Consider the following 72,089-nt stretch of genomic DNA (forward strand, 5'->3'; position numbering starts at 1 on the left):
TCTCAGCCCAAAATCTCCTTAAGCTGATAAGCAACTTCACCAAAGTCTCAGGATACAAAATCAATGTGCAAAAATCACAAGCATTCTTATACAACAATAACAGACAAACAGAGAGCAAAATCATGAGTGAAGTCCCATTCACAATTGCTTCAAAGAGAATAAAATACCTAGGAATCCAACTTACAACAGATGTGCAGGACCTCTTCAAGGAGAACTACAAACCACTGCTCAATGAAATAAAAGAGGATACAAACAAATGGAAGAACATTCCATGCTCATGGATAGGAGGAATCAATATCATGAAAATGGCTATACTGCCCAAGGTAATTTATAGATTCAATGCCATCCCCATCAAGCTACCAATGACTTTCTTCATAGAATTGGAAAAAACTACTTTAAAGTTCATATGGAACCAAAAAAGAGCCCACATTGCCAAGACAATCCTAAGCCAAAAGAACAAAGCTGGAGGCATCATGCTACCTGACTTCAAACTATACTACAAGGCTACAGTAAACAAAACAGCATGGTACTGGTACCAAAACAGAGATATAGATCAATGGAACAGAACAGAGCCCTCAGAAATAATACCACACATCTACAACCATCTGATCTTTGACAAACCTGACAAAAATAAGAAATGGGGAAAGGATTCCCTATTTAATAAATGGTGCTGGGAAAACTGGCTAGCCATATGTAGAAACCTGAAACTGGATCCTTTCCTTACACCTTATACAAAAATTAATTCAAGATGGATTAAAGACTTAAATGTTAGACCTAAAACCACAAAAACCCTAGAAGAAAACCTAGGCAATACCATTCAGGACATAGGCATGGGCAAGGACTTCATGTCTAAAACACCAAAAGCAATGACAACAGAAGCCAAAGTTGACAAATGGGATCTAATTAAACTAAAGAGCTTCTGCACAGCAAAAGAAACTACCATCAGAGTGAACAGCCAACCTACAGAATGGGAGAAAATTTTTGCAATCTCCCCATCTGACAAACAGCTAATATCCAGAATCTGCAAAGAACTCAAACAAATTTACAAGAAAAAAACAAACAACCCCATCAAAAAGTGGGCAAAGGATAGGAACAGACACTTATCAAAAGAAGACATTTATGCAGCCAACAGACACATGAAAAAATGCTCATCATCACTGGCCATCAGAGAAATGCAAATCAAAACCACAATGAGATACCATCTCACACCAGTTAGAATGGCCATCATTAAAAAGTCAGGAAACAACAGGTGCTGGAGAGGATGTGGAAAAATAGGAACACTTTTACACTGTTGGTGGGACTGTAAACTAGTTCAACCATTGTGGAAGACAGTATGGTGATTCCTCAGGGATCTAGAACTAGAAATACCATTTGACCCAGCCATCCCATCACTGGGTATATACTCAAAGGATTATAAATCATGCTGCTATAAAGACACATGCACATGTATATTTATTGCGGCACTATTCATAATAGTTTTAAGTATTTTTAATAGAGCAGAGGAAAGGTTTAAAATCAATTTCTACCTCAGCAAGCTAGAAAAAGCAGAACAAATTACATTTAAAATAATAGAAGACAAAATAGAAAAGAAGGCATAAATCAGAAGAATAATAAAGGTGATTAGGAACAACTTTACATCAAGATACTTGAAAAATTAAATGACATGAACAAATTATTTGAAAAACACAACTTCAAAAACTGACATAATGAGCCCAGCCCATTTGAATGTATCTGTAGTACCAGCTACTTGGGAAGCCAAGAAAGAGGATCACTTGAGCCAAGGAATTTGATTTCTGCCTGGGCAACTCAGTAAGACGTCATCTTTAAATGAACAAAGAAAAAAAGCTGATATGACAAAAACAGAAAATATTAATGTATTTTTTAAAGAAATAAAATTTATAGTGAAGCATATAGACATATAAGGAAAACTACAGACCTAAATGATTACGCTGATAAATTTTATCAATCACTTATGGAAGAAATAATAACTTTACACAAACTCTTTAAGAAAATGCAGGAGATACACTTTGCTACACATTTAATGAGGCCAATGTAACCATGATGCCAAACCCAGACAAGGACATCACAAGAAAAGCATAGTATAGTTCTGTATGTTTTATGAGGCTGGATGGCAAAAAAAAAAATGAGTGCCAAAATATTAGCAAATTAAGTAAATCAGATATATTTAAAGGATAACATAACATGATCAAGTAGATAATATTCCAGGAATGCAAATTTGTTCAATATTTAAAAAGCAACCAATGCAATTAATAATATTAAAATAAAGAAGAAAGTCATATTTTTGTAACAGTAGATACACAAAGAACAATTTACAAAATCAATATCCATTCAAGATAACAACTCTCAAAAATCAACTATGAATAGCGGGGAAATCAGACAAAAAGCCACAACAACAACAAAAAAACCCACTTGTATCTGACATTATGCTAAATGGTGATGTATTACACATTTTATCCCTAAGATTGGAAAGAAGGCAAGAATGTTTGTTCTCACCACTTCTGTTTAATATTGTACTCAAGCTCTGAAAAAGTGCAAGAAGGCATAAAAATATTTAGGACACAGACAGATTGTAAAGGTGAAAATAAATTTGTCACATGAAAGTCATTCAGAGATGATTTGCTTATGTACATTAAAGAAAACTAAAGAATCTTAAGAAAAAACACTAATAGGAAAAATGAATTAAGCAAAGTTATATGTTATGTTGATAAAACACAAAAATAGTTGTATTTCTCTTTACTAGTAGCAAATAATTATCAAGAAAAATTTAAAATTGTTATCTAAAGGTATAAAATGCATTAAATATTTTAAAATATATTTTACAAAAGGCATATATCACCTAGTCACTTAAATCCACAGCATATTGCTTAGAGAAGTGAAACAAGACCCACACAAATGGAGAAGTGTACTTTATTCATGTGTTGGAATACACAATATTGCTAGAATTTGAATTCTCCCCAAAATATTTCTATAGATTCCATGCAATTTCAATCAAAACTCCAGTACATGTAACGTATCAATTGACAATATTATTCTGAAACATATGTTGAAATTGGAATGTAAATTATCTAGAATAGCCAAATTAACTGCGAAATGGAAGCAGTAAGTTAGATGACACATGCTACCTTATTCAAGGCTTACTATAAAGCTATAGTAATCAAGACAGTGTGGTGTTGGCATAAGAACAGACACATAGTTCAGTGGAACAAAATTGAGAGTCTAGCAGTAAACGCACCTATGTATGTGCAAAGTATTTTGACAAAACTACCAAGGTAAAAAGGAAAACTTAAACAATGATGCTAGGACAACTATATATCTCTATGGAGAAAAGAAAGATAAACTATTATTGATCACAATACATACACGTAACAAATTCAAAATGGGTTATAGACCTAAAAATGAAATTAAATTTAGACAATTTCTATAAGAAATACTGCATTGGCCATCTTTTCATGAATGAAATCATGGATAAATTTGACTTGATTGGCAGTAGAGACCTGTGCTTTTTAGAAGTTACCAGTTTAACAGAATGAAAAGTCAAGCCATTAACTAAAAACGTGTGTGCATTACATATATCTGACAAAAATCTTGCCTGGAAAATATAGAAACAACTTTTAACACAATAACAAATAAGAAATAAATTACAATTATGCAGAATACTTAAACATTCACAAAAGAAGATGTAGAAATGACAATACATGAAACAATAATCAGCAATTTTAGTCTTCAAGAAAATTCAAATAAAAACAACAATATTACTTCCCATCCACTAAAATGGCTTAAAAGACAAGATTGGACAAGGACGAATGTTGGTGTGATTGTAGAGCTATTGAAAGTCTCATGTTTTTCTGGTAGGAGTATAAAATTATACTTCACACTTGACAAAGAGTTTGGCAATTTCTTATAAAATTAAATATGCACCTGTTCTGTGACCTAGTAATTCCAGTCTTGATTATTTATTCAAAAAGAAATAAAAATATATACCCACAACAAGGCTTATACACATATGTCTATACCAGCTTCATTTATAATTGCCCCAAAATGAAAATATCCCCACAATCTATCCATTGGTAAGTAGATAAATAAATTATGGTATATTTATGCCATGAAAAAAGACTCAGCAATAAAAATGAGCTGCTGCAATGCACGGTAACATGAATTAATCTCACAGATATTATTTTGAGGGAAAGCAGCCAATCCAAAACACTACACACAGTATATTTACATTTATATAAAAATAATCTAAGTTATGGTCACAAATATTAGATCAGAGATTGCCTCAGGTGGAGATAGGGTTGTGAAAAGAATTTATAGTAAACTATTAGAACTTTTTTAACTTCCCAAGCTGCAACATTAAATGCAGAATCCCTGCTTAGTGGGCCCATATCAATAAATTCACCCTGATCCAACTTTACATTTCTTCCACCTCACAAACACACCCAGGAATAATACTTTGCATCCTTCAATCCAATCAAGTTGACACTCAATATTAACCATCACACATGGGAAAGAAAAAAATACATTATAGTACATGGCTCAGCCACTTATAACATTTATAAAGCCATGACAATGTAAACATTAACTATTGAACCAACCAAAATGTCAATATAACTATATTAGGAGAATGGGAAGTGTGTGTGTGTGTGGGGGGGGGGGGCGTATGTGTGTGAAAAGTATGCATTAGTTTTCTATTGCTGACCTAAAAAATTATCACAAATTTAGAAACTTACAGTACATTATTATCTCACAGTTTTGTATGTCAAAAGTATGACATGGATCTCATTGTGCTAAAAACTAGATGCTCGGCTGGGCACGGTGGCTCATGCCTGTAATCCCAGCATTTTGGGAGGCCAAGGCAGGCAGATCATGCGGTCAGCAGATTGAGACCAGCCTGGCCAGCATGGTGAAACCCTGTCTCTACTAAGAATACAAAAATTAGCTGGGCGTGGTGACACGTGCCTGTAGTCCCAGCTACACGGGAGGCTGAAGCAGGAAAATCGCTTGAACCCCAGAGTCGAAGGTTGCAATAAGCCAAGATCGGGCCACTGCACTCCAGCCTGGCGACAGAGCAAGACTCTGTCTCAAAAACAAAACAAAACCCAAAACAAACAAAAAAAAACTAGATGCTCACAGAGCTACATTTATTTCTAGAGGTTCTAAGGGAGAACGTATTTCCATGATTATTCAAGTTCTTTGTGATTGGTTGTTATGAATGAAATCCCCTTTTCCTTGCTGGCTTTAACTTGAGGATCATTTCTATTCCTTGGCTCATGATCTCCTTCCTTCATCTTCAAAGACAGCAATAGCATGTTTACTATCTCTCAAGCCATATATCTCTTTAACACGCTCTTCTCCCTTCATCTTCCACTTTTAAGGACTCATATAATTATATGACTATATTGGGACCACCAGGATAATCCAGGAAAGTCTTCCCATCTCAAGATCCTTAGCTTTAATCACATATATAAAATCACTTTTGACATGTAAGGTAACATTCAGGACCCAGGAGTTGTGGTGTGGATATCTTTGGAGGGTCATTATTCTGCTTACCACAAGCTAAATCCTCATTTTCTCTTTTCAGATGTCAATAGATTATACTTAAAACTATACAATTCCTATTATTGTAAATAAGTCTGCCAAGAAAGGGGAGATAAAGGCATTGAAATATTCAGCAAAGATCAGTCTTTCACATTTCTGCAGTAATTGTAGGTCTGGACAATTCTCTACCATTCCGCTACTTATTTCAATGTATCACGGCAAACTAAAAACAGTATGGTAATTTGCAGTCAGACCTACCTTGGCTGGAATCCCAGGCCCACCAATTACTAATTAATACTAGAGCATGGGCCTTGCCTCTCTGGCCTCAGTTTTCTCATTTGTAAAATGGGGGTATATACGAAGATTAGATTTAATATATGTTAAGTGTTTAACAGAGAATAAGTCCTGAATAAATGAAAAATAAACATTCTCTCCTATATGACACGCCTTTTATCTCAGGGATTATAAATGGAGAACAAGTAACTGTCGTTGCCAGCAAAGATTAGTGTTTCCAGTAAGTTTTCAAAAACTGTTACAACGTAGTATTTTATAAAGTGGAACCCCCCAGTGACTAATTCTTATTGGGCCTCAACCATGAAATGTTCTCTTCTGACCCCTGCAGGCTAGATTCATTTGTGTTGATACCTAGATTTGTCTGTGACTCAGTGGTACTTAACTTTGAGTCATATCATTTTTTCACATTAATCAGCTCAAGTATTATATTCAAGATAACTCTCTAGGATTTCTGTCCTTCTCAGGTGGTATGAAATAATCTTAGGCTATGTGAGGTTTAGAAGAAAATAGCAAGAGATATGACAATAACAGAATTTCCCTTTGTAGGCATCTTCATATTGTGATGTACTATAGCAAAATAAATTACATTTGGTAAATATCTGTATCCATGGGGACTTTGGAGCTTGGCCTGAAAAAGACCATGATGACTAAGCTCTAATTTTTTTTTTTTTTTTATCTTGTCCAAATTCCTGTCTAAGAAGTCTGGGGAGTCATGGCCTACAAACAATAAATTCTCATCAGATGGGTTTAACAATATATTGTGACTTATTTTCCAACCTGATTCTGGCATAACATTACAAGACAAGGAAGAAAATAAAAATATTTCACCCCAAAACATGTTTATTTGCCATATCTCGAAATGGCCCTGCAAAGCTTTCCTTTATGGGGGAAAATTTGGATCTGTAAAGAATCTCTATTAACATAGCTAGATCTTTTTCTTCCAGGCCCTCCCAATCCTAAAGACATTACTTAAAGATCTAGAACCTTTTAAAGATCTGGATAGGAAACATTTGTCATATATTGCCTCTAAGGGTAGCCACTATAAGACTTTGAAGGAACCTTGGTCTCCACAATCTTTCATCTTAACCTGAACATTCCCTTTCTATCAGTCCCAGGTCTTTAGATAATCTCAACCAATTGTCAACCAGAAAATGTTTAAATTTACCTACAGCCTGGAAGACACCCCACCCCGCCACCCCCACCCATGCTTTGAGTTGTCCCACCTTTCTGGACCGATGTATTTCTTAGGTGTATTTGATTGATGTCTCATGCCTCTCTAAAATGTAAAAAACCAAGCTGCACCCTGACCACATTGGATACGTGTTCTCAAGACCTTATGAGGGCTGTGTCATGGGCCATGATCACTCATATTTGGCTCAGAATAAATCTCTTAAAATATTTTGCAAAGTTTTACTCTTTTCATCAACAACCATTAAACGGTTTTAAATCCTATAGTAAGACATTTGTCAACATTGCTTGATCATTTTTACTTCCACTCAAGCATTAGGTCCCTTTAGGAACAGTCCCTTGAGGTCAGAGACCACATTTTAATTTTCTTTGTGTTGTTGGCAATTAACACAGAGCCGGCAACATGAAAATTACTTAATACATGTTTGTTGAAAGTTGAAAAGATTACAAGAACATTGTTGTCATTATTGTGAGAGAGGAAGGCTGATCCCCCGTAGTTTTACTATTCAGGTTGACCATACCAATTAATACCAATATCTAGAAATACTGGGTGTGGGAACAGGGTCACAACTTTTCTACAACATCTTTGGTGAATTCATTACAGCTGGCACATCTCTATGAATGGCTAAGCCTACATTTGGGCAGAAAAAAAAATATTGCAAATAAATGCCACTATGAGAGAAATGGAGTCAATCTCACGATTTGGTTCATCTTGCCTTTTATGTGGTGGTAGCATAGCATTATTGCCTATCTATTTCTGTTCTTACTGTACAGGATGCTTCAGTAGCAAATGAATTTTGAAAACATCATGGCATTTTTTGGAGAATTTTTTTCTCATGAAATAAGTCACTTTACACTCTATATTGATATTTTTTAAAAGACCAGTTTTATGGGTGGAAGCCAGTAGAAAAGTTTATTTTCTAAAGACAAACAACTTGATATATTTAAATTATGTACACAGTATAGATTTCTTGGCAAGTGATTCCTGATTTTAGCTTATAGGCATAACCTACTTTTATTGTCACTGCAATTGCTAGCAAAATTTAATAGGAAATTAAGACAAAAAGAAAACTTGCTCCTTTGCAGTACCGCATGATTCATTACACTAGTCCTTTTATAGCAGAATACACAATAGAGAGATGAAACTTCAACTATTTGATTGCTTTAAATATACAGCCAAGAATAAGCTTGTATGCATCAGTCTCTGGCTTTAGCATAATTTAGTTTTCTAAAGACCAAGATGTCTTTGAACTGAAGGGGACACCCTTTTTAAAACCAGCAAATGTGATATCTGTCAACAAGGATAAACATAGTATTAATGAGAGTGTATGTTAATACATCAAACTAGCAGGATATCAGCAGGATATCAGTTTTATTGCCAACTGATTTTTAGAGATGACCCACCATTTGAATTAGTGTTAGTGATAAATTATTTCCAAGTAGTATTAATCATACTCACTGAGAAATTAAAATGTCATAAAATGATAAAGTGTTAAAGAAACAGTATCTCACATCTAAACCTGAATATTCATCATAATATCACTACAGTGTCTTCTCAAAAAACATTCACAAAAAATACTATTTTAACATGATTTGGAGTTATATAACTAATTTAACATTCTACTCATTCTTTTAGTAATGCTTAATAAAACTAAACAATTTCTATACGTGGAAAAATGGTATATACTATATTATGATCCCTGTTTATAAAAAAAAAAGGACAACTGAAATGACAGAAGATCCTTCTTATTTTCCCACTGATATAGTTTGGTAGATATTCTTTTTGTGGAATTGTGATCTTTTAAAATTCTATGACTGCAAAGGTTCTGATTGAATAGGGTCTGGAATTCATTCTACAAATGAATTTATCTTTCTATACCTCGCTTTCAAGAGAATTGTGGATTATTGTAAAGTTATTTAATAGGTTATAGGTATGCTCTTTCATAGCAAAAATGTGTCCTCTTTGGAAATAGGCAAAATCAGTAAAATGAAGTCCTTTAATTTCAAGGGTATTCTTTATATTTTCAATTTTATTGCATTTTGGAATATTAGTACATTTTAAATTCAATGTTGTGCATATCTAGTATATTAAGACTCCAGTTTCAAATGTACAGCTATCTGACTCAAAATTGGAAATAAATTCAAACTTCAAAAAAATAGGCAAACACCCTAAAATTCCACATAGCTCTCCTTCTAATTCAGAAACTTAACAACGACCAGCATTCTAAAATGTTTTAAATGTGTTACACATAACGAATGGAAAACATTCCAGTGAACCAAATTCCTATGATGAATTATGGAAGCAGAAGTAGAGAAGAAAGGTAAATTATGCAGATTGTAAGTTTTGCCAGAAAATAAAAAAATATATATCAGTATTAAATGAAGCTTCTAATAAACTAGAAAGAATAGTAATTTTTATTACCATCCCTCTTTTCCTAAAATAACCTTGTTCACAAGAAATGATGACTTTTAAACAAATGGATCCCAACTAATAGGTCAAATGTTCCGATGATATTCAAATTATACTTGCTTTTTGTTCTTCTGACAGTTCTAGTCAGGACATAAATCCTTCCTAAAGTCTCATTTCTAGAACTAAGGAGTTTTCATTTTATTATCACATGGCTAAATAGCATTTGCCATGATGTACCATTTAGATCAAAGAATTAATGACCACTGAGAAGAACTTTTTCTGAGGAATGTGAAATTTAATATTAAGAGTTTGGGGCTGTTGTTTCTATTACATATTCCTTCATGAAAACATAGAATGTGCTAAACATTGATTTTTTTTCAAACAAAACTTTTATTATGCTTTCTGTTTAAAAACTGATCATTACTTTTAAACATGTCTGGGTCCATCCACACTAGGAGAAAAATGCCAAAATTTAACTTTGTTTAACCTAATCATCCATTCTAGAAATGTCTCTTCTTTTCTCTATCAACCTTCTCTCATGTTTAATCTTTATCATCTGTCCTCCATTTTCTCACCACCCAGACTCTGCTGTATTCTTTGAATCTGATTTAGCATCCCACAAGTCTACTGCAAACCATTGTCCCTAACATCATCAGATTCAACAGACCTTTTTCTGCTCTCAATATCTAATCAGCAGTTGATAGTTTGAGGTAATTCATATTCTGATCTTTGGCTTTCTTGAGGCTACTTTATCTTTGTGAGATTACCCCACTTTATATTTTGTGCAAAAATTGTTTCCTGTTTAAAATGTGTTGGAAACAAACATTTTATAGGTTTATCAGGCCTTTCAGAAAAGAGTTTAGTAATTAAATTTGACTTTAGTCACAATAAAGTTTAATCCACTGTACTCTGAATGCTTGTACATCTTTTATTCTCTCTGATAAGAGTTGTACTCAAGATTTTGTCCTTCCTGGTATCCATATCAAGAAGTATCTGTCATCCATTGGACTACATGTTTCCTTTTTTAAAACTTTTTAGGTACAGGGGTACATATACAGGTTGGTTCTGTAGATAAATTGCATGTTGCAGGGGTTCAGTGTACATATTATTTCATCATTCAAGCGATAAGCATGTATGTGATAGGCAGTTTTTTGATCCTTACCTTCCTCCAACTTTCCACCCTCAAGTAGGCCCTGGTACCTATTGTTCCCTTCTTTGTGTCCATGTGTCCTCAATGATAAGCTCCTACATATAAGTGAGAACACATAGTATTTGATTTTGTCTTCTTGCATTAGTTCCCTTAGGATACTGGCCTCCACCCCTATCCACATTCCTGCAACGGACATGATTTGTTCTTTTTTATGTCTGTGAAGTATTCCATGGTGTATATTTACCACATTTTTGATATCACATCTATGGTTAATGGGCCTTTAGTTTGATTCCATGTCTTTGCTATTTTGAGTAGTGCTTTGACGAACATACGTGTGCATGAGTCTTTATGGTAAAACTATTTATATTCCTTTGTGTATATACCCAGTAACAGAATTGCTGGGTCGAATAGCAGTTCTGTTTGAAGTTCTTTGAGGAGTTGTCAAATTGCTTTCCACAGTGGCTGAACTAATTTAAATTCCCACTAGCAGTGTACAAGCCTTCCATTTTCTCTACAGCATCACCAGTTTCTGTTATTTTCTGACTTTTTAATAATGGCCATTCTGACTGGTGTGAGGAGGTATCACATTGTGCTTTTGATTTGCATTTCTCTAATAATTAGTTATGTTGAGCATTTTTTCATATGCTTGTTGGCCATATGTATGTCCTCTTCTGAAAAGTGTTTGTTAATATCTTTGTCCACTTTTCATTTAGATTGTTTTTTGCTTACTAATTTAAGTTCTTTATAGATTCTGGATATTAGGACTTTGTCATATGCATAGTTTGCAAATATTTTCTCCCATTCTTTGGGTTGTCTGTTTACATTTACTCTGTTGATAGTTTCCTATGCTGTGTGGAAGCTCTTAAATTAGCTCCCATTTGTCAATTTTTGTTTTTGTTGCAATTGCTTTTGGCATCTTTGTCAAAAATCTTTGCCAGGGCCTATGTCTAGTATGGTATTTTCTAGGTGATTTGGTTTGGCTGTGTTCCCACTCAAATCTCACCTTGAATTGTAATAATCTCCACCTGTCAAGGGTGGCACCAGGTGGAGGTAATTGAATAATGGGGGCAGTTTCCTACATACTGCTCTGTTGGTAGTGAATAAGTCTCACAAGATCTGATAATTTTATAAATGGGAGCTCTTGTGCACAAGTTCTTGCCTGCTGCCATGTAAGATATGAATTTGCTCCTCATTCACCTACCGCCATGATTGTGAGGCCTCCAGAGCCATATGGAACTATGAGTAAACTAGTACTCTTTTTTTTTAAATAAATTACCCAGTCTCAGTTAAGTCTTTATTAGCAGTGTAAGAACAGACTAATACATTAAATTGGTACTGGGAGTGGGGTGCTTCTGTAAAGATAACTGAAAATGTGTAAGGAACTTTGAAACTGGGTAACAGGCAGAGGGTGGAACAGTCTGGAGGGCTCAGAGACAGGAAAATGTGGGAAAGTTTGGAACTTCCTAGAGACTTGTTAAATGGCTTTGACCAAAATGCTGATAGTAACATGGACAATAAAACTCAGGCTGAGATGGTCTCAGATAGAGATAAGGAACTTATTGGGAACTGGAGTAAAGGTCACTCTTGCTATGCAATGGGACTGGTGGCATTTTTTCTCCTGCCCTAGAGATCTGTGGAACTTTGAATTTGAGAGAGATGATACGGGGTATGTGGTGGAAGAAAATTCTAAGCACAAAGACTTCGAGAGGTTACGGAGCATAAAAATTTGGAAAATGTGCAGCCTGACAATGTAGTAGAAAAGAAAAACCCATTTTCTGGAGAGAGAGATTCAAGCCTGCTGCAGAAATTTGCATAAGTAATGAGGAGCTGAATGCTAATTACCAAGACAATGGGAAATGTGTCTCCAGGGCATGTCAGAGACCTTCATGGCAGCCCCTCCCATCACAGGCCCAGAGGCCTAGGAGGAAAAAATGGTTTCCTAGGCTGGGTCCAGAGCACCCCTGCTGTGTGCAGCCTAGGGACTTGCCGCCCTGTGTTGCAGCTGCTCCGGCCATGGCTAAAGGTGGCCAAGGTACAGCTCAGCCCCAAACCTTGGCAGCTTCCACATGGTGTTGAGCCTGCAGGTGCACAAAAGTCAAGAATTGAGTTTTGGGAACCTCCCTCTAGATTTCAGAGAATGTATGGAAATGCCTTGATGTCCAGGCAGAAGTGTGCTGCAGGGGTGGGGCCACATGGAGAACAACTTCTATGGCAGTGCAAAAGGAAAATGTGGGGTTGGAGACCCCACACAGAGGCCACACTGGGGCACTGCCTAGTGAAGCAGTGAGAAGAGGGTCACCATCCTCCAGTTCCCAGAATGGTAGATCCATCGACAGCTTGTACCATGCACCTGAAAAAGCCAAAGACACTCAACACCAGCCCATGAAAGCAGCTGGGAGCTGGGGCTATACCTTGCAAAGCCACAGGGGCAGAGCTTCCCAAGGCAGTGGGAGCCCACCTCTTGCATCAATGTGACCTGAATATGGGACATGGAATCAAGGAAAATCATTTTGGAGCTTAAAGATTTAATAACTACCCTGCTGAATTTTGGACTCAAATGGGGCCTTTTGCTGCTTTGTTTTGGCCAATTTCTCCCATTTGTAATGGGTGTATTTACCCAATGGTTCTGCACCCCCCCGCCCATTGCATGTAGGAAGTAACTAGCTTGCTTTTGATTTTACAGGCTCATAGGTGGAAGGCACTTGCCTTGTCTCAAATAAGACTTTGGACTATGGACTTTTGAATTAATGCTGAAATGACTTAAGACCTTGCAGGACTGTTGGGAAAGAATAATTGATTTTGAAATGTGACTGCATGAGATTTGGGAGGGGCCAAAGGTGGAATGACATGGTTTGCCTCTGTCCTCACCCAAATCTTACCTTGAATTGTAATAATCTCCATGTTTCAAGGGTGTAGCCAGGTGGAGACAATTGAATTATGGGGGCAGTTTCCCCTATATTATTCTCATGGTAGTGAATAAGTCTCATGAGATCTGATAATTTTATACATGGGAATTCCTGCGCACAAGCTCTTGCCTGCTGCTATGCAAGACATAAATTTGCTACTCATTCACCTTCCACCATGATTGTGAGGTCTCCCCAGCCATATGGAACTGTGAGTCAATTAAACCTCTTTCATTTATAAATCACCCAGTCTTGGGTATATCTTTATTAGCAATGTGAGAATACACTAATACACTAGGTTTTCTTCAGGAGTTTTTATAGGTTTCACATTTAAGTCTTCAACCCATCTTGAGTTGATTTTTGTATATGGTGTAAGGAAGGGGTCCAGTTTAAATCTTCTGCATATGGCTAGCCAGTTATCCCAGCACCAATAACTGAATAATGAGTCCTTTTCCCATTGCTTGCTTTTGTTAATTTTGTTGAAGACCAGATAGTTGTGGGTGTGTGGCTTTATTCCAGGGCTCTTTTTCTTTTTCCATTGGTCTATGTGTCTATTTTTTGTACTAGTCCTGTACTGTTTGGGTTACTGTAGCCTTGTTGTATAGCTTGAAGTCAGGTAATGTGCTGCCCCCAGCTTTATTCTTTTTCCTTAGGATAGCTTTGGCTGTTTGGGCTCTTTTTTGGCTACATATGAATTTTAGAATAGTTTTTTTCTAATTCTGTGAAGAATGTTATTGATAGTTTAATAGAAATAGCATTGAATCTATAAATTGCTTTGGACAGTATGGCCATTTTAACAATATCAATTCAACCTACTGATGAGAATGGAATGTTTGTGTCATCTCTGCTTTCTTTTCACAGTGTCATGTAATTCTCATTGTAGAGATCTTTCACCTCTTTGGTTAGCTGTATTCCATTTCTGTAAAGGCCACTGCCTGGCCTGGCTTTTCTACCATTGTCTCCTCAGAGTCAAGCAGAGTACCTGGTGTACACTTAATAAATGTTTAGTGAAATAAAAAATCTGTTATATAAAATTATATTACATTGGTTAGGGAATTAGCTACCTCCTCAAATCAGAGTGCCCATGGAATTTTGTAATAACTTGGAAGTTTTATGATATAGCAAATAGTTTATGATATTAAATCAAGCTGTTCTAAAACAGGTTGCTACAGTATTCCTAAGAAAATCATATTTTACGTGAAATTATGCCTACTTTATGTAGTAGCAAGAATGTATTTTAGTAGGAAATACTTTGTTCATTCTCAAAAATGTAGTCAACTTTCTGGTATAAAAATCAAGATATTTGGGTTTCAAACTGAAATAGAAACATGCCTTCTATCTTTAATAGCCTTCTCTTCTAGCTAAAATGAAAATATCATTTGATGTATTTCAACTAAAAAATCCAAAATGAAAGACCCTCCAACATTACTGGAAGCCAGAGAGAACTATAACTATCCTTTTGATTACTCAAAATGAGTAGATAAACAGCCCTTGGCTAAAACAGAATTAAGCCTCTGACAACTACAAGAACTTAGAAAGGTCTTTGATGTCAAGATGGTTTGATGTTGTATACCTGACATAGCTGAGACATATGCCAAGCTAATTATTTACAGTGAGTTTGAATGAAGAGTTCTAAATTAAATCTAGAAAAATGAAAGACTAGGATCTAGATCAAGATACACTTAATAATAGAAACATCAGCAAAAATTTATAAAATAGTAGAAATTTCCATAATGCTTTATTGAAATGTATCTACTGATTATTGTTCAATTTCTAATGTTTTAATAGCACATTCAATATTTTTTCACAAATACAGGAAAACTAACTTATTTCAATCTTATGCCAGACAGCAGTATCTTTAGCCTACTCTTCAGCTTACCTTACAGTGACTGAGGCACCTCTGTAATCTGCTGGGGTAATACTGAGATCAAAGGTTCATTTATTTTAAGAGTACATAGACATCTTGAAAGTTTATTCTAAAGACTGAAATATATAAACTATCAACAGCAAACATCTTAGATTTGTACTTAGTTATTAAGTCATCTCAATTCTGCCTTCAAATTGTGAGTATGACAGGAGATTTGTCAAAAGTCAGGGACACCTCTGCTCAGAGTCCCTTTCATTGGTCACCAATTTGTAAACCAAAACCTATCTGAGACAAGTCTCAATTTAAAAAGTTTATTTTAACAAGTTTAAGGGCATGCCAATGACACAGCCTCAGGGGGTCCTGACGACAGGTGCCCAAGGTGGTTGAGGCACAGCTTGGTTTTACATATTTTAGGGATACATGAGACATCCATTAATATATAATATGTAAGATGTACATTGATTCTGTCCAGAAATGTGGGACAACTCAAGCAGTTAGGGGGCTTCCATATCATAGGTAGAAAAGAGAAAAGGGTTGCATTCCTTTGAGTTTCTGATTAGCCTTTCACTGAATACACAATTTACAGGAATAGTCACTTATGCCTTAGGCTGACTTAGTAAAACAATAGGGCAAAGGAAGCCATCAGATATGTATTTGTCTCAAGTGAGCCAAGGAATGATTTTGAGCTCTGTATGTCCTTTGTCCATAAGGAATTTCCTTGTGGGCAAATTGTGAGGGAGGTGTGTAGCTTTTTATTTTTTTTTAATCTTTGTAGTTATCTTATTTAGGAATAGAATGGAGGCAGGTTTGCCCTGTGCAGTTCCTGGTTTGACTTTTCCCTTTGACTTCGTGATTTTGGGGTCCTCTTTCACAATGCTTACAAGATACTTGATGTCCTTGCATTGAATCTCCATATATCACAGCCAGGAAATTGCTAGCAAGTTATTCCGTTCTATATTGTTTCCTATTACATTAAGTTCACATTTCTCTGGCTGTGTTTCACGGTTTAAAATGTGCTCTATTATAATTCTATAGCCTTCATTTTCACTACAATGTGCTCCTAGTTCTTTTTACATTGATGTGCTATGCGAATTCACCATTCAAGGACTTTGCTTCTATATTGTTTGTGACATGGTATATAAGTGCAGCCCTATTCTGCCTATGCAAATTCCACATTTCCATTGAAGTCCAGATTACATTCCATTCCCTGCTTGAAGGCATCTTCAGTTACTCTGGAGACAAAATATCTCTTTCTTCTCAGAATATGTGCAACACTTAGAATTCATATTATGCAGCTTAGTCCTGAGTTATATTCTATCTCACTTTGTAAGCTATTGTCTCCCTAATTAGATTCAAAGCTTCTTAAGAGTAAGGAACTTATATGACATATTCTCTGAATACCTTCTCCCCGTATCTTGAAGATTATATAGACAACATAGTAAATATTAACAAATATAGAAAACATTAACAAGTTTCTTAATAGAAAACTTGTTAATTGAATACTTACAGCATAAAAAGTAATTTTTGTGATTGTTCATTTAAAAACTATTTTTGCAAAGTTCAATATAATTTTCTTATTAAAAAGTTATTGTTGTAGGCTGTAACAAATATGTTTTGCTTGACCACAATAATGCTTTTACTACCTTCACTGGCAAAATTCTTCCGGAAACATAAACCCTTTTGTTGCAGGAAATTCATTATATGTTCATCTTGAAAAATGTGTAATATAATTTCATTATTACACATTGTTCCCTCCCTGGTCTCTGTTCCCAATGCAACTCATCCCAAATCCTCCTTCTTTCCCTCCTGCCTGTCCTCTCAGTCCCAACCCCAAGCATCATTGAGTCTTTCTAATCTTCGTTTTCTACAGACCCATCTGAACTCTCCCCTCCTCCCCATGGTGCTCCTTGCCAGGCCAAGCCAGGTCCCAATTCTTCCTCAGTCTCCACTCCCCCACCCTATAATCCTTTTATCACCTCCCCTCCTCACACCTGGTCCAGCTTACTAGCCCTCCCCCACCTTCCCAGCAATTTCCTCTTAAAAAGGTGGCTGGAGCTAAAGGCATAGTCAAAGTTAATGCTCCTTTTTCTTTACCTGACCTCTCCCAAAATCAGTTAGTGTTTAGGCTCTTTTTCATCAAATCTAAAAACCCAGCCCAGTTCATGGCTCGTTTGGCAGCAACCCTGAGACGCTTTACAGCCCTAGACCCTGAAAGGTCAGAGGGCCGTCTTATTCTCAATATACATTTTATTTTATTACCCAATCTGCTCCTGACATTAACGCTCCAAAAATTAAATTCCAGCCCTCAAACCCCACAACAGGACTTAATTAACCTCACCTTCAAGGTGTACAATAATAGAGTAGAGGCAGTCAAGTAGCAACATATTTCTGAGTTGCAATTCCTTACCTCCACTCTGAGTCAAACCCCAGCCACATCTCCAGCACACAAGAACTCCAAATGCCTCAACCTCAGTGGCCAGGCATTCCTCCAGGCCTGCCTCCCCCAGAAGCTTGCTACAAGTGTCAGAAATCTGGCCACCAGGCCAAGGAATGCCTGCAGCCTGGGATTCCTCCTAAGCCGTGTCCCATCTGTGTGGGACCCCACTGGAAATTGGACTGTCCAACTCACCTGGTAGCCACTCCCAGAGCCTCTGGAACTCTGGCCCAAGGCTGACTCCTTCCCAGATCTTCTTGGCTTAGCGGCTGAAGACTGATGCTGCCCAATCACCTCGGAAGCTTCCTGGAACATCACAGACACTTTAGGTAACTCTCACAGTGGAAGGTAAGTCCGTCCCCTTCTTAATCAATATGAAGGCTACCCACTCCACATTACCTTCTTTTCAAGGGCCTGTTTTCTTTGCCTCCATAACTTTTGTGGGTATTGACGGCCAGGCTTAAACCTCTTAAAACTCCCCAACTCTGGTGCCAACTTAGACAATACCCTTTTAAGAACTCCTTGTAGTTATCCCCACCTGCCCAGTTCCCTTATTAGGCCGAGATATTTTAATTAAATTATCTGCTTCCCTGACTATTCCTGGGCTACAGCCATGCCTCATTGCTGCCTTTTCCCCCAGTTCAAAGCCTTCTTCACATCCTCCCCTTGTATCTCCCCACCTTAGCCCACAAGTATAGAATACCTCTACTCCCTCCTTGGTGACCGATCATGCACCCCTTACCATCTCATTAAAACCTAATCACCCTTACCCCGCTTAATGACAATATCCCATCCCACAGCTTGCTTTAAAAGGATTAAAGCCTGTTATCACTCACCTGCTACAGCATGGCCTTTAAAAGCCTATAAACTCTCCTTACAATTCCCCCATTCACCTGTCCTAAAACCAGACAAGCCTTACAGGTTAGTTCAGGATCTGCACCTTATCAACCAAATTGTTTTGCCTATCCACCCCGTGGTGCCAAACCCATATACTCCTATCCTGAATACCTCCCATCACAACCCATTATTCTGTTCTGGATCTCAAACATGCCTTCTTTACTATTCCTTTGCACCCTTTATCCCAGCCTCTCTTCGCTTTCACTTGGACTGACCCTGACACCCATTAGGATCAGCAAATTACCTAGGCTGTACTGCCGCAAGGCTTCACAGACAGCCCCCATTACTTCAGTCAAGCCCAAATTTCTTCCTCATCTGTTACCTATCTCGGCATAATTCTCATAAAAATGCCCGTGCCCTCCCTGCTGATCGTGTCTGACTGATCTCTCAAGCCCCAACACCTTCTACAAAACAACAGCTCCTTTCTTTCCTAGGCATGGTTGGATACTTTTGACTTTAGACACCTGGTTTTGCCATCCTAACAAAACCATTATATAAACTCACAAAAGGAAACCTAGCTGACCCCATAGACCCTAAATCCTTTCCCCACTCCTCTTTCCGTTCCTTGAAGACAGCTTTAGAGACGGCCCCCACCTTAGCTCTCCCTGACTCATTCCGACCCTTTTCATTATCCACAGCTGAAGTGCAGGGCTGTGCAGTCGGAATTCTTACACGAGGACCAGGACCGTGCCCTGTAGCCTTTTTATCCAAACAACTTGACCTTACTGTTTTGCCTAGCCCTCAAGTCTGCGTGTGGTAGCCGCCACTGCCCTAATACACTTAGAGGCCCTTAAAATCACAAACTATGCTCAACTCACTCTCTACAGTTCTCATAACTTCTAAAATCTATTTTCTTCCTCACAGCTGACATATATACTTTCTGCTCCCTGGCTCCTTCAGCTGTAATCACTTTTCGTTGAGTCTCCCACAATTACCATTGATCCTGGCCCGGACTTCATTCCGGCCTCCCACATTATTCCTGATACCACACCTGACCCCTATGACTGTATCTCTCTGAGCCACCTGATATTCACTCTATTTCCCCATATTCTTCTGTGTTCCTCACCCTGAACACACTTGGTTTATTGATGGCAGTTCCACCAGGCCTAATCGCCACTCGCCAGCAAAGGCAGGCTATGCTATAGTATCTTCCACATCTATCATTGAGACTACTGCTCTGCCCGCCTCCACTACCTCTCAGCAAGCCAAACTCATTGCCATAAGTCAAGCCCTCATTCTTGTAAAAGAACTACACGACAATATTTATACTGACTCTAAATATGCCTTCCATATCCTGCACCACCATGCAAGAGGTTTCCTCACTACACAAGGGTCCTCTATCATTAATGCCTCTTTAATAAAAACACTTCTCAAAGCTGCTTCACTTCCAAAGGAAACTAGAGTCATTCACTGCAAAGGCCATCAAAAGGCATCAGATCCCATCACTCAGGACAATGCTTATGCTGATAAGATAGCTAAAAAAGCAGCTAGCGTTCCAACTTACATCCTTCACTTCCAGTTTTTCTCTTTCTCATCTGGCCACTCCCACCTACTCCCCAGCTGAAACTTCCACCTATCAATCTCTTCCCACACAAGGCAAATGGTTCTTAGACCAAGGAAAATATCTCCTTCCAGCCTCACAGGCCCATTCTATTCTGTTGTCATTTCATAACCTCTTCCATGTGGGTTACAAGCCACTAGCCCATCTCTTAGAACCTCTCATTTCCTTTCCACCATGGAAATCTATCCTCAAGGAAATCACTTCTCAGTGTTCCATCTGCTATTCTACTACTCCTCAGGGATTATTCAGGCCCCCTCCCTTCCCTACACATCAAGCTCAGGGATTTGCCCCCACCCAGGACTGGCAAATTGGCTTTACTCAACATGCCCCCAGTCAGGAAACTAAAATACCTCTTGCTGTAGGTAGACACTTTCACTGAATAGGTAGAGGCCTTTCCCACAGGGTCTAAGAAGGCCACCATGGTCATTTCTTCCCTTCTGTCAGACATAATTCCTCAGCTTGGCCTTCCCACCTCTATACAGTCCTATAACAGACCGGCCTTTACTAGTCAAATCACCCAAGCAGTTTCTCAGGCTCTTGGTATTCAGTGGAACCTTCATATCCCTTACTGTCCTCAATCTTCAGGAAAGGTAGAACGGACTAATGGTCTTTTAAAGACACCTCACCAAGCTCAGCCTCCAACTTAAAAAGGACTGGACAGTACTTTTACCTCTTTCCTTTCTCATAATTCAGGCCTGTCCTCGGAATGCTACAAGGTACAGCCCATTTAAGCTCCTGTATAGACGCTCCTTTTTATTAGGGCCCAGCCTCATTCCAGACACCAGACCAACTTGGACTGTGCCCCAAAAAACTTGTCATCCCTACTATCTTCTGTCCAGTCATACTCCTATTGACTGTTCTCAACTACTCATAAATACCCTGTTCTTGTTTGCACTGCTGGTTTTCACTATTTCTCCAAGCCATCACAGCTGATATCTCCTGGTGCTATCTCCAAACCGCCACTCTTAACTCCCTCTTAAAGTAAATAAATAATCTTTGCTGGCAGGGCTAGGCTGAACCTCCTTAGGCACTCTCTAGTTAGATGTCCTAGGTCCTCCCAATTCTTAGTCCTTTAATACCTGTTTTTCTCCTTGTCTTATTCTGTTTAGTTTTTCAATTCATACAAAACCATATCCAGGCCATCACCAATAAATCTACACGACAAATGTTTCTACTAACAACCCCACAATATCACCCCTTACCACAAAATCTTCCTTCGGCTTAATCTCTCCCACTTTAGGCTCCCACACCACCCCTAATCCCGCTCGAAGCAGCCCTGAGAAACATTGCCCATTATCTCTCCATACCAACCCCCAAAATTTTCGCCACCCCAACACTTTATCACTATTTCATTTTATTTTTCTTATTAATATAAGAAGACAGGAATGTCAGGCCTCTGAGCCCAAGCTAAGCCATCATACCCCGTGACCTGCACGTATACATCCAGATGGCCTGAAGTAACTGAAGAATGACAAAAGAAGTGAAAATGGCCTGTTCCCGCCTTAACTGATGATATTACCTTGTGAAATTCCTTTTCCTGGCTCATCCTGGCTCAAAATCTCCCCCACTGCGCACCTTGTGACCCCCACCCCTGCCCGCTGAGAACAACCCCCTTTGACTGTAATTTTCCTTTACCTACCTAAATCCTATAAAACGGCCCCACCCCTATCTCCCTTCCCTGACTCTCTTTACAGACCCAGCCCACCTGCACCCAGGTGATTAAAATGCTTTATTGCTCACACAAAGCCTGGAAGCGAGTGAAACAGAGAAAAGGGAACACTCACATTGTTGATGGGAATGTAAATTAGTTTAACCTGTATGAAAAACAGTATGATGATTTCTCAAAGAACCAAAAATAGAAATGCCATTTGACCCAGCAATCCCACTACTGAGTATCTACCTAAAGTAAAAGAGCTCAGTATATAAAAAAAGACATCTGCACTCTCATATGTTCATCATGGTACTATTCACAGTAGCAAAGTCATGGAATCAACCTATGTGTCCATCAATGTTTAATCAGATAAAGAAAATGCAGTATATGTACACTATGGAATACTACACATCCATAAAAAGAATGAAGTCACGTCCTTTGCAGCAACATGGATGGATCTGGAGGCCATTATTCTAAGTGAATTCACTCAGAAACAGAAAATCAAATACATATGTTCTCACTTATAAGTGGGAGCTAAACACTGCCTACACATGGACATAAAGATGAAAATAGTAGACACTGGGGACTGTAAAAATGGGGAAGATGAGAGGGGGGTGAGGATTGAAAAATTACCTATTAGGTGCACTGTTCACTATTTGAGTGATAGGTACATTAGAAGCCCAACCCCCACCATCACACAATATACCTATGTAACAAACCTGCACCATGTACTCCCTGAATGTAAAATAAAATAATAAAAGTAAAAGTAAACTATTTTTTGAATATCAAATATATGCCAGACAGTGTAATTGATGCTTTAGTGTTTAAAAACTAAAATAAGGCCCGATGTGGTGGCTCACTCCTGTTATTCTGGTGCTTTGGGAGGTGGAAACAGGAGGATCACTTGAGCCTAGGGGTTGGAGACCAACCTTGGTAACATGATGAAACCATGTATCTACAAAAAATACAAAAATTAGCTGGGGATGGTGGCACCTGCCTATGGTCCCAGATACTCAGGAGGCTGAGGTGGAAGAATCACCTGAGCCCGGGAACTTGAGGCTGAAGTGAGCCGTGATCGCATCACTGCACTCCAGCCTGGGTGACAGAGTCACACCCTGTCTCAAAAAACAAACAAACAAAACTAAAATAACACTATCATGTAGAAATTATTTCAGTTTTATAGACATTGAAACTGAGACTTAAAGAAGATAAATGACTTTCCCAAAGACACAAGTTATAGGTGACAAAAGTTGGATTTCAATTGGATGTGTCATTGCTGTTAGTGACACATACTTTATCACATAGGAAACTCATCTGCTACCATCTGGAATGCTGATGCAAATGGAATATTGTTCTGGGTAGATGCCTCTTAGACTGTCTCTGAAACACAGCCAACTTGATTCTGTTTTATTTGATTTTGAGATAGTAAGCCTGAAATATGGAGTAATGGCAGTAAAAATAAAATAAAAAGTAGAGTCTCACTTAAGACAATGACTTGACCCATAGCTTCTTTATTAGATGTTTAGTGAATAAAAACATCCTACTCTGCTCTTGCAAGAAAAGTTGTAGTCTTGTGTTCTAGTAATAGGCAAGGTAAATTAGAAAATTAAACTGTGTATCAAAAATTAATAAGGATGCCTTATCCAAAATTATTATCTATTCTATTTGTAACTTATTAGTTCTTTGCTACACTGTTTTAAGCTAGGAAAATATATTGATATAGGAATTCCCTAATATGTTGTTGAAAAGCTTGCTTACCTGGTAATGAGAGAGAAAGAATTCTTTGTAAAAGTAGCATAATATTTGCTAGATCACATATATAAAATTTAAAATACTATGACCATTTTGCTTAAAGCAATCAAATAAGAAAAATACTCATTTGTAAACACAGCATTTTTTACACGTTAGATAGTATTCCTTTTGAGGACAGGAATTGTGATTTTTTAAATTCCTCTGTCTCCCAAAATACTAAGCTGAGCATGGTTACTTTCACATAATAAATGTGTAAAAGTTTCATTGTACTTAAACATGAGAAATAATATGATCACTTTTACAAGAAATCAATTGATGATGCTTCAATTACATTCTGTGGTCTTTTATATCTCAAGTGAGTGCATGTCTCACCTCCAACCCCTTCTCCTGGGAGTTACAGTCTCTAGGAAAGCAAAATTATCATGACCTTCACAACTCTTCCTTCTCATTTGAAATGTAATGGTAAATAAATAATGACAGTTTATAGCATTAATGAAAATTATGCAGTTTTTTGAGAAATAGACCAAATATATATAAAAACGAAAAAATTCAGACATGAAGTAACATGCCAGGTGTATCCTTTATCTCCAGGAACTGGAAATGATGAAAAAAGAAACCCTGTTGCTATAATGACAAGAGTTGTTTTTCTGTGCTTCTAACAATGCTCTAGTCTCTAGAGTGCAGAGGCAGCATGTTTAAATAATATCTGTTAATTAATTAAACATACAATGAAATGGCCCTATATTCCCCTTGATGTTTTGCAAACCATTTACTGTTTATTTGCATTTTTTAACCAAAGAAGTGATGCTTTTTTATCTTTGTTATGTCAGTCAATGTGAATGACACCCTGTGTCTAGAGGAACAGGCACTAAAATGTATTAGCTTAGAGTTAAGTAGAAACGCAACTCTGAAAGTATTGTGCTGTAACAGTGTTAACCTCTGGCACATGATTGTTTGTAATATAATTTTGCTAAGACACTACGAGTCTAGAAGTGCAAAAGTATGCCTATGAGACAGACAAAAACAAAATTATGATTTCAACTTGACTTCAGCAATTGATCATAGTTCTTACAAATCTTTTGAATCTAGGCACATGAAAATAAAGGGTGTCAACTTCCCAACAAGGCATAAGACAGTATTAACATTTCTCTATAAGTGGAAAAATCCAAAAGCCTTCTAGTTCAAAGCATCTCAAAACTAATCCTTTGAACCCAAGCAGAAGTAAAGGATTTTTTTTTCTATGGCATTCTTGACATAATCCTTAATTTCAGTGTTTTTCCGTCCTTTCCTAAGGCTTTCTATTGCTGTCCACTCTGCTTTCTTCCATTCTCAAGTTATTCTCCTAGTACACTCACTCTATTTTCGGACACACGCAGAGTTTCAGTGAGACACATGCATTGCACATGTCCCTACATTTTCCACTCACAAATTAAATCAATATACTTATCAATTATTCATATCACGCACACATTATCCAACAAAAAAGTCACGGAATATTAAGACTCTCTGAGGATGTGAACTAAACACTGGGGATATAGAACGTAACACTGTTCATCAGCCCCAAGAAACTCAGTATAATGGGAGTTTGAGATGACTGAGAAATAGGAAGTTATAATACAATAACACGTGTTATTATTGATCTTTTACAAAATGCCATGGGATAATGGAAGAGAGAGTGACTTACTCAGAAGATTGGGAAAGCTCTCTGAGGAAATTTCATATTTGACGGAAGTCTGGAGGAATAAGTAGGCATTCAGGCATTCAATAAATAATAAAAGAGATAAACTGGCATCCCTGGGAAGGGCATAGTGTTTATATAGCAACAGATTTATGGGAAACCCAGCAATTTGGGAGGAATAAGTAGCTCAATCGAGAGCATATGGATTGAAAAAAAGAAGTTGAGGTTTGAGAGGTAGATTTAAATCAGCTCATAAATGTCTGTGGAATTTCACCAAAGAAGTCTCTACTTATCTGTAGACAATGAGAGATCATTTTATGGCACTATGTAAGGTGACCTGCTCAATTTGTGGTAAGGAGATTAGGTAGAGTTTTCATAAAATAAACTGACTCCTATGGAATGCTCTCATAACTCATATAGAAACCCTCATTCCTTACATCAAGGCCAAACATACATGGGTCCAGAAGATTCCAAAGATGTAAACTATATGATGAGAACCCCATGCACTGAAGCAAGCAAGATTAGTAGGTATTTGAGGGAAGATTTTTGATCTTCCAGTATTAGTATGAACAGTACAAAGCTATTAGCCCCATTATTTATTGCATAGGACCAACTCTCTAAAGGTTCCTGTTTTTGTTTGCTTATTTTTTTCTGGTTGTTTTTAAGAGTAAAGAAGCATAGATTCTCTAGGTGAAAGGAGCATTGGAAATCATCTGGACCAATCTTCTGTTATGTATTAGTTTCTTGTATGTTTGTCTACCATGAGGAAATTAGGCCTCTGATTAAACAGATTCAGCAATGTACAGTAAATGTCTTCTGTGGAAAGTCAATCTATTGTTTGGCAATTCATATCACTGAAAATATTTCTTTTACTGAATCAATGTTTTTTCTGCCTTGTGTGTGACCTACTACTTCTAAATCTGCCATGTAGAGAAAAAAAATGAGTTTAATTCTGTCCTACATAACAATCCTTAAATACTTGAAGGCAACAACCATGTATTTCCTTCATTAGTACCCTATTGTGATGGTTAATTTTAAGTGTTAACTTGACTGGATTAGGAGATATCCAAGTAGCTGGTGTAGCATTACCTTGGGGTATGGCTGTTATAGTATTTCCAGAAGAGATTGACATTTGAATCAGTGGACTGAGTAAGCAATATCTGCCCTAACCCAATGTGGATGGGCACCATCAATCTGCTGAGTGCCTGGATAGAACAAATGGGCAGTTCACTCTTTTTCTTCTGGAGTGGAGACATCCCTTTTCACCTGTGTTTGTACATCAGGACTCTAAATTCCCAGGTCTTTAGACTTTAGGACTCACACCAGCAGCCTCCCAGTTTCTCAAGCCTTCAGCCTCAGACTGATAGTTATACCATTGGCTTCCTGGGTTCTCAGGCCTTTGGATTTGGACTGAGACAAGCTACTGGCTTCCCTCATTCGCCAGCTTGCAAAAAGCCTATCATGGGACTTCTTAGCCTCTATAATTGCATGAGCCAATTTTCCTAATAAATTCTATCTATCTATCTATCTATCTATCTATCTATCTATCTATCTATCTATCTATCTATCTATGTAGCTATCTATCTGTCTACCTGTCTGTCTCTGGTTCTGTCTTCTGGAGAACCCTGACTAATAGTTACTATATTTAATCACATACACCCTAGTACAATCTGTTAAAACTAATCAGTTGGATTTTTTTTGCTGGATTTTTTTAGGCTCAGGAGTAAAAGTGAGGAATACTTATTTACCTACACAGTGCAGCAATAAATTTGCATGAGCATATTCATTACTACTTTTAAATACAGTGGTTCACCCTCCTTTCAGAAAAGTCCTGGAAATCTGTGACATTTGGTATTCATTCATTTCTTTGCTATCATCCTAGAGTAGATAATTAAGAATTAATTGTGTAAGATGAACCATCTTATGCACAATTCCAAAACCTAACAGCAGCAGGGTGAAAGGAAAGTGTATTTTTCAGTTGTTTATGTTTGATGTCCCATGCAGAGCAGGATATCTGAATGATACACATATCTGCAGGGGTTTGATTATTATTCTGTATAAATTAACTTTCATTTAAAATTTATAAAAAATAAGGCATGAGGTATTTTTTTCATGCATTCAAAACAATTACATTAAACCACTTAAGCAATATGGCATGAAGTCATGTTTCTAAATATTTAAATTGGAAATCTACAGATGACAAAACTAGAAATTAGATTTAAACTCTTACAGAGGAAATGATCCAGATGGACCATTAAGCCATTAGGAAGCTATATAAGGATGAAAATGAGGAGAAATGCAATAGAACAACCCACTCCCATAATACAACAAATTACAATGCTAATAACAGTTCAGGCAACATTTAGCTGGTCAAACTCTCTTAAATCTGTTGAAACTTCATATATGTGTGCTAAGATACAGAGAAAGACTCATGCTGATATGAATCATAGAAATAGAAAAAGAAGGTCCAGTTGAAGCAAATGAAACTGTATTAAGAAGTCCAAAGCTCGTTGATGCACAAATTGCATTTTAAGTGTTAGATAATATCAGACTGATCATTTTGCCTTATTTCATCAACTCAACTCCTATTGATATGAATACTACCTACTTCATCAACCATCTAAGAAGGAGGATGAAGAGCCTTGGCAGATTAGAAATATAAATTAAACAATGCCAAATCTATTGTTAACAGGATTATTTCTCTTTTCTCACACTAAAAATCTTGGCATATTATTTCTTTCAGACACTTGGGTTGATTTCTTTGAGTTATAGCAACAATCAAACCACTATTAATCCCTTTTGCTGTAATGAGACACTAACAAATAGAGCTTAAAGGTGAGTTTAAGGCCAAACCTGTCAGCTACTGGTTCAGCTGTTCTTTGAAACAAGTTGATATCATTTACCTATGGCTCTGTCAATTAGATCTAATCTTGCAATTAAACTTGGTAATGAAGATTACACAAATAGTACTCTCCACACAACTCAGAGAACATTGTTTATGTGTGTTCTAACAACTTCCTTGAAGCAGGTGTGGAAGAGAAACAGAGAAAGAGACATAGAAATACATAGGAGACACACTGATAAAACAAAGTAGAGTGCCAGAGAAATACCTCCCACCCAATGTTTTGCATATAGAAGGTGCTCAATAAACATTTGTTAAATTATTCAATTATACTAAATTAAGAAGCTTTAAAATAAAGTTTTAACAGAATTTTCAATTTTACTTTCTACTGAGGGGTCAAGAAAATCAGAAACTGTCTATGCCTCCATCCATCACTACAAAATCCACTGTCCAAGGAGTTTGCCATGGAGACAGAATCCTAGCTGTGTATGCCCTCAAAGCACCAACCTAATGGGAACTGGGCTGATTCACTACATGACTATTAAGCATAGCTGATGACATTAGAAAGTGCTGTTCAGGGGTATTTTCATTAAAATGGACAAAAATATATACTAAAATGCTTGCGGTAGGGGGAAGAAAATCTGTATTTAAATACCACAGTTCATAAATTATCTCTTTTATACTAGTTATTGATTCTTGTCAATGAAAATGACTATGGGTTTTTATTGCACACAAAAAATGCAAAAGAAAAGCTTGAATTTCTGTTTAAAAATCAAGGCCAGAATTTAAAATAATAATAAAATTATTTCAATTCTTTGTTATAGAATTTTTTTAAGAAAACCAGCTCATAGCTCATATTCAGGAAAAAGGCCTTTCAAACAATAACTTCTGAAAAGTTTCAGGTATTGTCTTATCTGTCCAAAATTGTGAAAGACAAAATATAGTGCAAGAAACATCTTTTCTTGAGATACTTTTATCTTGTTTATTCCATTTTCTCACTCAAAATTTGGATAAAATTTATTCATTAAAAATACTTAATTGAGCTTTTCAACAGCACTTATAAAGTATCCATGATAAAAAATGTTTAACTTTAATTTAATCAAACCTTTAGATCTAACTTTTAGTTAACAGGAAATAGAAAGAATAGAGGAGAAAGTAAAATGTACCACATAGAAAACGTCAAATCCAGAATGTGAGACAATGTATAGAACAAGTTTTCTGGTTCTATATCATAAAACCAATCATGAAAGAAGTCCAATATCATGAAAAAAACTGGGGAATCTATTTTGGATTATGATATTAAGAAGATATAACAACCAAATACAATCTGTGAACAGTGGTTGGATTCCAGTTTGTTTGTTTGTTTGTTTTTAGAGCCAGAGTCTGTCTGCATCACCCAGGCTGGAGTGGAGTGGCATGCTCATGGCTCATTGCAGCCTCAAACTCCTGAGCTCAAGCCATCCTCCTGCCTCAGTCCCCAGAGCACTTTGAACTACAGGCACACATTGCCATGCCCAGCTAGTTGTTTTCTTTGTAGAGACAGTGTCTCACTGTGTATTCCAGGCTGGTCTCAAAACCCCTGATCTCAAGTGATCCTCTATCCTTGCCCTCCCAAAACATTGGGATTACAGGGGTAAGCCACCACACCTGGTCTCTTTGTTGTTTCATTACAAAAAAATAAGATCAATTTTAAGGCCAACTGGGGAGTATTTAGATATAGACAGGATAATAGATAATATTAGAGAATTAGTGTTAATTTTCTTAGAAGAGGTAATAAAACTCAAGCTTTTAAGGACATGAATGTAATTAGCAGAGAACTATTAAGACGTAGGTAGGTCATATTCAAATGGTTCAATAAGGTACATAAACACAGATGGAAAGAAAGCAACTGTAGCAAAATATTTACAATTGGTCAATTTAAATAATGTTTGCGTTCATTGTACTATTTTCTGCTTAAACATTGCCATAATAATAAAAATATAAAGAATAGTTTAATTAGGAAAATCATATATAGATATATACACACAAATATATATACACACGCATATATGCATACATTTCGTATGTGTACTTTGTGCCACATGCTGTTCTAGATACTGGAAATAACAATAAGGACAAGACATTTACTGTCCCTGTCATCAAGTGTGTCCAATGAGAATCAGTGTCAAAGGCCCAGAAACAAATAAAAATTGCTTTAAATAAATTTATTTAAATAATTTGTACGCCATAAAATTTACAAGTTGTAAAAGTAAAGCTAGGTATGTTTTGGTAAATTTACAGAGTTTTACGTTTATCACTTCAATTCAATTTTAGAACATTTCCATCGCACTGATAAAACCCCTCATGTCCAACTGCAATTAATCTCTGATTCCACCTCCAGCCCCAGGCAACACTAATTTACTTTCTGTCTCTATAGATTTTCTGGACATTTTAAACAAAAATTATACAGTACATGAACTTTTGTATCTGGCTTCTTATCATGTTTTTGAGGCTTATTCATGTAATGGCATGCATGAATACTTCATTTCTTTTTTTGGCTAAATAATAGTTCATTGTGTAAATATACCACATTTTGTTTATCCATTCACCAGTTTATGGACATCTGGATTGTCTCAACTTTGGGACTCTTGTAAATAGTGTTGCTATTGACGTTCATGTACATTTCTTTGTATAGAGATGTTTTCATTTTTCTAGGTTAGTTAACTAGGAATGGAATTGTTCCACGTAATATTATTTAATTTTACTTGTCATCACCTAATGGGCTCATGAACAAAGTGGCCATGGTGGCAGAGATGGAGGCTGTATATGAGTTTAGAAACATGGACTCCCATTCAGCAAGGCTGACCTGGCTACTGCTACTACTCAGTGTCTAATTTGCCATTAGAAGAAACCAACATTTTTTCTCATTATGACACCATACTCCAGGGATATCAGCCAGCTACCTGGTGGCATGTTGATGACATCAGACTACTTCCATCATGGAAGTGGCAGTGTTTTGTTCTTGGTAGAAGAGACACTCTGGATATGGATTCGCCTTCCCTGAAAGGAATGCTTCTGCCAAAATTATCATCCATGGACTTAGATAAGATATCTTATCTTTTATCATGGTATTCCACACAACATTGCCTCTGAGCAAAAGAAGTGTAGCTTTGGGCCCATGCTCATGGAATTCACTGGTTTTACATTGTTCCTCACCATCGTGAAGGGGCTGGTTTGATAGAACGGTAGAATAACCTTTTGAATATGCAGTTACAGCACCAGCTAGACTGCAACATCTTGCAGGACTGGAGCAGGTTGTCCAGGAGGCTGTGTATGTTCTGAATAAGTATCTAATGTATGGTGCCCTTTCTCTCATAGCCAGAATTCATGGGTCCATCAATCAAAAAGGAAAACCAAGGAGTAAAAATCAGGAAGCACCACACATTATTACACTCAGTGACCCACTAGGAAAATTTTTGTTTCCTATTCCCATGATCTTATACTCTGTTGGCCCAGAGGTCTTAGCTCCAAAAGGAGGAATGAGTTTACCAGGAGACACAGCAATAATTTCATTGAACTGGAAGTATAAATTGTCACCTGGACAACATGGGCTCCTCATGCCTCTGATTCAAAAGGGAAAGGAGTTACTGTACTGGCTAGGGTTATTGGGCCTGACAACCAAAGGGGAAATCAGACCATTATTCCACAATGCAGGAAAGAAACAGTATGTCTGTAATACAGGAGATCCTTAGGTTGTCTCTTAGTTTTACCATGACCTGTGATTAAGGTAAATAAAAGCTGCAACCACCCAATCCAGTCAGTACTACTAATGGCCCAGACTCTTCAGAAATGAAGGTTCAAATCACATCATCAGGTTAAGAACCATGACCAGCTGAAGTGCTTAAGAAAGGCAAAGAAAATACAGAATGGATAGCAGAAAAAGGTAATTATAAACACCAACCATGACGATATGGCCAGTTACAGAAACAAAGACTGTAATTATCCTATTTTCTCCTTGTTATGAATCTGTTCATATGTGTTGGGTGCCAAATATTGTTTGGTTTCTTCCCTCTCCTATTCCCTTATCATGTAACCCGAGATATACTGACTTTATATCATAGTATTAAAATATTGTACATTTTGCATCATAGTATTTAACTTATGGGATGTCAAGTAGAAGAGTAAACATCACTCAAGAACTTTACCTTCTCTTCTGGGGTAGATGTTAGTGCATTTTCTGTTGAATTATGTGTGGAGAAACTATCACTTTGTCATTGTTTTTATTTGGAAATTAAGTATAGCTTAAGGATATGCTTAGGGGTCCATAGTTGACAAGGGGTGGTCAACTTAGGATGGTTAAGTTTATGTGTCAACCTGAATGGGCCCTGAGGTAGTCAGATATTTGGTCAAACATTATTCTGGGTCTTTGAGGGTGTTTCTGAATGAGATTAACATTTGAATTGGTAGACTTAGTGTTACAGGATCTTTGGGGTGTTGCTTTTCTGGCCAAAAATCTCTGTGGCCAGTGGTGCCTTTGCTTGAGTTTTGCTTAGGGTCCACTGGTGTCATTCCACCCACTTGGCCTGGCAGGCTGCACTTGGCTCACGCTACCAGCTTGGATCTCATGCCTGCCAAGGGCAACTAAGGCATGGAGCAGGGAGGGTTGTGAGAGCAAGTGTGGGTTCCAGTCACTGTGCAGTCAGACATGCTGGCTGCTGCCACTGTGTGGGCAGCTCCAGGTGCCAGCATGGGCACCAGGTCTCTGTGAGGCTGTGGCTAGATCGGGCACACTGCAAGCAGCTTCCATGGCTGGCACTGGGGAATGCAGTGGTGCTCAAAGCTTGGAGATGCCAGGAACCACAGGGCCCCAAAGAGGGATTCATAGCCCTGGCTCTGGGAGCTCCCACGTCTGGGGTCCCAGAAGGGCCGCAGCTCTTCTGTTTACCCGCAACATGGCAAGCATGTTGCATGTTCCAGCCCTGCTTGTGTTACAGCTCTTTTAGCCCGGCCATTCTATAGGTCCTGAGTTCTTGTCCTGAAACTGGGAAGAATGAGGTACACAGACAAGTGGAGGGTAAGCAAGATGAAGAGGAGCTCCATTGAGTGATAGAACAGCTCAGAAAAAACCCGCAGTGGGTAGCTCCTTTCTGCAGCTCATCATCCTGACATCGCTGCAGCTCTCAGCAGAGAGGAGGCCATGGAGTGGGTAGCTCCTCACTGTTGGAGCAGTCGCTGACAGGAATGAGAAGCCAGGCAGTGGGAGCAGGCATTTCCAAGCCTGTGAGGGCAGAGGGGGCCTTCCTGTGCCCGCAGAGCACAGAGATACCCAGGTCCTCAGCCGCGGCTTGGGCAGCTGCAGTGGCACCTGGGGAGCTCCCACCCCAACTTGGAAGGGGTGGTGCTCCCACTTGTCCCTGGCTCCCACCAGCTCCATGGATTGTGCAGCCCTGGCTGTGCCTCCATGCTGCAGCCAACGTGATGGCAGTGGACACTCTAGATGGCCCACCACTGCCATTATTAGTAAAGTATATTGCCTTTGCTAATGTGAGTGACCACATCCAATCAGTTGAAAGCCTGAATAGAACAAGAAAGCTGGCCTTCTCTTGAGTAAGAAGGGATTTCTCTTGCCCTAATGCCTTTGAGATGAGACATCAATCTATTTCCTAATTTGGGACTTGAACTGAAACACTGGCTCTTCCTTGGTCTCAAGTCTACCAGCCTTCAGGCTGGAACTACACCATCTGCTATCCTGGTTCTCAGACTTTCTGACTTGAATTGTAAATATACCATTGGCTTTCCTGTTTTTCAAGCTTATAGACAGCATCAGAGCATGGGACTTCTCAACCTTCATAATTCTCTGAGCCACTTCCCCTCGTGTGTGTGTGTGTGTAGGTATATGTATACCATTGATTCTATGTATCCTATTGCTTTCAGATTGCAGACAGCAGATTGTGGGATTTCTCAGCCTCTATAAGTGAAATCCTCAAACTGAATCTCTGAGTATTGTTTCCATTTCTCTGGAGAACTCCGACTAATACAGATGGCTATGCTATGACTAGCTATGAGAGGTAATATAGATAATTTCATGATTTCCAGCTAGATGGATACACCACTTTCAAGTCTTTTAGTGCCAGGAATTCCAAATTTTCAGTCTTTCAGTTACAGGAATTCAAAAATTGCCACCACATATACTGTTACCTGAAGTACAACTTGTATTATATAAAGAATCCATATTTTTCTTCTTTGTAAGAACAATATTCTGACATATATTTCAAAATATTCCTTAAAATATGATTTATCAATATACGTTTCAATCATTGGTCATTCAGTGCAATGCACTATAGAGCAGTATTTAAGAGAAAAGCCTTTGGAGTCATGCTTAATGATATCCTTTGGATTTGTGTCCTTGCCCAAATCTCATGTTGAATTGTGAGCCCCCATGTTGGAGGAGGGTCCTGCTGGGAGGTGATTAGATCATGGGGTGGATTTTCCCCTTGCTATTCCCATGATAGCGAGTGAATTCTCATGAGATCTTGTTGTTTAAAGGTGTAGAGCACCTCCTACTGCTCTCTCTTCCTCTTGCTTTTGCCATGTAGGATGTGCCTCCTTCCTCTTCACCTTCTGCCATGATTGTAAGTTTCCTGAGGCCTCCCAAACTATGCTTACTGTACAGCCAGTGGAACTGTGAGTCAATTAATCCTCTTTTCTTTGTAAATCACCCAGTCTCAGGTAGTTCTTTATAGCAATGTGAGAATGGACTAATACACTTAATTAGTTTGAATTTATTTTTTCTACTTTTATCTGTGTGATCTTTGACAAGCTACCTTAGTGTTCTGTGTCACAGTTCTCACGTGTAAAAATGGCATATAAAAATGAATATGACACATTGGGCACATTTCAAGTGCTCCGTAAATAATAGTCACCATAATTATTAATTTTTATCTTATTTCTCATTTCTTTGTCTTCATCAAAGGAGATCTATATATATTTGTAGATTAAACTTTTCAAAAGAATTTAATGGCCTGCTGTCAATTCTAACATGACCAATTGACTCTTATCTAAATCTGATCTCTAATGTAAGTCCAAAATAATCCACTAAAAAGAAGACATTTTTCTGCAAAGCTCAAGGATCACCAATTTCTACATTAAATTGTCAAATCTATGTTGTTATCACTTTGTATCAGAAGTTTTTCCTCTACATGTTCTGTTACTGAAATTAGAATGGAAAAGAACAAAAGAGAAATAAAATATTCAATCAAATGGTTCTCTCACTAACCCCCACCCCCATAATTCAATGCCGAAATCAAAAGAAACCAAAGCTTAGGTGATATTTCCATCAGACCTAACATTTTAAAAAGGAACAAGATGCAGAAACAAACACTTTGAATTAATTAGCTGTTGTACTATTGATAAATAACTCCGAGCTAAGTGATTATAAGTCAAACTTTGTAACAAGTAAATTCTGACAGCCTTTCATTACTAGGTCTGGGTAACAGACTCTTTACTATAGTGCAAGGTAAACTAGGCCAGTTGCGGTTGCTCATGTTTGTCATCCGAGCACTTTGAGAGCCAAGGCATGAAGATTGCTTGAGGTGAAGAGTTCAAGGCCGGTATGAGCAACATAGGGAGACCCTGTGTCTAAAAAAGTAAAGTTAAAATTTAGTTGGGCATGGTGATGCTCACCTGTAGTTCCAGCTATTCATGAGGCTGAGTGGCGATGATGTCTGAAGCTCAGGAGTTTGAGGCTATGATTGTGCCACTGCATTCCAGCCTGGGTGACAGAGAGAGACCCTATTTCAAAAAAACAAAAACAAAAAAGAACAAATGCTTCCCCTACAAATTTCTATTTTTTATAACCTTCATTCAATAATAATTATCAGAGAAATGTAGTTTAATTTTATTGAAACAACACCTTTTTATTTTTTATTACTGTTGTATGACATAGTATTGAGCAAAAGTATCCACCATAAATCCCCGAACCAGATTTTCAAACTTGCCTTCCTTTAAGTATGTATGTTCCAAGTCTTCATGCAATTTTATTCAGATTGAGAAGCAGTATTTATCTATAAACTCTAAAGAAAACTTACATATTAATTAAATTTTATATGCACTAGATTTATTTATTCTTATTTTGGTATTGAAACCCTCTTAGAAGAAAGTCCTTGGGCATGGAGTTTTGCAGTTTGAAAATAGCTTTGAAGCATGTAGAAGTCCCAACAGAAGTCTTAGTGAGATTTCGATAGACATAAGTAAGTGTATTTTGCTGTAATTCAATGTCCCCTTAGGTCATTAATTTTTGCAAAGCTTAAAATTAAAGGTAAAAGAAATAGTAGGATAATGAGGCCATGGCCTTACATAGCAGGGTAGAAGATGGAACAAAAAAACATTTTACGTAAATATTTTGGACAGCCTTTATGATCTCATGAAAAAAAAAAGAAGGAAAGGAGTATGGACTTGAGAAACTCTAATATGCATGTAAGTAAAAAAAAAAATCCTTCATACTATATAATTGTAAAAAACATAGTATAGAGTTAGTGGACTTACGACGTCATTTGTAATTTAAGGTTCAGTAGCTGGTTCAAAGAGTTGTCTGACAGCAAAATAAGTGGTATCAACACTATTTGAGTTGTCCATAATGTACTAATTCAAGACACTCAGCTATCATGAGCTATTTAGTTTAGGGGAAAATGGTTCTGCCCACTGTCACAGCTTCTGAGGTCATGATTTATATTACAAGCACAATCTTGGCTGTTTGCAATGAAGATTATATCATGCCTAGGAAATTGTGTTTTAAATGGTTAAAAAAAGTCATACAACTACATTTACTAAAAGAAATATTTAAAAGTATTTAAATAAGTTCATTCAAGTTTTGGGGAAAATTCACTTATGAAAAACAATGTCCTAAAGCTGTTGTACACTATACACACAGGTATTTGACAATTTGCCTCCTGCTCACCCACTCTGTCAATTGGTACAGAAAAGCCATCATGATTTATTCAACTCACAAAATTGCCTCTTTAGCCTCTCTTTTTCTTCAGGAAGTTGTGTCCTCTTTAGCAGTGTGTCAATAAAGCCAAGTGCTACCTGTGCCACTGCATTAGAAAGGAGAATTTAATTTGTAAAAACTCATTGATTTGCTCCTAGTCAATAGGGTAGACTGAGCTGACACAGCAGGACACACTCTCATCCTGCCCACCTCCCACTCAAAACACTTAGAAATGTTTGATAAAAGACAACAAAATAATTTTGGGATATATAACTGAATTTGACATAAAGAAAATGAAATATTGTGATGCCAGAGATGACAAAGGAAATAAATGAGAAAAGTAACAAAATCCAAAGCTAAATTTCAGATCTGAATCAGGTGTACAATAATGCTTGGGGTCCTGAGGATCTGTCACTCTCTTGACAGAGGATACTTAGGCTACCAGCCCCATTTTGACAAACAGCTGGGGCTAGCCTTCAGGTGGCAAAATAGTTATCTTCCTTCCAGAAATCAAAACCCCACATGTGCTTGGTTGTGAGGTCTGATGTCACAGGACCCATAAGGCATGGGACTCAAACCAAAAAATGCATTTACAAATTTGATTCTTGATTTCATGTGTTGCAAATATTTTCTTCCACTCTGTGGCTTGAATTTTCCTTGGTGGTGTTTTTACATGAAAAGCTCTGATTTAGTATAATCTAATTGTCATTTTTTTTTCCATTATGGCGATAATAAAGAAAGAGAATCATGCCTGCTCCCAGTTCACGAAAGAGAATGTTGCCTATTCCCAGTTCATGAAAATATTTTTATATGCTACCTTATGTAATGTTTCATCTATTACATTTAGAATGACAATCCAGCTGGAATTAATTTTTATGTGTGTTCAAAAGCAGGAGTCAATATAGCATGTATATTGGAAAAAAACTTCTATAAGTTAATAAGAAAAGGCAGATAATAAAATAAAATGGACAAGATACTTGAACAGTCATTTCAGAAAAGGAAATATTCAAATGACCAATCAATCAGCATTTGAAAATGTGATTGACATTACTACTCATCAGGGATATGAAAAATTAAAATCACAACTACACATACATCAGACTACATGTGCATCAAAATGGCTAAAATTTAAAACAGGCAATAATACTCTAAAGTTGGGGTTGCTTCCTCTGTCGTATACTGCTAGTGAGAGGAGGAAAAGTGAATTCTTACACTTGATCTTAGCCAAAAGGCCGAGAAGCGATGGAAAAGTGAATTCTTAAAACCACTATATAAAATTGTTTGGTTATGCTAACTAAAATTTAACATACACAGAACCAGGGACCCAAAATTCCATTCCAAACTAAATATCTAAAATTGTGTGTGTCTGTGTGTGTGTTTTCATATGGGTAACAATCCAATTGTTCTTTAACTGAAAAATAAATTATGCCATATTCATACAGTAAAATACAACAGTGAAAATACATGAACTGCTATATGCAACCACATGGATAAATACTATAGCCATAATGCTGAACACACAAGCTAGAATAAAATGCATACATAAGGATTTCATTTATATAAAATTATACAATATTATAATATTATAACTCAGGGTATTTTTTGTATTGTCTTGTTTTGCTTTGCTTTTTAGAGAGGAGAGGGAAGGAAAGTAGTTAGGTATCAGTAACGTTCGTTATTTTGACTTGATTAGTGGATACCTATATGTGATTATATTATAACTCACTGAACTGTACACTTAATATTTTGCATTTTTTTCCGATTGTGTTAAAATAAACAATAAAATTTATTTTAAAAAATTTGATTCTTAACAAGAAAAATCTGAATGTAAACAGAGCAGGCACAATATGAAACTCCTTTGTGGGAACATGTCCACAAGGCAGAGCACATAAAATGTTCACAGAATGCATCCTAAGGATGAGTGTGTTTCATAACTCAGCAATTCTACTAGGTATAAACTCTTGGAAAATATGTACATGTACTCCAGAAGACATAGATGAGCAAGTATGTTATAACAACGTAAAAGCAAAAACCTAGAAACAATATAAATATTTACACTTGAAGGAGCAAATAATTAACTTGTTTTATATTCAAACAATTGTTTTTCATGCAAAAGTGAACATACAAACATATTTTGTGCATATTTTTCTATGTATATTTCAACTTAAAAGTTAATTATAATACTGAGTAAAGCTAGATGTTTCTGTATATATATTGACAAATGTTGAAAACAATATTGAGTTAAAATATGATTTAGTGATATATTTATGTTAATTTCCAAAAAGTGTCCCAAGAAAGAAAAGTATATACTATGAGTATCCATATATATCCAAATATATATATATTATGTATATATTTTAAAATAATATACACCTAGTCATTACATTGGTTGTCAAGGAGAGGCAGTACAAAGAGAACTGCTAGGAATCCTCAACTTGATCTGTAATATTCTACTGTTTTTATAACAGAAAATGTTTGAAGTAGTATTCATCAACTGTGACATGTAAATGGGATTGTACTCTTCTAATTTTTAAATCTTTTAAAAATTAAAATTAACTAGTTATGTTAGTCCATTTTCATGCTGCTGATAAAGACATACCTGAGACTGGGTAGTTTATACAGGAAAAAGGGTTTAATGGACTTACAGTTTCATGTGGCCGGGGAGGCCTCACAGTCATGGCAGAAGGCAAGCAGGAGCAAGTCATGTCTTCTATGGACAGCAGTAGGCAAAGAGAGAGCTTGTGCAGGAAAACTCCCATTTTTTAAATCATCAGATCCCATGAGGCTTATTCACTATCAGGAGAACAGCACAGGAAAGACCCAACCCCATAATTCAATTACCTCTCACCAGCTCCCTTCCACAACACATGGGAATTCAAGATGAGATTTGGGTAAGAACATAGCCAAAACATATCATTGCACCTCTGGCCCCTCCCAAATCTCATGTCATCACATTTCAAAATCAATCATGCTTTCCCAACCATCCCCCAAAGCCTTAACTCATTTCAAAATTAACTCAAAAGGCCACAGTACAACATCTCATCTGAGACAAGTCCAGTCCCTTTTGCCTATGAGCCTGTGAAATCAAAAGCAAGTTATTTACTTCCTACGTACAATGCGAATACAGGCAGTGAGTAAATATAGCCATTCCACATGGGAGAAATTGGCTAAAATAAAGGGGCTACAGGCCCCATGAAAGTCCAAAGTCCACTGGGGCAGTCAAATCTTAACGATCCAAAATGATCTCCTTTGACTCCATGTCTCACATTCCAGTCATGCTGATGAGGGGTAGGCTCCCATGGTCTTGGAAAGCTCTGCCACTGTGGTTTTGCAGGGTACAGTCTCTCTCCAGGCTGCTTTCACAGGCTGGCGTTGAGTGTCTGCGGCTTTTCCATGCACACAGTGCAAGCTGTCAGCGGATCTATCATTCATTCTGTGGTCTGGAGGATGGTGGCTCTCTTCTCTCAGCTCCACTGGGAGGTGCTGCAGTAGGGACTCAGTATAGGGGCTCCTACCTTGCATTTTCCTTCTGCACTGCCCATGCAGAGGTTCTCCATGACAGGCCCTCCCTTACAGCAAACATCTATCTGGGCATCCAGATGTTTCCATACATCCTCTGACATTTAGGTGGAGGTTCTGAAACCTCAGTTCTTGACTTCTGTGCACCCACAGGCTCAACACCAGGTGGAAGCTGCCAAGGCTTGGGGCTTCCACCCTCTGAAGCCACAGCCCAAGCTGCACCTTGACCCTTTTTAGTCATGGCTGGGTAGGCTGGGATGCAGGGCACCAAGTCCCTAAGCTGCACACAGCAGGGGTACCCGGGACCCAGCCCAGGAAACCATTTTTTCCTCCTAGGCCTCTGGGCCTGTGACGGGAGGGGCTGCTGTGAAGACCTCTGATATGCCCTGGAGACATTTTCCCGATTGTCTTGGTGATTAACATTTGGCTCCTCATTACTTATGCAAATTTCTGCAGCAGGCTTGAAGTTTTCCTCAGAAAATGAGATTTTCTATTCTATCGCATTGTCAGGCTACACATTTTTTGAACTTTTATGCTGTTTCCCTTTTAAAACTTAATGCTTTTAACAGCACCCTAGTCACCTCTTGAATGCTTTGCAGCTTAGAAATTTCTTCTGCCAGATACCCAAATCATCTCCCTCAAGTTCAAAGTTCCACAGTTCTCTAGGACAGGGGCAAAATGCTGCCTATCTCTTTGCTAAAACATAACAAGAATAATCTCTGCTTCAGTTCCCAAGTTCCTCATTTCCATCTGAGACCACCTCAGCCCAGACTTTATTGCCCATATTGCTATCACCATTTTGGGCAAAGCCATTCAACAAGTCTATAGGGAGTTTCCAACTTTCCCACATTTTTCTGTCATCTCTGGAGGCTTCCAAACTGTTTCAGCCTTTCTCTGTTACCCAGTTCCAAAGTCACTTCCACATTTTTGGGTATATTTTCAGAAGTGCCTCACTCTACTGGTACCAATTTACTGTATTAGTCCATTTTCATGCTGCTAATAAAGACAAACCTGATACTGGGTAATTTATACAGGAAAAGGAGTTTAATGGACCTACATTTCTATGTGGCTGAGGAGACCTCACAATCATGGTGGAAGGCAAAGAGGAGCAAGTCACATCTTAGATGGGTGGCAGCAGGCGAAGAGAGAGCTTCTGCAGGGAAAGTTCATTTTTAAAACCATCAGATCTCATGAGACTTTTTCACTATCATGAGAACAGCATGGGAAAGACCTGCCCCCATGATTCAATTACCTCCCACTGGGTCCCTCCCACAACATGTGGGAATTCAAGATAAAATTTGGTTGGAACACAGCCAAACCATATCACTAGTAATTCAGATATTTTTTTCTGAACTTCAGAATATGTAATAAGGCCACCTAGTACAACCCCCCAGGTCAATTAACCAGCACCTTCACTAGCATATGTGGCTATGCTATGCTTTTAGGAGAAAGAAGCACATCTGACCAAACCCAGCTGATATCAAGAAATTACTTAAAGTGGAATTAAATGCCTTCCAAAAAATGTGTTTTAAACTCAATTGTTCTTCAGCACATTTTCCTATGTCTTTGGATCTTAGTGAATTCTGTAGTAATAACCCAGAGATTATAGATTCAAGTAGCAAAACAAAATTTTACACATATAGTAAGAAAAATGAACTGAACTGAAACATTTTCAACATCAGGAAAAATTTAAAAAATTAGAATTTTTCCCAATTCATTAGAAATTTCAATTAACCAGAATACTCTGTACCCTAAGCATTATTATTTTGAATGTAAATTTAATAATTGAAAAAGAAGTCTGTAGGGGGTTGTGGGGACATTTATTTCCATATGAATAATTATTATGCTAATCATAAATGGGTCATTTATTCATAGACGTTAGATCCACAGCTCCTCTACTTGGTAATAGTTTGCTAGTTATAAGTTTCAGGATTTTTAATGTACTGGAAAGTAGTAAAACTCTATTTAATTAAGAATTGTATTTAATTCAGAGTTTGCACAAACCTAACTGTTCTTTTAACTCACTTTATTTGTGTGCATATTTTCCTCACTTAATTAAGATGCAAGTATTGATATATACACTATTCTATATTAGTGAAGTTTCAAATAAATAAATCATATAATATTGAAATGTGAGAGGATAATTCCTTATCAGCTTTGGTTATCTATGCCAATGTCTAGGCTTTAGATTTCACAGAGAAAGAATTTTAAAGAAACCTATTAACTATCACTATTACTTTACAAAATAAAGGGTATTTTAACGTTCAAAGAATAGAAAAGACATAACCTCAGAAAAAACCAAAACACCTTAAATTGAATAATTTTAACATTATATAAGACATATTTCATTATCTTTGCACTTCTGATTTCACTTCTAAGCAGTAAAAACTTCTTCATTTTCATGTAGTAGACTGTACGGTTTACGAATTTGTCCTGGTGTCTAAGAAATCAAAGTCTCTGTGGTCAACAACTCTTATGTATAGGTTCCACTTTTCATTCTTCTCTCTTATTTTGCTGCATCTAAAATGTTTTCAGAAAATGCAAAGACTGAAAGCAAATGCTTTGCCATGATTAAATCTCAATGAAGCTGGTGATAAAAACAGATGATATAGCTGATCCACAAAGGATATGCTCATTATAAATATCTAAAATATCTCTGTTATTCATTGATCCTTCATAGGAATATAAAAGCATGCTGTGTTAACTATCTATCCTCAGATGCATCCAAACTGATATTAAAGACTGGGAAAAATTAAGCATACCCTGAAAGTGAGCTTCAATGTTTATATGAATGGAAATATTTGTTAACCATACAGTATGAGTGGCAAATTTACAAAATACACAACTTTGTTGCTTATGTAGCTATATATTGATGCCACATTGAATTTTTTTCTAATCTGAATTTTTTGTTCCATATTGAATGATATAATTTATTTAGCAAAGTATTTTCAGAGTTCTCCTTGCATTTAAGAAATCTGTGTTTAGACCCAGCCATTGCTTTTTTAAAAAAAATTCCCCTTGACAAATAAAAAAAATTCACCCAAAACAAAATAAATAGAAAGCCAAGAAGCAGCACACATCTGTGTCCCTGGGATTTTTTGAGCCATCCTGCAAACTCATGACTTCTAATCTGTTTATAACATGGAAGGAAAATTAACAATTAGCTTTGAAATCAAAACACTACCTGTGTACATCCTAGTGGATCACAGATTTATTTGGAATGTGGTTTTGGCAGTCCTAAATGGTAATACAGGAAGCTCATTTAGGATCCAGTTGAATAATCCTCAAACTGCCCCTCTCTTCTTTCTTATTAAGAATTTAAGGCTGCCTAGTGCCGTACTCTTCTTCTTTTCAGTACACAAACACATATTAAAGAAAGTGACAATTATCCTTCGTGATGTGAAGGGCTACAAATTTTCCCATAATAATTTCTAGCTTTCCTGAATAACCACCATCCCAGAATTTATCTAAATCTAAATAAAATGAATTGATCTTTCTAACTATACCTACCACTAAGGATAATGAGCACTATACATTTTCTAGTATATGTTAAGAAATAAGTACTCCATTTGAGTTGTTTCCAATGCAGACTTTTAAGCATCAATAAACTTGTTTCAGTTACATTAATAACTGATAAACACTTCTTTTCCATCCACTTAGTTTCCGAACACTGCTTTAGGCACTCTGTATTTGATATTTTTAATTCTCACAATGATGATTATAATACTGTGGAAGGATTCACTGAATAAATATAAGTGTTTTACATGAATCTTGTACTCATCAATATTCTGAAGTGTTTATTATTGCAATTCCCACTAAAATTACTGTTATGGGGGAACTGAGTCTCAGAGGAGTTAAAACTTGTTAAACAACAAACAGCTACTACCTAGAAAAGTCGAGATTAGAGCCCATATCTGAACCCTAAGGGTGGGCTTTTTTCACTACTTTACAATCATGTGATACACTAAAAATGAAGCAATAGATGAGAAGACCAATATCTTGGTTTGTGTCCTAATATTCCACTTAAGACACGCATAAACTTGGGCTTATTATTTAACTTCTTTCAGATTCAGCTGTTTCTTTTAAAAAATGGAGCAGGATGTTGAGTCAAATGTGATTCTGAATGCAAAATGTAGAACTGTAAATTATTATATAATGATAAATAAAATGAATAATGCTGAATATAGACACTATGCCTAACACAATGTCTGACATATATTAGGTGTTTAATATGTGTTGGGAGAAAGGAAAAATGAGAATAAAGGGGAAAGTGAGAAAAGGCAGATGAAATGTTAAGTAACGTGGGCTTAGATATGAGGTAGAATCGGATTCAAATGTGGCAGTCACTTGTTAGCTCTGAGACCTTGAGAAGATTACTTACCTAATCAGTATATTGTTTTCTCATGTACCAGACAGCCTAATGCCTTATGATGATTAGAAAGAATGTATGCAAAGAACCTAGCATAGTATTTGACATGCATTAATAGCTCATTGAAAAATGATGATGGACTAATTTGTTGGACATGGCCTATTCACATAAAAAGTGTCCTAATATTCCAACCTCTATAGTGGTAGTAGCTGGTTTATGAATATGACATGAGTTAACACTGCTAATATTATTATTATCATTCATTAACTCACCATTCATTAAGGCCCTACTCTGTGTAAACCCTGTACTAGGTATTGGTAATTATAAAACAGCAAAACAAGGTTCTTGAGGCTAAATGCTTACAGATTACTACTAATATCTCTGAAAAAAATAGAATCTGGAAATGAGCCTTCCAGAATATCAAATTCATGTGTCAAATATATTATCTTAATTAGGAGGTTAAGCTAAGATCTCGTGGGGAGAATGTCCTCTCTTTTTCTTTCTCTTTCTCTGTCTCTCTGTCTCTCTCTCTTACTCTCTCCAGGTCTCTTGCTGCTGCCTCTAAGACCTAAAGGTAAATCCACCTTTCTTCAAAATGACAGTCCCTGTCATTTTCTCCTTGATGCTGATCTTTCAGAGTGGGATTGGAAAGGAAAGGAAAGGACAAACAAAAAGAAAATTCTCATGCCTTGGATGAATTTTCAATTGTGCCTTGGGAGATCTTACAGACCTGTAGGATGGCATTTCACTTGGCTGGAAACCAAATTCTAAAATTCTAAGGCTTAATTAGAACAAGTTTCAGCAATGTGATTATACAGATAATTTACTTTGTGACCTCGCTGAAGTCCATTAATGCTATGTTTTTCCCTTTTTATATTACAGAGACTGTGCTAAGTGCATTGCTTTTGTAAAATCACATTTAATTTTCACAATAACCCTATAAAATAGATTCTAGTACTGTTTGTTTTTACTATATATAAATAAAATAGAGGCTTAAAGTCATATCAGGAAATATGTCAGTGTAAGAGAAAGGATTAAAATAAGAGTACCAAGATCCAAGCTCAAGTCCTAACTCCTACTTATGATTTGAACTTGGATAAAATTATAATTTCACTTTAACTTGCTCATTTATGAAATGAGGGTGCTGAGCTATACTGTATCTATTGTTACTTCCAGTCCCAAAATTTTAACGATTTACTCTATTTTCACTGGAATCTGAGTAAAAATAATTTACACGGTATTTTTGGTAAACTAACTCGTTACTTACTCTAGTATATAAAAACTATTTTTCCAAAATTTTAGTGAGATTCTCCATTTAGAAATAATTATAGACAGTCTTTTTGAAGAGTGTTATGAACAATGCAACTCAGATATTATTTATATTTAATAGACTAAGGTTATATTTACCATTTATAATCCATGCACCAATATGACCTTCAAACGGCCCAAGACTTAAATGCACCCATTACCATGGAGCAATTTTTTCAATCATTTTTTTTTTCCAACAGAAACAGGACTACTCAGAACCACTCACAACTCACAAAGACATACTCTTCCCAGGCAATTATTTAATGATTATTTAATAATAACAAAAAAGACATTACTTTTCAAGCACTATCAGTGACTGCTATATTTAAGCAAATTTTGCCCATGTAATAGAAATATAGTTATTACTATATAAAAATACGAGTATTTCATGAGACCAGCCAGCTAGATCAATGCTTTTCAAATTTTAATGTGTATAGGAATCACTTTGAGATCTTGTTAAAAAGCAGGTTTGCATTCATTAGGTACCTCTGAGGTGAGACCTGATAGTCTGTATTTAAAACAAGTTTCCAGAGGTGGAACAAGGTGATGGAACAGAAGCCTCTGCCAATCACGTCTCTGCAATGACACCAATTTAACATGTATCTACACGGAAAAAAAAAAATACCTTCATGAGAACAAAAAATCAGATGGTCACCTATAGTACCTGGTTTTAACTTTCTATCACTTAAAGCAATATTGAAGAGATAGAGAAAAAAAATCTCCAATATTGAATGCTACCCCTTTCCCACATCCCAGTCAAGGTGGCCTGGTGCTGAGGGTGTCTAAGGGTACTGGGGGAGGGAGAGCACAGCAAATGTGAGGCAGGCACTGAACTCAGTGCTATCCTGTTAGAGCAGAAAGGAAAACCAGACCAAACTCAGCTGATGCCAGCTCATGGAAGGGGCATTTAATCCAGCCCTAGCCAGAGGGGAATTGCTGATACCAGCAGTCAGAACTTGAGTTCCCACAAACATTGCCACCAAGGGCTGGAGTGCTATGGGTCTCTAAATAAACTTGAAAGGCAGTATACATCATAAGGACTGCAACTTGTAGGTAAGCCCTAGTGCTGAAGGAGGCCCAGAGACAGTGGACTGGAGGTGAGGCACACGACACACTAAAATACCAGCCGAGAACGCTAAGGGAGTACTGGCATTACCCCTCCCCTAACCCGAATCTGCAAAGCACACAGCTCTAAAAGAGATCCCTTCTTGTAGCTTGAAGAAGGGAGATGTAAGAGTGGGGAGGATTTTGTCTTGCATCTTGGATACCAGCTCAGTCACTGCAGAAAAAGGCACTGGCCAGAGTTGTGAAGCCTCTGTTCTAGGCCTTAGCTCCCAGATGACGTTTCTAGACACAACTTGGGCTACAAGGAAACCCACTGTCTTGAAGGAAAAGACCCAATCCTGGCAGGATTTATTAGCTGCTAATTCAAGAGCCCTTGGGGCCTGAATAGTCAGCAGAAATACCCAGATACTATGTCCAGGGCCTTGCGTGAACCTCTGAGACTTTCTGGCTTTACATACTAGCACAGCCACAGGGAAGGTAGACTACTAAGCAGGCTTATGGGATTCCCAATTCTAGGACTTGATTCTTGAACAGCATTTCTGGACCTGCCCTGGTGACAGGGGGTCCACCACCCTGAAAGGTCCTAGGCCAGGCAGCATTCACCACAAGCTGACTTAAGGGCCCTTGGGTTTTAAAGGGACATTCGTGGTATTATGACAGTATACTTAATGGCCTTGGGTGATGATAGCTACTGGGTAAGGCTCTTCTGCTTTTGGGAAGGAGAGGGAAGAGTAGGAAGGTCTGCATCTTGTGGTTTGAGTGCCAGCTCAGCTACAGTACAATAGAACACCAGGTAGACTTGTAAGGTTTTTGACGTTAGTCCCTGACACACGGATGACACTTCTGGATCCACCTGGGGCCTAAGGAACCTTCCTACCCTGAAGTGGAGGACACAGGTCTGGCTGGCTTAGCCACCAGCTTATTGTAGAGCACCCAGGCCTTGAGTGAACATAGGCAGTAGCATGGGAATAGTTAAAGCCAGCCTTGGGTAAAACCCAGTGTTGTGCTGGCACTGGATCTCACCACAGCACAGTAATAGTGGTGGTGGCCACAGGGGTACTTGTGTCACTCCATTCCCAGCCTCACCTGGCTCAGAACAGAGGGAGAGACAGACTTTTTTTCTCTGGGAGAAAGTAAGGTAAGGGAACAAAAGTCTCTGCTTGATAATCCAGAGAACTCTCCCAGATCTTATCCAAGACCATCAAGGTGGTACTTCTATGAGTCTGCAAGAACCACAGTGTTACTGGGCTTGAGGTGGCCCCTAAAGCAGATACAGCTGAGATAATAACACCCAAGTTCTTTCAAATAGCTGGAAAGCTTTCCCAAGAAAGATGGCTACAAATAAGCCCACACAGTGAAGGCTACAATAAAAATCTCACACTTCAATGCCTAGAAATCAAATAACGTCTATCTGCATCAACACCATCCAGGAAAGCATGACTTCACCAAATGAACTAAATAAGAAATTAGGGATCAATCCTGGAGAAACAGAGATATGTGACTTTTCAGACAGATAATTCTATAGCAGAGAAATAATTCAGAATTATATCAGATACAGTCAACAAAAAATATATTTTTTTGAGACGGAGTCTCGCTCTTTCACCCAGGCTGGAGTGCAGTGGCGCGATCTCGGCTCACTGCAAGCTCTGCCTCCCGGGTTCACGCCATTCTCCTGCCTCAGCCTCCCGAGTAGCTGGGACTACAGGCACCCGCCACTGCACCTGGCTAATTTTTTGTATTTTTTTTTTAGTAGAGACGGGGTTTCACCGTGTTAGCCAGGATGGTCTCGATCTCCTGACCTCGTGATCCGCCCGTCTCAGCCTCCCAAAGTGCTGGGATTACAGGCGTGAGCCACCGCGCCCGGCCATAACAAAAAATATTTAAATAATTAAAAAGAAGCAGAAAGTCTGGAGCTGAAAAATACAATTGGCATACTGAAGAATGTATCAGAGTTCCTTAATAACAGAATAAATCAAGCAGAAGAAAGAATCTGTGAGCTTGAAGATAGGTGATCTGAAAGTACATCAGTGAGAGGAGACACAAGAGAAAAAAGAATAAAAGCAATGAAGCATGCCTACAGGATATAGAAAATAACTTTAAAAGGGAAAATGTTAGAGTCTTTGGTCTTAAAGATGAGGTAGAGAAGAGAAAGGGATAGAAAGTTTATTCAAAAGATAATAACGACAAAGTTCTTAAACCTAGAAAAAAATAATATCCAAGTACAAGGTTATAGAACACCAAGGAGATTTAACCCAAAGAAGACTATCTCAAGGTATTTAGTAATGAAACTCCCAAAGGTCAAGGATAAAGAAAGGATCCTACAAGCAACAAGAGAAAAGAAACAAATAACAAACAATGGAGCTTCAATACATCTGGCAGCAGACTTTTCAGTGGAAACCTTACAGGCTAGGACAGAGTGGTATGATATATTTAAAGTGCTGAAGGAAAAAATACCTTAGAATGGTAATGTGGTAAAAATATCTTTCAAACATAAAGAAGAAATACAGACTTTCCTAGAAAAACAAAAGTTGAGGGATTTCATCAACACCAGACCTGTCCTACAAGAAATGCTAAAGGAAGTACTTCGATCAAAAAGAAAAAGACATTAATGAGCAATAATTAATTACATGAAGGTGCAAAACTCACTGGCAATTGTAAGTACACAAAAAATAGATACAACACTGGAACTGCAATGTGTAAACTATGCTTATCCTAATTAGAAAGACTAAACAATAAACCAATTCACAAATAATAACTACAACAAGGTTTCAAGACACAGGCAGTACATATGATGTAAATAGAAACAACCAAATGTTTAAAAGTGGGGGGACAAATTTAAGGCATGAAATTTTTATTAGTTTTCTTTTGCTTGTATGTTTGTTTATGCAAACAGTGCACAAAACAACCAGGAAACAACTAACAAGATGGCAGGAATAAGTCCTTCATTGTTAATAATAACATTGACTGTAAATAGACTAAACTCTCCAGTCAAAAGACACAGACTGAATGGATGAAAAACAGGACTCATTGATCTGTTGTCTACAAGAAACACGCTTCACCTATAAAAACACATATAGACTGAAAATAATGGAATGGAAAAAAATATTCTATACCAATGGCAATGAAAAAGAGCAGAATTCATTATACTTAGACAAAATATATTTCAAGATGAAAACTGTAAGAAGAGACAAAATAGGTCGCTGCATAATGATTAAGGCATCAATTTAGCAAGAAGATATAACAATTTTAAACATATAAGCATCCAACATTGGAGTATCCAATATATAAATCAAATATTATTAGAGATAAACAGAGAGATAGACCAAATACAATAACAGGTGAGGATTTCAACACCTCGTTTTCAGCATCTGACAGATCTTCCAGACACAAAATCAACAAAGAAACATTGGACTTAATCTGCACTATAAACCAAATAGATCTAATAGATATTTACAGGACATTTTATCCAGTGGCTGTAGAATACACATTCTTTTCCTCAGCACATGAATTATTCTCAAGGATAGACCATACGTTAGGCCATAAAACAAGTCTTATAACATTCAAAAAAACTATCAAGAACCTTCTCTGACCACAATGGAATAAAACTAGAAATAAATAACAAGAGGAATATTTGAAATGTTATAAATAAATGAAAAACAATGGGCTTCTAAATGACCAGTCGTCAATGAAGAAATTAAAAAGAAATTGAAACATTTCTTGAAACAAATGATAATGAGATAGCAGAAGCACAGTATACCAAAACCTATGGGATACAACAAATGTAGTATTAATAGGGAAATTTATAGCTATAAATGGCTACATCAAAAAAATAGAAAAAAACTTTAACAATCTAATGAATGGTGCATCTTAAAAAACTAGAAAAACAGGAACAAACCAAACCCAACATTAGTAGAAGAAAAAAATAATAGAGATCAGATAAAAAATTCGAAATTGAAATGAAAAAAATACAATAGAATAATGAAACAAAAATTTGCCAAAAGACACAAGAAAAAATGCTCATCATCACTGGCCATCAGAGAAATGCAAATCAAAACCACAATGAGATACCATCTCACACCAGTTAGAATGACGATCATTAAAAAGTCAGGAAACAACAGGTGCTGGAAAGGATGTGGAGAAATAGGAATGCTTTTACACTGTTGGTGGGACTGTAAACTAGTTCAACCATTATGGAAGTCAGTGTGGCGATTCCTCAGGGATCTAGAACTAGAAATACCATTTGACCCAGCCATCCCATTACTGGGTATATACCCAAAGGATTATAAATCATGCAGCTATAAAGACACATGTACAGGTAAGTTTATTGCGGCACTATTCACAATAGCAAAGACTTGGAACCAACCCAAGTGTCCAACAATGATAGACTGGATTAAGAAAATGTGGCACATATACACCATGGAATACTATGCAGCCATAAAAAATGATGAGTTCGTGTCATTTGTAGGGACATGGATGAAGATGGAATTCATCATTCTCAGCAAACTATCGCAAGGACAAAAAGCCAAACACTGCATGTTCTCACTCATAGGTGGGAATTGAACATGAGAACACATGGACACAGGGCAGGGAACATCACACACCGGGGCCTGTTGTGGGGTGGGGGGAGGGGGGAGGGGGGAGGGATAGCATTAGGCGATATACCTAATGTTAAATAAAGAGTTAATGGGTGCAGCACACCAACATGGCACATGTATACATATGTAACAAACCTGCACGTTGTGCACATGTACCCTAAAAAAGTATATACAAAAAACTAACTCTATTCACAAAAGCTAGAAATATAATTAAATACCAAGGAATTAACTTAACCAAATAAGTGAACGATCTCTACAACAAAAATTATAAAACACTGATGAAAGAAATTGTAAAGGACTCCAAAAAATGGGAAAATATTCATGATCATGGATTGGAAGAATCAATATTGTTAAAGTATCCATTCTATTTAAAGCAATCTACAGATTCAAGGAAATATTCAGGTCGGGCGCGGTGGTTCATGCCTGTAATCCCAGCACTTTGGTAGGCCAAGGGGGGCGGATCACAAGGTCAAGAAATGGAGACCATCCTGGCCAACATGGTGAAACCCCGTCTCTACTAAAAAAAAATACCAAAATTAGCTGGGTGTGGTGGTGCATGCCTGTAGTCCCAGTTACCAGTGAGGCTGAGGAGGGAGAATCACTTGCAACTGGGAGGCAGAGGTTGCAGTGAGCTGAGATCACGCCATTGCACTCCAGCCTGGCAACAGAGCAAGACTCTGTCTCAAAAAAATAAATAAAATTAATTAATTAATGAACCTATTCAAATACAAATATAATAAATATAAACCAGAAACTTCAAACTATGTGTTTATGTATTACTAAGCCCTTATTTTAGGCACAATTAACTTGTGTTAAAGTTCACTAGCAAAACATCATCTAATGAGTCTAAGCAAATTTGCCTTGGACTTCACACATAAAGTTCAAAGCATAACTTTAGTTAAAAGTTACTGTAAAAACAAAGACTTCACCCATTTTCCTGGGCTTTATGCAAATTGTCTGACATTAAGGAGATTCATAACCTTAAGTCTTCAAACTACAGTATTTTCTTCAACTCAAAAACTTTGCTGTAAATTGTGCATAAAGCCCTAACACACATTATTGAGGAAATTTAAATACATTTAATTAGTTACTATGCCTTCTTAAAGTGATAGGACATTGAACTATCATGTTAGAGGTCTCCTATTGAGTTCACGAACCCTAGAGATTATAGTAGAAGAGGTACACAGTGAACACTTTCGAAGCACAGTGAAAAAGACTGAACAAAAGGAAAATGTACAAAGACAACTGATAACAAAGATTCATGTGGTATGGGGAAAGACAGCAGACACTGGGACTAATTTGCAGGGTTTTTTTCAGGCTAGGCGAATAATATAAAACACAGGACTTGATTATCTGTGTACATGTAAGCTTATATCTACAGTTTTCTGCTCTTGAAAATATGATCATACATGAAGGATTCTGAATTTAGCGTTTGTTGTTGTCGTTGTTAAAGAGAAGTAATTATCTCTTCTGATCGTGTTGCCTAAAAGCTTCCAACCTATATGTCACTTCCAGAGATTTGTATGTTTGGAGCTACTTATTGTTTTATATTTAAAATCAAAGTAGATGATTGTCCCTATATAGCTTTGTGAGTAAATAAATAAGTATAATGATACTGATATAAAGTTGATAGCTGTCCACATTGTCCCCTTTCTTGTGTAGATTAATGATATTTGGAAGGAAATTAATTGAAGCATTTATCTCTATTTTTGTCTAAAAGGCAAAATACACAAGGCGAACTAGTAATAGTAAAGATTTAGACACAAATGGATTGTGCTACATCTATTAAGGAAACAACTTGTTTTTTCATACACATCAAGGAAAGTGGATAGAAAGATTTCTTTATTCTGCCTTTTTTTTGAGAACTATTTGAAAGCTACTGAAAACCAGAATATTTCCAAGACACCAGCAACAGTACTCCCAAGAATGATCATTTGAAATCTAACTTGGATTACGCATATTCAGAAAAAATTTATTTCTCCATTTAAATATCCACATAACCATGAGTGTAAAAAACAAATGTAAATATTCCACCTGCAGCACTTTTACTCTAAAACCCATTTTCAACACTGTTGACAAAAAAATAACATAATGTGTTAGCCTAAGTCATATATTACAGAAGAATTCTGAATAGGTAGAATCAGAAAAGGAGTTTTTTAAAGAGAAATCAGAACCTGTTCCAACTCTGCAGCCTCACTTGAATATTCTTGCAGAAGTTTAGATGCACAGTAAAATTATATGATCAGAACATCTATCAGGTGAGGACATATAAGTGCCTGGAAAATGCAATTGCCCTTGCAGGCCAGATTTTAATGTGATTTTGATGCAATTGTCAATAACAGCAGACAAATCATTCCGACAACACAGGATGTCATGCTAAAGAAAAAAGATCTACACATGTGAGTATGTCATTCATTTCTTGACAGAAAAATAATGAAATGGTCTCAAAATAAGAATACTGTTTATCACAACAATAATTTGCCACGAACCCATGTAAAGAATTCAAAGTTCACTATCCCTTCTTTATATGTGCTACAAAACCAAATATCCATCTAAGGATTAATAATGATAATGATTGAATCATCATTATATTATCTTAAATGTTTTTAAATTTCAAGTTCATATTTAAATATGCATCAATAATTACTAAAATTACTAATATCAGCTGTTAAAGTATCAATATAAAATACCTCACTGAAAATAATCCATGCTATTTTGGAGATTTAGTGATTCTTCATTTATTCTTACTTTCTGCCAAAGACCATGTTGGATACTTTCAAGATAGTACAAACATACATGATAGCCACCTAGCTTTTAAGCATACACATAATTGATTGCTGGCAAGAAGAGACAGAAAGAAAACATTTTTAAATTGGAGGATGAACGTTACTGAAGGGTGGGAGATAGTTTTCTTGGCAGGAGTCTTACCAGCCTGCAAGGAACAGTTGAATGATAAACAGTGTATCAGGACTACAAATGTGTTTCTGGTCTATGGTGTTTAAAACAACAATAACAGCAACAACAAAATATAATAGCTGAAAGATTCAATATATACAATTTAAAAATACAAAATAGTCAACACTAAGAAATGTACCATTTTTCTCCCTTAGAAATTGGAAAACTTTTATACTATGTAATAATGATAATGAATACAAATTTGCACTTGTATAATTATAATTAGGCACTGTCATGGCAAGAAAATCCAATACTATTCTCAGGCAAAACCCATGTTTCTTTATGAAAATACTGGAGCAAAAAGATTAATATTTTATATGTAAGGCTTGAATGCAACGATGGAGCTCTAACACACGATATTGCCAGCATTTTGGTGTTATTACTATTTTTATCCTATTGTACCAACAATTAATTAACACAGGCCTACTTTCTCAAGCCAGGACATTGAGGATGATGAAACTCAGTGGACCACACTCAGCCAAAATTTCATGTAGATAAGGAAGGGAGAAGAGAGCTCAGTGAGAAAGACAGAGACATCAGAGAATCAGAAATAGTTACAGGGCAATGTTGTGTTATTAGAGCTGTAATAGAATGATAAAGTAATACCAAAGAGCTTTGTTATACAGTAATCTGGATACACTATTTTCCCTGACTAGACTATTAAAGGGGATATATTTGGAAATTTGTTTATTTTTGTTCCCTAACATCCAATTTTAGAATATTTCATGAAGAATAGCAATTAAAACCGTGCCTTATGTGAAGTAGGAGCTCAATATTTCTTGATTTTCTTACTGATTCAGCCATAAATCCTCAGTTCAACATGCAAGCACCTCTTAAGTACAATATTATGTAGTGTTGATTTATTACAATGCCATTTTTGTTTTGATTTTTTTTTTTCATTTGTGTGTGTGTTACATATGAGTTCACTCATGAGAAGTGATTCATATGGGTCGAGGAATACAGCTGTGAACAAACCAGACAAAAAGCCTTGCCATCATTGTGAAAAAAGCATACAATGCACAAATGTACAAGTGAAACACATGGCAGATTAAATGGTGGTAAGTTCTATAAAGAAGAGTAAAGCAGGAAAGGAGTAGAGAGTGCTGGTATTTTAAATACAATAGTCAAAACAAGCCTCAATAATTTTGAAGTTGAAAAATGACTTGAAATTTGAGAGAGCTAGAGAGACAGGTATCTGGAGGGAAAGCATTATAGACACAGGAAGCAGAAGGTTGTCAACAACAGTATGAGATAAGGTGGTCTATCAAAACCATGAAAAGTTGATGTAATCACTTAGGGATTAAGTGTAAATAAGAGGCTCCAGGAATGATATTTAGAGAACACCAAAATTTAAAAGGCTGAGAGATAAATTCCAGCACACGTGCTCCCTTTCTTTCTCCTTCCTCGTTCTTTCTCCACTTAATTATCTGTGTGCTCTTATATACACTCAGGAATGAGAACTAGTAGAGCCAACTATATACTGTCAGCATTTTCCCAGTCATTAGTGTCAAAAATAGCATACTGCCAATATTGCTCCAACTATCCTGAGTTGAGTGTTTTGCCGTGTGCATTATTTACACCACTGTGGCCTTTCTCCCCTTCATTTTAGATTCTGGCTAACAGATTTGATTATAAGTTTAAAGCAATAGTATCAGGTCTGTCCTGAGAAAAATATTGCCAAGGTGAATATTAAAATATAAGTTTTATGGTGACTAGAGTTACCTTTACACAAATGGTGGAAAAAAACAGGGTAAAAAATTGCAAGTAAACAAAGACTGGGAAAGCCCTTTGATATTATGAAACGTATCACAAACTACTTCAACTTGAGAAGACTGATCAAAATAATATGAAGGGAACTATGGCCAGAGACATTTCATGATTTCAGAAGATTTAAAGAGAACAGAAAAGTAGATGTCGATGTAATATTTCTGGACACTTCTCCATAGAGGCTTTGCTGAAAAGGCTCCCATTTGCAGAAATACAGTCCACAGGCATATCCATAATGTGTTCCTTCTTTTGGTTGGCCATACAGCAACATTTTTAATGGAAATTTTACTAGTTATTAAAGAACACCCCTCTTCCAGTCCAGTCCGTTATGTCTTTTGAGGTTGAATTTACTTGAAATTTATCTCAAAGAGTGTTTAGATATTAAACACTATTTAATGAAAACTCCCTGTTTTACAGATAATGAAATGAGGTCTAGAGAGGAGCAATAACTTGCTGAAGGTCAGTACATCAATTGGATGACATATCTGGCACTTTAACTTCTGTCTTCAGACTTTCTCTTCATGTGAAAAATTAGAAATAAGCAAATACAAAGCAAACAAGACTATAAAGTTCTTCCTCCTTCGCCTTTTAAACTCATAGCACATTTCCCTGTTCTAGAATATTCAGATGTATGTTTTATACAAAGAATAATGCAAGGCCTCTGTAATTTTTCTTTAGCTATTTGCCAGATTAGACACTATTATGCACTTTGAGCAAAGAAACCATGTCTAATTCATCTTTCAATATTGCTATGACACTTAAAAATGTTTCACATATTGCAAGTGCCCACAGAATATCAACTGAAAGTTGATCAAGTGAAAGGCGTCACTTCTTGACATGTATAAAAATGAACCACACATATGAACCTTATGGTTTATTTTCCATTAAGTAATACCTGCTATCATTTACTTAGTGTTGAGTACTGTGCTAAGAAATTCACCACATCTGTATTTTACTTTATCTTCACAACAACATAATGAGATAGGAGTTATTACTATCCTCATTTTATAGGTGAGGGAATTGAGGGTCAAGCAAAAATTTGCAACTTGCCATGATTATATAGCTAGTAATATGTATGAAGCAGAGACTAGAATGTGGGCCTGGCTGATTTCAAATCTTGGGATTTTCTTAGATATTATACTGTACTTCCTCCTAATTAAAAAATAATTAAAAAAAAATGAGAACCAGACTGAAAATTACCCTGGCTTGTACCAAAATCTAAATGGGACAATAGAAAAATGAAATTTTCCATATGATTTCTTGGGACTTATTACTCAACATTTTTCAGTTTCTGGATTTTAGAAACGAATACAAAGATTTTGGCTGAAGACTGAAAGAAGTGTAGAAGTCTAACCCAAACAGTGATTCCACCAGCATTTACAAAGATTAAGAGTAAATCTGTTGGCCCACTAATGGTAGTAAATGAAATCCTTGGGAATGATTTCAGTGATGTATATGACAAAAGATATCTGAACTTTACTGCTTTTATGTTATATAGCAGCATATTTTTACAATTTAATTTCTTTTAACGAGACCTACTCCTATACAGCTACACTTAATAATGGCCACTAATGAGAACCCACAGTGTGCTTAGTCTTTAGTCCTTATAACAGGCATGCAAAAATGCATTAGAATCGTTACTTTGCAAGACTATAATTGTCATAAAATTCTTCTTAGCCCAAGAAGACATTTAACTGGCTGACTGTATGTTTCTGACAGTTTCCAAAGACTTCAGACAAAGGCAGAAAAAGGAGCTTACAAATGTCAGTGACTTGGGCTAGGATTATTTTTCACACCTTCTTTGTAATCATGTCTTATTTAATCACTTTTGTCTTATTCAATCACTTTAGCAAATCTTTTTTAATCAATGTGCTTCTAAAAATGCATTTGAGGATCTTTGTCAAATAAACTACTTTAGAAATTGTACCTCCACAGTTTCCTAAAATTGTGTCCACTTGTCCTTCTAGAATTTCCTGTCTGTAATTTTAGAGAACTCTATTTTTTCTGAGATCTTCATTGCATTCATATACTATTCCTGCATTAAAAACGAGGGACTGACATCACGTTCAAAAATTCTTGCAGGAGCAGAAGATAGGTATGAAGATGTACTAATACTTTGGTCTATCAAAGGAATTCATGGCACCACATCTTGGGAAAACAGCTTCCTTGGGGAATATTCCATATGTGAATTATAATGTAAATCTTTGTATTATTGTCTATGAAAGTAGCATTTGTTTGAATACAAGAAAATTCTATTTCTGTAGTATGTCATCTACATGGAATTCAAATGATTAAACACATACTGTTGGCCCCTTCAATATTGTATTACTTTTTTGCCCTCCATACCATGCTCCCGCCAAAAAAAGAAAGACATTGCAAATAACACCATTCAGTGTTAAATCTTGTCTATAAGCTTGTAAAATCTTGAGTGCAAAATGTAAGTTACTTCCTGTAGTATTCTTACTGTCAATATGAAAATATATTTGAAAAAAAATGTTCTACCTAATAACACAGAGATATTATGTACTGTTTTTCTCTGTCTAAACAACCTCATGCATAGCTTAGGAAAACTTGTGCTAACATGGTTTAAAATTTCTCTCTCTTTTGCTTTCTCTCTCCTCTCTCTTTCTTCCTTTTTCTCTTGCTCTCTCCCTGTTGCTCTCATTCTTTTTCCTTCCTCTTTTTGATAGGTTCAATATTCTAATCACTGATTAGTGCACCAAGCAGCCTAATAAATATCTTTGATGGGAATTTAATGAGAAAAAGAAGTCCTCATAAATTTCAAGTGAAGTTTTACCAAAACACTTAATACATTACACTCAGGTTATAATAGAATGGAAGCTAATTTTTAAAAATTAGGAGGCCTAAATTAGGATTTTGGCTCTGCAAATTACAAGTCCTATTGTCTTTCACAGTTCTTCATGCTCCAGATTTTATCTGTAGAATTAAAAAAAAACTTGCCCATATTTCTAGATTGTTCTGAATATTATATAAAATTCAGGATATAAAAATGAATTTAAAACTGTCGAGTAAAATACTTGAGTAAGGAAATTAGAGAAATATTAGTATTTCTCTAATTTGAGTCTCACAAAATAGTGAGAGTTGTAAATTCTAAATAATTTTAAGGCAATACAGTTTTATTATCTTCAAAGGTGGGAAGTAATTCCCACTAGGTTCATGCCTTACTGACTGATTTAATAAATACTTAAGAATAAGTTAAAATTCACATCTCACTTGTAAAGGGAAGTGTTTCAGGCCATTGAAATATTTTTTTCTTTTAAATCCAAATTTGAGCTGTCCAACACAGTATCTACTTGCCACATGTGGTTATTTATATTAATATTAAAATTAATTAAAATTAAAATTCAGTTCCTCAGTGTGCTAGCCACATTTCTAGTGGTCAATATCCACGTGTGGCTTGTGCCTACTACATTTCACACTACTGATATATAGACCTTTCCCACTGTCACAAAGTTCTATTGGACAGGACTGCTAGATAGAGGGAAGGTGTCATTTGAGTTGGAGCTTGAAAAATGAATGAGAGTTTACCTGTCAAAGAAACACATGCACATAGGTCAGCATAAGGCTGCGGTGTGTGTGTGTGTGTGTGTGTGTAGGAGGGTGTTCCATTGAATAGCTTTAGTCTAAATAGTGTTAGTACCCCCCAAAGCTTGTTTTATAACTTTAGCAAAACTTCCATTTATAAATATCACATATCTTTTATAAACTGGTATTACAAAGTTAAAACCTAACCCAGATATATTCTATTTATCATGCTTTAGAGAAAATGGTGTATTAAGTAGTAGTAGGCTTTTTTTTTTTTTTTTTGAGGTGGAGTCTCGCTCTGTCGACCAGGCTGGAGTGCAGTGGCGCGATCTCGGCTCACTGCAAGCTCCGCCTCCCGGGTTCATGCCATTCTCCTGCCTCAGCCTCCCGAGTAGCTGGGACTACAGGCGCCCGCCACCACGCCCAGCTAATTTTTTGTATTTTTTAGTAGAGGCGGGGTTTCACCGTGTTAGCCAGGATGGTCTTGATCTTCTGACCTTGTGATCCACCCGCCTCAGCCTCCCAAAGTGCTGGGATTACAGGCGTGAGCCACCGTGCCTGGCCTAGTAGTAGGCTTTAATAGCACCACATAAACTGATAATCCGTTTCACATTTTTTATTCCTTTGTAATTTTTAAACTTACATTGAAGCTGAGTCACAGTCCATCAGAGTTTCACAGAATATTAATGATCACCAGTTTAAAACCCCTATTCTCCAAGAGAAGAGACTAAGGCTCAAAATGAAGGTCTTGTCAACAAAATGTGGACTTTAAGTGACAAAGTCCATTGTAATTTTACTAGTAAGACAAGAAATGGTAATACTTGAGGTTTCTCCCAGATTTGATATCAATTACTAATATCCTTATTCTTATGTTTTCCCCATCTAAAACCAGACACATTTTATTATTATATGCATGTAAAGATATTACCCCTAGCGTGCTGATGATGAAGTCTATAGGCTTTTTATCAAATAAATTATTTCTATTAGGTTGGTGCAAAACTAATTGGGGTTTGGCATTACCTTCCATGGCAAAAACCGCAGTGGTTTTTGCACCAACCTAATATTACTCTCTGGATATCCAAATAGGTAGAACATTTTGAAGAGACCTAATGAAATTTAATAGCAATTTGCAAATTTACCCATTTTTTGGGAAAATTTGGAATTATTAATTTAGAAAAAGTAGAAATCTATCTCTACCATATTTCTAAATGTAGAAAAGGTATTGATTTTTCAAGACTCAGGTAAAAATTCAACCTTCCAAATCATTAACACATTTAATACACTTTTAAGGTTTATCATTCATTAGGCACAATGCTAGATTCTAGCTACACATACCTAGAGTAAAATTTGATTATAGTCTTATGGATAAATAGATATGCAAAGAGATCGATAAAATCGTCAGTAAGAAACATACATTTATTAATTAAATACTATGTGTAAGGTACACAATGTGGTAATTGCAATATTGGAGGAATGGACAAGTTTCAGTGGAAACCCAGAGAAAAGATCACCTAATTAATATTTCTCTATGTTTCTATAAATGCCATTTATTGCTTTGTTATGTCACTTATATTTTTATATTCTTCACTCTTCAGTGATTTGTGTATGCATTTATCTTCTTTAATAACTCATATGAAACTGATGGACAAGATATTATGTTAGACCACAGAGCTCAGTATTCTGTTATGTACATGGTAGGTACTTCGTAAATGCCGCCTGAATATTTTTTAGTAGTAAGAATAAGCCATGCAAGGTGCAATGCACGTTTGATTATAAATGGACTTTCATTGGCTTATATTGATTTTTGAAAATAAATAAAACATTCTGAAAATATTGCAAAACAACTTTTTTTCTTATTAGCAAAAAAAGAAACATTTTTAACAGTCCATAAGAATATTTGATTAAAGCTGCTTTTGGTTTTGAGGACCTTACTTCTCGCAGAAACAATGACGATGCTGTAAATAGATTTTACGCTTCTTGAAGTAAGAGTGTTACCCAACCATATGTTTCTCTTTCTTTCTTGTCAAGAGGGATACAGTTGCTATGGTAACTGAGTTATGTAGAATGTAACAGAGCAATATTTGTTGACAGTTTCTAGTCAGATTACTGGCCAACCAGGCTCTTAGAGAAAAAAAGACAATGCATATTACCAAAAATGTTCTCCTTAGTTTAAGTCAAACATATTCCCTATCCAAAATGTCATTGCCATAGAAGTCCACTTATCTTTATGCAGGGGGGTATTTAAAAAATAATTGTGCTTGTCTTATATGGGGTGATTTCTCTGATGCAATATGATGTGCAAAGCCTTATTTATGGTGAGGAGCTTCAAAAAGTTACTTTTGAATTATTTTACCTAAGTAAGCACAGTGTGTAGGAGTCATGTTATGGGTAAGAAGGGCAAAAAGGGCAGTTACCATAATGCTGATTCCTTTCTCTCAGAAATATTTTTAAAATGATTACAACATAGGAGATGTTTGGAAACTTACTTCATTTGTTGTGCCCTAAATTATTTCTAACCAAAATTAAACACATTGCCCCATGGATGAAGAGAAAGACAAAAAAAAAAAAAAACATCTAAGTTGACTGCAGCTGCTCTGGAAATTTTCTTTTGGCAGACTACAGTATGTCAGAAGATCATCTGAGTTATGTTTAGTGATACATGTATGTGTATTTCAAAAACTTACTAACCATATAAAACTTATTTGCTCTCAAAGGCAAAGAAAAACATAAGCTGAAGGGACAGCTCCCAATCTAAGCTACATTATTACATAAATGGCTTTCTAGTCTAGGCTATGAAAAAGGTAGATGGTCTCAGATAAGGAAGGTGAAATGTGGGGCGAAGATCGCAAAAGCTCTAAAGAGAAAATCAGGGAAGACCAACTGATCAAAGAAAACAGTGAGGCTAGAGGCTCCTGATTCTTTCTCCAGCTAATTGGACTCCACATACACACCAAGAAGACCCAGTAAGAACACCACCAGCTGGCAACGAATCAGTCATTTGACATTTTCAATGTTGGGTACAGGTCTGTTTACCCCTCCATAAACAGAAATGCATTAACCTCCCCAATCTCTTCTCTACATCTCATTAACTCCCTCTAGCTCTATCTGTCTAAGGGGATCTGCTTGAAAGATTTCAGGAAGAGCCTCTAAAGCAAAATTCCTTAAAGTTAGGGTATTCAGAAAGTCCTTGAAATTGAATTAAAAAAACACATTTTTATTTTCATTAACCTTTCATAGAAATTAAGCACCTCTTCCAATTAATGAATGCTGCTAACAGTCCACAGTGTTATTATCAGAACCTTAACTTGGTCACCAATAGAAATCATAGATACTATTTTACATAACATTACAGCTTTTGCCAATATCACTAAAAGTATTACTTTGAAATTGTGGTAGTTATAAGGCCCACTCCTGGATATTTTTACTTAATGTATTAATAATTCACTGCATATATTATCATAATACAATTTATGTTATACAATATTTTTATATCTTCATTTCAGTATAATTGGTTTGTCATCCTTTGTATTTTATTTTATGCATTTAAAATATTATTGTGAAGGGGTCTGTAGATTTCACCAAAGTGTCAAGGAGATGACTACCATGACAAGTTTAATAACCTCTGCTATAGAGGGAAAGGAAGAAGTCAGTAATTGTTTTCATGAAGCTTAAGTATTCACTGTTTAGAGTAGGCAATTATTTTACTCTGCAAATAAAGTAAAATTTGCTTTGTGCTTCAAAAATTTGTCTGAGGGAAAGAAACACTTAAAGCATCTCTTTAAAAATACAGAATCTTGGGCTTATCCCTAGACTTACTGAATCAGAGGGAGTAACTTGGCAATTTTTACTTTAAGTAGCACAAATCTGTGCTTTTATCTTAGGAAAAATTGAGGAAAGACTGAATTAGAGGAACTATGAATGACTGAAAAGAGGAATTCAGTGGGAGGTCAAACAACTAGGTGACTGGACTTTTAAAACTAGAGTACCAAAAAAAAAAAAAAAAAAAAACTAGAGTACCTCATGTTGTCACTCATAGGTGGGAGTTGAACAATGAGAACACATGGACACAGGGCGGGGCACATCACACACTGGAGACTGTCGGCGGGTGGGGAGCTGGGGGAGGGATAGCATTAGGAGAAATACCTAATGTAAATGACGAGTTGATGAGTTGCAGCAAACCAACATGGCACGTGTATACCTATGTAACAAACGTGCACATTGTACACATGTACCCTAGAACTTAAAAGTATAATTTAAAAAAAAAAAAGAAAAAAAGCTAGAGTAATCACCATGGCTCTGCTAGCAGAGGAGGGGTGCTGATAGGCTTAAGGAAGTTGTTCATAAAGTCTGGTCTTCAGACCAGCAGCAGCCTCGCCTGGAAACGTTATTAGAGCCTGGGCCACAACGCAGGCTCCCTTCCTTACTAAAGAATCACATTGGATGAATATCTAAGGCCCACTTAAGTGACATCCTCTGGTGGTAGGACCCAGCAATCTGTGCTTTAAGAAGCCCACCAGGTGATTCTGACTCCGGCTTGTATTTGAGAAGCAGTGAATTTAGTAATGAATTTTGTACCATACTAAGGAGTTTGCTCTTTTCCCAGTAGGACAGTAGCTTTTAAACTGTTTTTGACATTGACCTAAAATAGGAAATACGTATTACATTGTGACTTAATACACATATAAATATTTCTGTATTCACATATGGGTATATACATATTTATTATAGAAACATTTCCCAAGAAAGTATCTACCTCTGATATATATGAGCACCCTGAAATACTCTCTTCTGTTGTTTAAATTGATGGTAGTGACCCACTAAATAAAATCACTACCCCTTAAAGGGTCAAAATGCCTGTTTGAAACTCACTACAGTAAATAATAAATAAACACTAAAAGTATTAAGCAAAAGAGTAAAAAGACAAGCTTTGCATTTTAAAAGATACAATCTGTGACAAGCAGGGATTGAATGTGAGGGTGAGACAACATTTAGAAGCAAAGAGTTCAATTTAGAGACGATTGCAATAATTCTAGAGAGAGATGATGGTCTTTGATAGTGGCAGTGGGGATGGAGAGAAATGTACATGTTTGATAAATATTTAGTAGATTAAGCAGACATTAGTTATTCATCCTTTGTGATCCCATAGTGAGGGAGACGAACAGATAAAGATGTCTCTGATTGATAATTAATTAATTAATTAAATAGATGTCTCCACCTTCCTGAAATGGTTACATAATGATTATTCACTTCCTCCCTTCAGTTCTATTTCAAAGGATCAGAACTCCAGTGAAGATTGACCAATGTTGGAGTTTTTTAAGACTATTCAGGGAACAGTTATCTAGATCTTTAGGTCTCTTCTCTCTTTGATGTGAAGAAAGGGGAGACTTGATTTTGCCCCTAGGATTTGTAATCATTTAATGGCTTATTTCTCCCATTTTTTTTTAATCTTCTGGGCTCAGTTTTCTATTTCCAGCATGACTAGAGAAGGGATGCTCTTATAGTTAGGTCAACCTTTTTTGAGATTAGGGCAATCTGCTTTTGAGAAGTATTCATGACATCTACAAAGCTACCTCTGAATGCCATGTTTTGGCATTCAAGGCTCTCTGTCATCTAAACTTATAATATCTATATAGCTTTTCCTCTCTTTCTTTCTTTTGATTTCTGCTTAATGTAAAACTTCAATTCCAGAGAGGCTTGTTTCTTCATGCTCTGTGGAACATATACTCATTCATACAGCTCTGCCATTTTCATTGCAAGGTTTTCTTTATAATTCCTTCCACAGTTATCCAGTCTCTATTTTTAAGGCACAGCTTAAGGCCTATATTCTCTAGAGAGTCTACAGTGAACTCACTCTTATTTGCAGAAAATATAGTATCTACTGTTGGCCTTAATCATTTTTACCTTTCAGTCATGCACCACCTTTTATGGGCATTTTTAACTTATTGATATGATTAAAAACCATGAGACAAAGTTTCTTGTATGACTTTTTCATAGATTGCATCATCCAGTCAAGTCAAAACCCCACATTTAGACTCAGTTTCCTCATATATAACATATTGGACTAGATAATATCTAAGGCCAGTCTTGCTTTACATTTTTATAATTATTTATTTATACTCCTATCATCACCCAGAAAGGCACATGTTGCCCTATAACAAGTATATAGAGGTATATATAGACACATATTCACATACACACAATATCAAATAAGTTAATCATAGAAGATAAAGCTATAGGTTTAAAAAAGCATGTGAAAATAAACCAGGACTGAGGCTAATAAAAATTATGGGCTACAAATTATTCTATATACTTACTACTAGCACACCGTCAATTTTGCTCTTATAATTTCTAGCAACAAGAGTGAACTGTGTTCACTTCCTGGGTGATGAGACCCATACTCCAAACCTCAGCCTCATGCAATATTCCCTTGTAACACACCTGCACATTTACTCCCTGTATCTAAAATAAAAGTTGAAATTTTAAAAAAGTGAACAGAGAAACTTGATTAAATACACAGTGCAGAGAATTGAAACCAAGACTCAGGAAAGGCAAAAATTTCTAATGCTAAAATCAAGATTAAATATTAAATTTCTCCAGAAGGTTCTTGTAATGTACTAAATGTTACCTGCAACATCCTTATAATACACTGAGTGGTGAGTTTCATAAGTACTTTTCCTATAGCATTCCTCAAAGTAGACAGATGGAGTTACAATTAATAGTCTACAAAAAGCAATGCAGTCACTGGTACGGATAGAAAAGGAGAGAGGGGGAAAGAATAAAATAGGGTCTACGCAAATAGCTCTCATTTAATTCAAGGCTAGATTTTAGGTAATCTAGACCTATAAATGAATATACTGCATCCATATTCTCCAAATACTCCTCAATAAATAGTTTACTCAGCGAAACTTTTGATAGATAATGGTATCAGTGAATGTGAAGTCCTATATATTACCTAGGGTATCAATCAGGGTTTTTCAGGGAAGCAGAACCAATAGAACACACACACACGCACGCACACACACACACACACACACGTATAGACATACAGACACAGGTGAATTCTAAAAATTTCTGTAAAATTTTGATTCTTTTTGATATTTTGATAGACATCGTGTTAAATGAATCTGTAGATTGCTTTAGACAATACAGATACCTTAACAATATTAAATCTTCTGATCCTGAACAACGGATATCTTACCACTTGTTTGCCTTCTTTATTCTCTTTCCGCAATGCTTTGTAGTTTTCAGTCCTTACCCACCTTTGTTAGATTTATTTCTAATTATTTTATCATTTGTGATGCTACTGTAAATGAAATTGTTTTCTTAATTTCTATTTCAGATTGTTCATTGATAGCGTATGAAATTACAGCTAATTTTTGTGTGTTGATTTTGTATCCTGTACATTTGCTGAAATTGTTTTTCAGTTATAACAAATTTTTGTAGAATTTTAAGGGTTTTCTACATATAAGATCATATAATCTGCAAACAGAGATCATTTTAATTCTTCCTTTCCAATTTGGATGTCTTCTTTTATAATTTCAACTTTTATTTTATATATGGGTACATGTGCAGGTTACATGGGAATATTGTGTGATGCTGAGTTTGGAGTACAAAACCTATCTCCCTGGTAATGAGCATAGTATCTCATTAGTAGGTTTTTTTTTTAACCCACCACTCCTCTACCTTTCAGTAATTCACAGTGTCTATTGTTCCCATATTTATGTCCACATAATCTATTTTTAAGGCACAGCTTAAGGCCTATGCTCAATGCTTAGCTCCCACTTATAAGTGAGAACATGTAGCACTTGGTTTTCTGTTCTTGTATTAATTTGCTTAGGTTTATGGCCTCAAGTTCTATCCATGTTGCTGCAAAGGAAATTATTTCATTATTTTTAGGGTTGCATATTATTATTTTTCTTGCCCAATTGCTCTGGCTTGTGCTTCTAACGTGAAGTTGAATAGAATTGTTAAAAGTGGGCATGCTTGCCTTCATCTGGAACCTAAGGGAAAAGCTCTCAGTCTTTTGCCATTGTGTATGATGTTGTTAGCTCTGAGCTTTTTATAAACAGCTTCTATTATGTTGAGATAGTTACATTTGATTCTTAATTTTAAAAATGTTTTATCATGAAAAGATGTTGAATATTTTCAAATGCTTTCTATGCATCAGTTGAGATAATCATGTGGTTCTTGTCCTTCATACTGTTAATGTGGTGTCTTGCATTGATTAATTTTCACATGTTGAACCACGCTTACATTCCAATAAGTCCTACTTTGTCATAGTGCATAATCCTTGTAATGTGCTGCTGAATTCCATTTGCTAGTATTTTATTGAGGATTTCTGCTTCAATATTCATCTGGGATATTGGCTGTAGTTTTTGTTTTTTTGTTTTTGTAGTGTCTGTCTGGCTTTGGTATCAGAGTATTCTGGCCTTATAAAATCAGTTTGGAAATGTTTCCTCCACTTCAGATTGTGAAAGAATTCAGGAGGATTTATGTTAATTTTTCTTTAAATGTTTAGTGGGATTCTCCATTGAAGCCATCTGGTTTGGGGCTTTCTTTTTGTTGAGGGGATTTGATTACCGAATTCAATCTCCTTAACTGTTGTTTACTGTTCATGTTTTTTTGTTACTTATTGATACAGTCTTGGCAGATTGTGTGTTGGTAGGAATTTGTTCATTTTTTCTAGGTTATCAAATTTGTTAGCATTCAATTGTTTATAGTATTCTTATAATACTTTTTATTTCTGTGATATTAATTGTAAAGTTCTCTTTTTTATTACTGACTGCAGTTGAATTTTCTCTTGGTTTATCTAGCTAAAACTTTGTTTTATTCCTCTTTGATAAAACAAACTCTTAGTTTTATTAACTTTTCCATTATTTTTTCTATTCTGTTTCTTTTATGTCTTCTCTCATCTTTATTATCTCTTTCCTTCTGCCAGCTTTGAGTTTTGTTTATTTTTTCTTTTCTAGTTTCTGTGGTATATAATTAGGTTGTTGATTTCAGGATTATTTTATGTTTACATTTGCATCTAAAAACTTCCCTCTTAGCACTGCTTTCACTGCATACCATATTTTTTTACAAAAGAATTTAATTGGCAAATTAAATTTTATATATTTATTATATAAAAAATTTATATATTTATTATATACAACATGATGTTTTGAAATATGTATACATTGAGGAAGGACTCAATCAACCTAATTAACATATACATTACCAGTTGGGATTAGATTACAGCTCCCACTTGGACAGACAGAGCAGTGTGGGGAAACTCGCACTGTGAACTTTTGTTCTGGAACTACTGGAGGAATAAACCAGGAAAGCCAAGAGAACTCACAGAGGGTCTGAAGAAAGTGGATTGCTCCTGCAGCACCTGGGAGACAGCCCAAATACTACTGTGAGTGCCCAAGCTGTGAAAGTGGGAAAGGGGAAGTGTCCGCCCCCAAATCCACACCCTCAAGGGGGAAACTGAAAGTCTAGATCACAGGAGAAGGATCTGACCTTACCTGGAGCTGAGTCAATTTAGAGAACCAAGCAAAATACAAGGGTAGAGGAAGCAGTGAGAAAAGCCCTGTGGGCTCTGTGAGTCCCCTGGACTTGTCTCACAGGGGTCCTTAGGGAGAGCTGCCAGAGGTACTGGGAAAATACCCCAGGGGGAAGGAAGCCTCCAGCTGAACTTTGTAACAATTCCAACTGAAAGTAAATTGTCCTGGCCAGAAATCGGGGGAGGGCATGAATCCGGTATGCAGACTCCCCAGGCAGGGAGGCACAAAGTCCCTACTTGGTTTTGCAGCTGGGAGGCTGGTAGCCTAGGGCAAGTTCTTAGTCCTGATCACTCACTGCCTGGAAATACATGTGGTGCTGTTGCGAGGGGCATGGTAGGAGTAAGATTGGCCTTTTGGGTTGTCTGGGAGCTGGTTGAGGACTGTGACTACCAGATTTCCCCCACTTCTCTGACAACTTGCATGACACAACAGAGGCAGCCATAGTCATCCTGGGAACATAACTCCATTTACCTGGGAACCACACACACCCATCCCCCACAGCAGCTGCAGCAAGACCCGCCCAAGAGAGTATGAGCCCAGATATGCCTAGCCCTGCCCCCACCTGATGGTCCTTCCCTACCCACCCTGGTAGCTGAAGACAAAGAACATACACTCTTGGGAGTTCTAAGGCACTGTCCACCTCCTAATTCTCCCTATACTACCACAGCTGATGCTCTTTTGAAAGTGCCACCTCCTGGCAGGAGACCAATCAACACAAAAATAATGCATTAATCAACCAATGGTACTCTAACCAAGGAACATCATAGTTCATTTCACCCCGGATCGGGTGCTGGTATCCATGGCTGAGAGACCTGCAGATGGTTCACATCAAAGGACTCTGCAGACAACCCCCAGTAAAAGCCCGGAGCCTGGTAGATCTGCTGGGTGGCTAGATCCAGAAGATAGCTAACAATTACTACAGCATGAAAGAGAAAGATGAAGTCCAATTTAAAGAAATAAAAAAAAAAAGATACAAGAAATGAGAGGTAAATCTCCAGTGAAATAGATAACATAAATAAAAAATAATCACAGCATCAGGAAACAAAGGACACACTTAGAGAAATGTAAAATGTTCTGGAAAGTCTCAACAATAGAATTGAAGAAGAAAAAGGAAGAACTTTAGAGCTCATTGGGAGGCCAAGGCAGGAGGATCACTGGAGGTCAGGAGTTCAAGATCAGCCTATCCAATATGGTGAAACCCTGTCTCTACTAAAAATACAAAAATTAGCCAGACATGATGGTGTGTGCCTTTAATCCCAGCTACTTGGGAGGCTGAGGCAGGAGAATCATTTCAACCCAGGAGGCAGAGGTTGCAGTGAGCTGAAATGGCACCACCATACTCCATCTTGGGCAAGAGATTGAGACTTCATCTCAAAAAAAAAAAAAAAAAAAAAAAAGAAAGAAAGAAAGAAAGAACTTCAGGCTGGGCTTTGTGGCTCATGCCTGTAATCCCAGCACTTTGGGAGGCTGAGATGGGTGGATCACCTGAGGTCAGGACTTCAAGAGCAGCTTGGCCAACATGGTGAAACCCGTCTCTACTAAAGATACAAAAATTAGCCAGGTACAGTGGCATGTGCCTGTAATCCCAGCTACTCAGAAGGCTGAGGCAGGAGAATTACTTGAACCTGGGAGGCTGACATTTGCAGTGAGCTGAGATTGCACCACTGCACTCCAGCCTGGGTGACAGAGTAAGACTCTGTCTCAGAAAAAAAAAAAAAAAATAGAACTTCAGCACTCCAAGAGAAAATTTTCAAATTAACCTAATCCAACAAAAACTAACAAAGAGAATAAAAAAATAATGAGAGCATCCAAAAAGTTTGGTATTATGATAGGTGACCAAACCTAAGAATAATAGGCATTCCTGAGGAAGAGGAGAAAACTAAAAGTTTGGAAAACATATTTGGGAGAATAATTGAGGAAAACTTCCCCAGCCTTTCTAGAGACCTAGACATTCAAATATAAGAATCTCAAAGAACACCTGGGAAACTCATCACAAAAAGACCATCACCTAGGCACTTTGTTATCAGGTTATCTAAAGTCAAGACAAAGGAAAGAATCTTAAGAGTTGTGAGACAAAAGCACCAGGTAACCTATACAGAAAAACTTGTCAGATTAACAGCAGATTTCTCAGACGAAACCCTACAAACTAGAAGGGATTGGAGCCCTATCTTCAGCCTCCTCAAACAAAACAATTATCAGCCAAGAACTTTGTATTCAGCAAAAGTAAGCTTCATAAGTGAAGGAAAGACAGTCTTTTTCCAACAAACAAGTG

General features: G+C 36.7%; 1 long non-coding RNA gene across 1 annotated transcript; it reads right to left on the reverse strand.

Moving 5' to 3' along the window:
* Positions 1-4,338: 4,338 nt before the first annotated feature.
* LOC115833361 lies at positions 4,339-27,663 on the reverse strand. Its single transcript, XR_004028798.1, has 5 exons — positions 27,653-27,663; positions 27,369-27,372; positions 14,918-14,929; positions 14,455-14,460; positions 4,339-4,444 (listed from the first exon to the last, which is right to left on the reverse strand). It is a non-coding gene; the product is annotated as an uncharacterized LOC115833361 (long non-coding RNA).
* Between the last annotated feature and the right edge of the window lie 44,426 nt (positions 27,664-72,089).

This window comes from Nomascus leucogenys, chromosome X, assembly GCF_006542625.1.
Source record: "Nomascus leucogenys isolate Asia chromosome X, Asia_NLE_v1, whole genome shotgun sequence".
Classification (NCBI taxonomy): domain Eukaryota; kingdom Metazoa; phylum Chordata; class Mammalia; order Primates; family Hylobatidae; genus Nomascus; species Nomascus leucogenys.